Here is a 70645-nt window from a genome sequence, read left to right as displayed (position 1 = left end):
CAAAACTGCTTACTATTTTTGCATCTATGTTTCCAATGCACTAATGGAGATGTATCTGGAATCTGACTCCAGTGACCATGCCATTCAATTGTTTGGTGAAATGACTCAACGGGATGTGGCATCATGGAATACTGTAATGTCAGGTGCAATGAAGAAGTTGCAATACGAAAGAGCTTTCGAGCTCTTTCAGAACATGCAACGAATTGATGGATTTAGAGCTGATAAGTTCACACTTTCGATTCTCCTGGATGCCTCTAGAGGGAGCTTTGCTTGGATGAAAGGTCGTGAGATTCATGCATATGCTCTTAAGTGTGGGTTTGAATCTAATGTGAGTGTGAACAATGCACTGATTGGGTTCTATTCTAAATGTGGGAGCATCAAAGATGTGGTGGCTATATTTGAGAAAATGTCAATTAAGGATGCTATAAGTTGGACGGGAATGCTTAATGCATATATGGAGTTTGGATTGGTGGAAACTGCTGTTCAGATCTTTGATCAGATATGGGATCCAAATTCTATTTCATATAATGCTCTCTTGGCAGGGTATTGTCTGAATAGTGAAGGTTCACGTGCATTGGAGTTGTTTCAAGAAATGTTGGAGAAAGGCGTGGAAATATCAGATTTCACTTTGACCAGTGTTGTTAATGCTTGTGCAATACTCTCAGAAGTAGCAGCTAGCAAGCAGATACATGGGTTCATGTTGAAGGCCGGTTTTGGGTCGAATCATTGGATCAAAGCAGCATTGCTGGATATGTGCACGAAATGTGGAAGAATGGATGATGCACAGAAGATGTTTAGTCAGTGGTCAAATCGCCAGTATTATTCAATTGTATGGACATCGATGATTTGTGGATATGCCCGCAACGGGAAGCTCGATGAGACTTTATCTCTCTTCTCTATGATGCAAGTAGAAGGTGACATTCTAGTGGATGAAGTTGCATCAACCGCAGTACTTGCTGTTTGTGGTATGTTAGGATTTCATGAGATGGGAAAGCAACTTCACTCATATGTTCTAAAATCGGGTTTTCTTTCTGATTTAGGGGTGAGCAATGCTATTATTAGCATGTATGCAAAGTGTGCAAATATGGAGGATGCAAGTAAGTCTTTCTATCTCATGCCCAAACATGATACTATTTCATGGAACTGTTTGATTGGTGGTCATCTTCTTCATAGACAAGGCAATGAAGCATTGGCTGTCTGGTCAAAGATGGAGGAGATGGGTATAAAGCCAGACTCCATCACCTTAGTTTCGATTATTTCAGCGTACAGACATACCAGCTCCAACTTGGTTGATGCTTGTCATAGTTTGCTGTTCTCCATGAGAAGTATTTATGGCATTGAGCCTACTTCAGCACATTATGCTTCTATGGTTAGTGTTTTTGGTTATTGGCATTACTTCAACGAAGCAGAAGAATTAATCAGTAATATGCCTTTTGAGCCTGATAGTACTGTATGGAGAGCCTTACTTGACAGTTGTAGGTTGAGGTCAAATACAACTCTAGGAAAGTGGGCTGCAAAGCATCTTCTTGCCATGGATCTTCAAGATCCATCAGTGGGTATACTGGTCGCAAATCTGTATTCTGCATCAGGAAGATGGCATTGTTCTGAAAGGATAAGGAAGGAGATGAGAGAGAAGGGGTTGCGGAAGCTCCCTGGTCAAAGCTGGATCATTTATCAAAACAGGGTCCATTCATTCTTTATGAGAGACAAATCTCACTTCCACACCAAAGATATCTACAGTGGATTGGACATACTGATCTTGGAATGCATGAAGGCTGGGTATGTGCCTGATACTAGCTTTGTTCTTCATGAAGTGGAAGAGAATCAAAAGAAGGATTTCCTTTTCTATCACAGTGCCAAGTTGGCTGTGACGTATGGGCTTCTAATGACTGGGCATGGAAAACCAATACGTGTTATGAAGAATATCCATCTCTGTGGGGACTGCCATACATTTTTGAAGTATGTTTCAATTGTTACAAAGAGAGAGGTATCACTTAGGGATGCTTCAGGTTTTCACAATTTTAGGGACGGTGAATGCTCATGCAGAGATTATTGGTAAATTATTAATTGGTGAGCATGGTGGAACCAATTGCCTAGATTGTGCAAAACACTGGTTTAAAGCATCGTCTTTGATGTTTATAAATACTGTTGTTCTTTCTAAGATTTATTTTTTGGGGTCCTGTCATGACACTCCATTTTTAAAGACGAAAGTGGCATGTACTTTAGCAAACCAATGGTTGGCTGCTCTACTGAGAAGAAACTCCAAAATCATTGGCCGACCATTTGTGCCTCAGTTTGCTAATTTAACTGTTCCTGTGAATAAAGCCTGCTCCAAAAGTCTCACCAAACAATAACACCAGTTTGAAGAAAGAGGATATCTAATGGCTCATGGATGTAAAGCTTGCATGAATGAGGCACATTAAACCATTTACAAGTGTAACTGTATGGCTCTTTGTCTGAACCCAGTTTTGCATTGTGTTCCATCACTCCGGAAATGCTGAACTTGCATAAGATGATACCATTTGCACTGTGCTAGTGTATTTCAAGGGAGAGAAATAGAAGGGTTTTTTGTGGGAAAAATCAACCATATTTTGTGCTTAAAAAGGCCTCATTGATGGACTTGGTGTACTTTTTACAAGGAAATTCTATCAACATACTTTGACTTCAGACTTCAGAGACAATTGGAGATCAAGCTAGTGGATCTGGTAATTATTCTGTGTATACATACATCCACATATGGATCACTGGAACAAATGTTGGTCTTAAAGGCCTTTCTTTCAGGGGTGTGGCCAGAAACTCCTCTCTATACAGTAGTAATAGTAATGTTTTGCTTAAAACTGTTTTATATGGGAATGTCTGATATTTAGAACGTTTGCTTATGAAACCACTGAATTTTTTAATTGCCTTCTAAGGCTATATTTAGAGGCATTTTTTTTCTCAATGAAAAATAGGTCTCCAAGTTCCTCCCCTCCCTCTTCCTTTTCTTTCGTTTTTTCTGTTCTGGAAGATAGTCTCCAAACATGACTCCCCTTTCCTATTTGTCTCCGTCCCAATTTTCCTCTCTCTCGCAAGACTCAGTTTCAGTTGATCTGAGAATTATTTAGTCTATGTGAGGAGGTTGAATGATTCTTTCTGGTGAAGGAGTCTATTCTTCCCATACCTGACAAGAATTCTTGGAAATGTAGCTGAGCTTGAGTATTTGACTCCATCAGAATGGATATTTTAGAGAAAGAATGCATCCCCCATTGTCACCCACTCTCTCTTTGCTATTAATGTAATACTCATGCCCAGAATATGGGGGTAATTTGGACATTTCACACTTTGACGTAGATTTTTAACGGGCGGCCAACTGAGGATCTTGATTTTTAATGCACAATCGCTTTAATTTGAGGGAAGATGATTAATTTTAGGGTTGTTATTCAGGTAACAAGGGTAGGTTATGTTTGGAAAAATAACAAAACGGTGAAAAGACCAATATGTAACGAGTGATGAGACATTGAAACATCTATCAGGTGGGGCAATCTAGACATTTTAATTTTTTTTTTAATAGAATCTTATGACAAACATTGTAAAATGGCATTTCTGTCATTTCGAACACTAGTAAACTGCAAGGATACTCCTCCCAACCTATCTTTCCCCTCTCCGACGAAAAACTCTCACCGGTGGGGTTCTAGCTCTTCTTGAAGTGGCTGTCATAGTTGAAAGCATCTATGCAACAAAGTATTTCTTTGTGCAGTTGATATATTCAAAAAGAAAGGAGGTGGGTTTAGGGTTTTAAAAATCCAGAGTCGTCTTCGTTTCTGGCTCAAGCTCTCCTTGAAGTGGCCATCGATGGCTGAAGAATGCCAATGCAGCAAATTATTTCTTTGTGCAGTTAATATTTTAAAAAAGAAAGGCGGGGGTTAGGGTTTTAGAAATCCGGAATCATGTCGGTGACATTGGAAAGAGCCATCTCCGTTTCTTGAGATAATTTCTTCATGTACTCTCTCTTTCTCCTTCTCATTCTGGAATGGATGGTATTGTTTTTGTCGGATTCGAGTATAATTTCACTGAAAGACTAGTAAAAGAAGCTGAATAAGGCATTGGAGGAAGAGATGGTTGCTAAGTAAGCTAAGAAAGTAGTGGAATGGCTCACCTGATGTTTCAAGTGAAAGTAATAGTTTCTACTTAACTTTGTTTGTGCTGCTCTTTACCAAATTACAACTATGTAGAAGTGTCTCAACAGAAGAAGAATTTGTGGTGCCTTAATCATGTTCTTCTATATTTATCAATTGTGCTTTATGTTTTCTGTCGTGGAATATTATTGGAAATACAATCTAGTGAGTGAAGAATTTCCAGTTGAATTGTGCTTTATGGTTTGAATTTTTATTGCCCTTCCCAACATTCCAATCTCTATTTACAGTTTCTTGATATATATGTTTCATGAATGAACTGCATACTTTAAGGATCTGAGTTAACAACTCATGGCAAAGCTCTTCGTTCCCTCCACATTGTGCTAGAATATGCAATTGAGGCAGCGGTGCAGCACTACTGCAACCACACCTGTGAGTGAGTTCGGTGTAGCTCTGTTCTTGATTTCGAGTGCTTTATAGTTGATTCCTAGCCTTTCTGTTTTGATATGCGATTCCCTGCCCCTTTTATCATTTCATTGTAACTCAATGAAAAAAATGCCCCAGTGTAGAGACCAATGTGAGAATGAGGAGTTGAAAAGGTTTTGTTATCCTTTCCCAAATGAGAAATCACTGGTAAGGTAACAGTAGCAACACCAGTGATTTGGAAACGTTGTTTTGTTCATCACTTCTCTCTGTGCATGTTATCTAGATATGATTATGGACTCTGTGATTCGGTTTCATATTCACTAGTTATTTCTTTTTTGGTGGTAACTTAATAGTTATTTCAAGAACATGTATTCGTAATATCTTTTTGAGCTATGCTGGCTTGGTATTTGGGGGAGTTTAACTTGAGCTTATACACTTTAGGTATCTCTTTCACCTTTGGTGCTTACTCGTCTTATGGTATCGAATTGAAATTGGATCCAACAGCGCCCCCCCCACCCCCCCCAAAAAAAAAAAAAAAAAAAAAAAAAAAAACTTTTAATTCTATGCAGTATACAGGGCTGATGATGGACTAGATAATGATACAAATATCATGCAAATGAGAGGACCATTTTGGATGTCGAATTTTGCACACTCGACATTATAACTCAGTAGTCTATCGTATGATGATTTGAATGCATAAAATCCGCAATTTACAGGAATGTAATGTTGGATAATGTGATGCATATCACATGGAATGGTGAGTTTTAGACTTTTAGTGGATTTGTTCTGTTTTTCGTCTACCTTAAAGCAATGTTGATTATCAAATTTGTCTGTAGGGTCACATGATTGAATTACCACCCCCACCTAACGTGTTTATCTCTCTATCTATTGTTTCCCCATGCCCCGCTCCGATAATGATCTTGAGTCGGATGTTCAATCCATTTTGCACCTCCTCCCAGGGGCCATGGCTTTGCCAGTGTCAGTTACATGTTGAGACCTAGTTATTCACTGTATAATTCTTCCAAGGAAAGAGATTCAGGTGATGGAGCTGAAAGAGAATCACGTCTGAAGCAGAGTCTTCTGTTAATTTTGTCAACTGCTTCATTGCCTTTGTTTACAGTTCCACCTGATTTAAGCCCTGCTACTTTGCTTGATTCACCTGGGTACTTCTCTCCTGAATTTATGTTCAACCCATTTGGTATCTCTGTTTCTATGTTCTATTTTTTCATCTGACTGGTCTGCTTCTAGAAGTAAGATGTTTATTTCCCTTGTTGTTTCGAGTTTGCGGGCCATGAAGGGGGCAGCGGAGGTTGAGATTAAAAATAAATTACAGGTTTGGTTTTTGGCTTTAGAAGTCAAATAAATGCTTATTTCTCTTGCTGTTTTGAGTTTGCAAGCCATGAGGAGGAGGAGTGAGAAACAGCAAATAGCTGGGTTTCAATAACGTTTTTGCTGCATAATCACGGATTCCTTTTTTGGAACTGTCATGGCTATAGCACTGGTTTAGTGAATCAAATTTGGCACGCTATTTTGTGGATGATATTGTTTAAGATTGGGATGTAAATAAATCAAACTATGGATCTCATGCGAGAGTTAGAAAGAATACTCATTGATTTGATGCTCCACGGTTCATATAGCTTTGAATTTTCCGTGAAACCCATTTTTGGTTCAATTGTAGGTTTCTACAAGAACATTTAGTAAGCTCCATTCATGCATGTTGGGAGCTTTATTATTTTCTCGAATTATAGTGGATGTTGAGATTCGAACCAGATAGTAGAAGGTATTAGCATCTTTGTCGAATGAAATTCTACTTGTTCAATGATTTGACCTGGAAGCTCCAACCTGCTGGTGTGAATTAATAATGTGTTGAGTCCTAATTTGTAGTCATCCTGCCCTACAAGTCTGGTTAACTTGTTGGAATAATCCCAATTTGGTAAAGTTATCTTTGTAAGCTTATCCTAGAATGATTTTGTAAGCGACTATCTCTGAAATTACTCTGTATTTTATATTGTATACTTTTGGTATACTCTGTATTTTATACTGTAACTCTGATTTTGTAACCCACGAGTCTATCTCTGAAATTGGATTCAAACTCTTGTACTAGTTCTTATCTAGTGACCCTTGAATCCACATGTCTCAATGTAATTTTCTCATGTCCATGGAAGTGTGCTGAAAACTTCTAAATACCCCTATAACTTGATTTACACATTTGATTGAAAAAAGTTATCAAATTTCAGTTTGAATCCAACACATTTGTTCTAAAAAAGTTCTTGGATTATTTGAAGCAATCTGATGTTGGGATAGCTCGCACTGTGTTATCCTTTCCATTTATGGCAGGCTATTGTGGCTTCAGAAGATCATTGGTTCTTTCGGCCTTGTGAAGTTGATCCTGTTGGGATAGCTCATGCTGTGTTGTATTTGTCTGGTCGGGGAGGTGGAAGTACTATTACTCAGCAGGTGACTTTCTCCTCCTTCCGCCATTAAAAAAAATCCTCGTTTTTTTCTACTATTAAAGATTTCAGTTCTCCTATATTTAGCTACCCCCCAAAAAAATAGTTCTCTCATATGTTGAAGGCATGCTAATGATGTAGACATGGTTATTGGAATTAAGTTTAAGAAGGAAATTGATATTGTTTGTTAGAGTTGGTTGTTAAAATCTGCTTCTCATATCAAACCCATGTTATGTTTGAAGCTATTCCAGAATGAAATTGAATCATGTTATTGACATTTTTTCTCAACCCAATTTAGGTGGGGAAAAAGAGAGTCAAAGCAGTAGACCAGTAAGTTTTTTCAAATATAGAACTGTTTCTATCCATGGGTTTGGCTTCTTTATGTCAATTAAGAAGTCACAGAAGTATTTAATTTCAATAGTTGGTCATTTATATGAATTAGTAGGGAGTTTTCTTGTAAGTTGGGTCTTCATATTTGGTAGAAGAATGAATAGTAGAGCTTAAATTGTTGTGTTAAGTGAAAAATTACATATAAGCCTGTAAGCTCCAGGGTGGGCATGATCAATGAGCACAATATTCGTCAGAACAATGATATGCTTTTTAATTCAAGGACATGGTTTATTGATTGCGTTGTAAGAATTTGTTTCATAATTCTTGATAAGTAAAAAGTTATAAAAATTAATCAAGAAGTAAAACCATAACCAATTTCTTTTGGTTCTCGTTTTTTTTTCCTCAACTAATCTTGGCACCATTTGGTTTAATACCATTACCAATTTCTTTTGGTTCTCATTTTTTTCCCTCAACTAATTTTGGTACCATTTGGTTTTAAGATCATACCCGTGTCATTTTGACGCTAAATGTTTTTCTCTTGGTTTCATCTGGCAGCTTGTTAAGAATGCATTTTTTTACCACGGAATGTACATTCTCAAGAAAAATTATTGAGATGGTGCTTGCAGTGATATTGGAAAGGACAATGTCAAAATGGAAAGTACTGAACACCTACTTGAATCAGGTAATTCCTCTTCTCCTGCTTTGGTTCCGTCCTTTGCTGAATTAAAAGCTTTACAGAGGGGGAGAGAGAGAGATAGCATACATGTATCACTTGAATTTGAATTGTCAAATGCTTTAATTGTCAATTATCTAGCTTCTATATCTTGTTTGAGTTATATTTAATCTCACTGGATTATTTCCCTTGAATAACCTTTTACTTCTATTTCCCTCAATTTATTATTCCTGCATACATCTTGTAAAACCCTAGTTACCCTTAGGAGCTCTATTCCATTAGTTGATTAAGCTAACCCAGTGTAAGACTTAAATTCCTTTTACTATCCAATCTGGTAAATCAAGGTACCATCATTTCTATAAGTCTCATTTTCTAATTCGCTTGAAACTCCTTATGGATACTATCACACAATTTGACTATTCTTTTGGTCCAAATGGATATTGTTTTACCATTTCCATTTTCCAGTTTTTTTTTTTTTTTTGATGAAAAATAAAAAACTTTCATTACTGCATAAAGGGATGTACAACTGGTTAAGTGCTTGACTATTCTCCCTATACAAGTGAAAAGTTAAATTAGGCATGTTTTCTGTTGCTTCAACAAAAGTGAGGAAAAGCGATAAAATATTCCAAGATAGAGGGGATGGGAATTGAAACGTTAGAACATTAAATAGTTTACTATTGCACAACCATATGTCCCTAATCTGAACTGTTTTTGCTGTGAATTCTCCCAGCCTTTCCATAACCCAAAAAGCTCCGCTTCCATATCATCCTGTGTAGCCACCCAACCTGCATCTGTTAGGACACTTTCACCATCTATCAAAATATAATAAGCCCACCTTGCTAAATTAAGATCTGGTTCATAAATTCCTGCGACCAACAAACCAGTCATATTGAAATTAAACTTATTCATGGAAATGGGAGTTATAACTAAACGGGGAGATTGGGGGTTATTCAAATGCCGTTTGGGAGGGGTGATGTCCATATCCGCTAACCACCGAGATACATTGTTGAGGACCGCAATAGGGTCAGCCGGAGCATTACACATAATAACTTTGTTTCTTATAAACCATATAAAATAAAAGGTGAGAATAAAAACAGAAAAAAACCAGGTTAATGAAGCCTTGTCCAAGAGTGGGGAACCATGCAAAGAGATAACGAGATCGATGAGAGATGGAGCAGATAAATGCTCGGTTCTCAATCCAAGAGGACCAGAAGCCCACACATGCTTAGTCCAATTTCAAGACAAAAAGAGGTGCCAGATGGACTCTACACTAGAGCCACAGAGAGCACATTGAGGCTCGATAGCCATCCATTTGGAAAGGGTGCCTCGTATAGGGATCCCTGCATGTAAAACACGCCAAAAAAAGATTTTAAACCATGGGTGAATGCTTAATTTCCAAAAAAATTTCCACCATTTGGATAAAGAACAGTTGGGGGGAGTGGAGGTGGTGATGAATTGAGCAGCTTTCTTGTTTGAGAAGCTCCCATTCATAGATAGAGTGCACCACCACGAGTCTTCAGTTTGTGAAATATTAATTCTAAGAATTGCATGCACAGATGAGGATTGAAAACAAGCAATCAACTTAGAATTATCCCAGGCATCATTATGAATGAAATCACTTACATATCCAAAGTTAGGGGAGGGGAGAATTACCTGGGGTGTGGACTTACCTGCCCCCCAAAGGAATCCACGGATCATGCCAACAGGAGGTAGCCTTTCCGTTTCCAATCTGACGGAAAGAAATGGTCTTCAGGTCCGGCAAAATCTTAGCAATACTGTTCCAGGTCCAGGATCCTCTTTTGCGGCCAGTTTTAGGGTAAAAAATGGAAGGGTTGGGGAAATACTTAGCCTTGAGGACTCTGGCCCAGACAGACGAAGGTTCAGTTAACAGTCTCCACCCCAGTTTGAGAATTAGGGCTTTGTTGTGGACCCTAGATTTACGCAGGCCCAGTCCTCCTAGGGCAGTGAGCCTACATATTGTATCCCAATCAATTAAGTGGCTGCGAGTCCTGTCCCCATGGTCATTATTCCAAAACCGGAGGTAGATTCTATCCAACTCTTGGCAGGTCCTTTGAGGTAGAAGGAAGTGGGACATGGGATATGCCAGAGTAGAGGCCAAAACAGATTGAATCAAAACCCTCCTCCCAGCATAGGAGAGAAGATTCGCCTTCCAAGTAGAGAGCTTAGAGCGCACTCTATCCACCAAGGGTATAAGGTCTTTATGCTTAGATCTAGAATGGCATAGCCTAGTTCCTATGTAGATAGATTTTGTGGTCATTTCCTTCATTCCAAGTAAGTGGCAAAGCTGTTTCTTTTTTTCCAAATCTACACCCTTACTAAAGAAGATATCACTTTTATTGAAGTTAATTTCTTGCCCTGTAATATCCGAAAAGAGGTCAAGGACCGATTTAATAGTTAAGAAATCATCCTCAGAAGCTCGACAAAAGATGAAAGTGTCATCAACAAAAAACAAGAGGGATATTTCAGGGGCAGTGCGAGCAACTTTAATGCCTTTGAATAGGCCAATGTCCCTATAGGCCCCAAGTAATCTAGAAAGAACTTCCATAGTAAGAAGAAAAAGGTAGGGGCTTATTAGGGGGCAACCTTGACGCAACCCCCTGGCCCCTGCAAGGAGAAAGGTGACCAAATGAACTGCCCTGCAGCTTAAAAGAGAAAGATGTTGTGGTTATTAGGGCCAGAACCAGATAGATCCAATGGTCATCAAAACCCAAAAATTTAAGAAGGTTGGAGATTAACTGCCATTCAACTCTATCATAGGCTTTGGATATGTCCAATTTGATAGCTGCAAAGCCAATTTTACCTTTATGTCGTTTTAAATACTGAAAAATTTCCTGAGCTATAGCAATGTTATCCCCAATTTCCATTTTCCAGTTGCTCTTCAGCTTTTCAAAATCTTACGGTTAGTGGTATTCATTTCATTTCTTGGAAGTCTGACAGGTGATGTTGTCCTGCAGGTATACTGGGGACATGGTATCTATGGAATTGAATCAGCATCTATTTTTTATTTCGGGAAGCACCCATCCCTTCTTAGTTTGGGGGAGTCTGCAATGCTTGCTGGAATTATACCTGCACCTGAGCTTCGATTGCCACTCAGGGACCTAAGCAGGTCTGCAACTTGTGACATTTCTTTTGTACTACTGTTTTCAACAAATTGAGCCTTTTGTTCTCTTCCTCTTTTTCTCTCTCTCTTTGTGGGTCTCTCTTGGTGGGGGTGCTGAGCATTTATGATTTGCCCTTGTCATTTCTTACTCTAAAGACAGCTTTCATCCCAGTATGCAATTTGCATGTACCAGTACCCTAAAAGTTCTTACTTCTTTTGTTTATTCCTGTTCTAAACTTTGTTAAAGAGGAAAGGCCTCCCAAGCTAGAGCATTGAGGAAGATGGTGCAAGTGGGAATGTGGGATATCTTGATACTGTTCTTATGACTGTGAATCAACCACTTCATTTATGTGTTGGACCAGAATGTACAAAGGAATTCCTGCGCTCCTTGTCCGTCGTTCCTGATGGGGTATTTATTCTTCATCATAGCATGCTTTTTGTTATCACACAAATTAGGCTATTGCTTTCAGTCAGGTTTTAATGTATCCAATCCTTTCCCCCCCCCCCCCCCCAAATGATATGCACTGTCCTTGAAATATGTTTATGCTCGGAGATTTCAATAGTCTGCACAATAATGTCCTTACGAAATATCTGTTCGACTTTCTCAATTTCAGGTTTTGTAGATGTCATTGAAAGCTGGTGGTGTTGGGACATATAATGTTTTCATAATGGTAAATTTCAACATGTATTTCCTCTGTAGTCTCAGATACAAAGATGATTTCTAAATTTGGGAAAAGAAGAAAAAAAAAATTCATTCCTCTAATTGATTTCCTTTGTTTTAGAAATGAGTAGAATCCATGATGGAATCCTGCAGCAGTGGAGCAAGCCATAATGCAAATCCATCGGATTTGGCAAAAAACGAAGGGTACGTGTGAAAAGAGTCATTGTTAAGGTAAGCTTCCCATATGAACTTGGACGTCCAGTAGTCTCCATAAAGAAAGAAGTGAATTCAAGTTTGAAAAGGAAAACAAATACGTAGATGTGTAATAGGATTTCTGGGCAATGCCAAATTTGATAAGTTCATGTTTTTAACGATTATTGACCTCGTTGGTCTGTCTTTACAGGTACATGTGGAGACTTGATCCATTAAAATGGACAATATTGAGAGAGGAATTTTACAGCTCATTGTTTAGTATGGGATCATAGAGCTTGTCATGGGAGTAGAAGTAGACAAGAATTATTTAAAGTTGAGAGATGGATTTTGTCATTTTTTAGGAAACTCTTGTACAAAGATGTTCTGAACATATTTATAAAGGTGATCATTTTTCGAAAATTGTAAACATTTGGTTGTATAGTTTATTTTGGATTGAAATGAAAAAACTCTTGGTATATGTTTGAAGTTTTGTAAGTAGATGTAGTCTTACAGGGCAAATAAGAGAAAAAAAAAAAAAAACGAAAAATGAGAAAAAGAATCTCTATATGTTTTAGCAGTCGTAGTCAAGTACCCCTAAAAGATAACACAGAATTTTGGAGGGCAGTAGTAAAACGCTCCTAAAAGATGAGAATAAGTTTTAGAGATGGTAGTAAAATGACTTTATTTTAACGTAAATTACCTCTAATATTAACCTCTATATGTGAAAATTATATATTTTTGCCATGTGCAACATGTGCCGACATGAATACATGGAGTACCAATCCAAATGAGCAACCCGGGAGGAACCAAAATTGAATGTTACTTTGTCAAGCGACCTACGTATCCCAAACGATTCACGAATCAACTCAAACATAGTTTAGACGATCAAATTGTACGAGAATGCATTAGTGATCGGAGGATTCAAGATGATTTGATTGTTCAAAAGAACAACAGTGATAGGAAGATGTTATGATGAACTTAGACAAAATGAAAACTACATAAGTCGGGAGATACAATTATATGCATTGAAGAGACCGAACTAGTACATAACTTTGTCAGGCTGCCTACGTTCTCTTACTACCGATTAGATCAATAGTAGTTTCCAAGAATTTTTTTGCAGAGGATTAGATGATTGTGTGTATGTGCATAGTGGTGGACTGAATTTTGACATAACTTCGCCAAGTTGCCTACGTACCTTTACTGGAGACATCTCATCTTGTCACCCTGGAGGCTACTCTAAAGATGATAAACATCCTTTGAGGCATAGGGGTCATTTAGGGCATACTAGTGAGTTTCTATTTTAAATATAGATAATTTGATCAATTACGGAATAAATAATGGAGATAAGTGGTGTGGGAATTTTTATCCTCTGCTGTTCGCTGCCCGAACAATACAGTGCTGTCCCCTCACATGGGATTCCACGTTTGCTCGAAGAGCATTTACTCTCCAGGGTTGGGAGATGGAATAAATGCAGTGAAAAAACAAAGGGAGCAATCACATTGGAGCCCTAAAATTACCCAACTTTTCATTCATTGTTTTTCTTTCTCCCCCTCTCTATGTTTCTCTGATCAGCAATAGGAAAGCATATCGATGGTGACCTTTGTTAAGCATATTGGGTGGATTGTTTTTATAAAAATATAATGGGGGTTAAAATTAACATTTTAAATTTAAATTAACACCGTTAGACTTATAGGGGACGGTTGTAATTTTTAAAAAGCATAGGAGTGGTCTTAGTTTCAGACATAACACAAGGAAGGTGTAAGTAATTTTCCCTTTTTTAAATTATAGTTAGGGTACAATCTTTCAAAGCAAGTAGTGTATTCTCTGTCTTCTCACATGGTTTTCTATTAATTCTTTGAGAGAAAAAAAATGGAGAGAATTTTCCACCACACTATCCTAGGGTTCACAAACCCCATAGGGATTTAGTATGTTGCCCAAAATACCTTCCTGATAACTTCTCGTGTGCATCAGAAGCCTCAAGATGAAGAACCCTCTTCATATATCAAATATACATAATTATAGAAAATATAGGAAAATTTAATAAAAAAGTAAATCACATAGTTGTAAATTTTGAGATTATAATAATACAAACTTATTAATAATGAATCAAATGTAACTAAATGATTAAATTTAGGAATCTCATTTTAAGCAATTATTGGAAAAAAGAAACAAGAGGTTAGAGAGGGTACTGATTGATTGATATACATAAGAAGGAATTAGATAGCATTTATTAGAAGAAAAAAACAAAGAAATAGAAAAAGAAAAAGAAGTCCATCAAGGCTCTGACTTGAGAGTGAGGGAGAGAGACTAATCAGAGTTACCGAGGGATGGATGGAGAGAGAGAGAGCTTCAACTTATGGTATATCTAGCTTGCATGTTTCTCTTCTTCAATCAAATGTCCTCCATCTAGTAATTTGAATTACAAAGGAGTTATGGTTGGAAAAAGAAAAGGAAACAAGGATCATGCTTCCTCAACATACAGATGATCCTTCTATCTACATATTATCACTTTCATGGTATACCAGAGAAATTAATCATCATTCATCAAATTCTTGCATTGGTATAATTCCAAAATATGACTAAGATCATGTTGCTAGTAACTTTGTTGTCCACTTCTGATCAACATGCACTCCAGATGCAAATGATATATATGGCTCCAAATGAATAAATATACAAAACACACTGCACATTATTCAACTTTACAGATTCTCACATGTTACAGTTTCAGAAAAGAGACGATAAAATTATGTTGCTAATGCTGCCAGTTATTCTAGTCATCCACTGCAAATCAATCAGAAATTAAATCATAATTTGAGGCTGTTAGCAGGGCATGCTCATTTTGTTTTCTCATGGCCATTGTTCTTTTCGTTCAAGTCTCCGACATCTTACACTTCTATGAGTGGAATCCAGACATCCCTTGCTTCAAAAATAATGTGAAGCCCTGTTATCTTCCTTACATGAAGGTGGAGTATCTACTCGCCCAGAAACGACACTGTAACTTACACTCACTAGACCTCAACCTTATCCCCTTTCATCTTTCTATACATACTTTCATATGTGAATCACCTTTCATAGCATTGGAATGCCTTATCTATAAACTCCCATAAATCTGTCTTGGTAAAATATTTTGCTGTTGAAGTGGTCATGGGATTTGAATTTTCATGGTTCACCAACCACATCGACTGTGCGTTGTAGGAGCTCTAGAAGATTTCCAGCTTTTCTCCGGGCCCTGTCAGTGCCATTCTCTGCCAGTTCCTTAAGTACCTCTTCTGCCGCATACTCCCTTGCAGTCTTGAGATGCTGTACATCACCAGTACACAGAGACCACAAAACAGCGGCAGCATTCTCTCGATTGTGTGGTGATCCAGTCCTCATCACCTCTACTAAAACTGGGATGGGTTCTGCCTGACCGATTGCTACTTTCCCTTCCTGATGACTAGCAAGGATGGCTAGTATAGCAAGTGCCTCATCCACCATCCCACCAGCAGCATCAGTCAGCAGTCTCATCAGTGGTGCTACGATGCCTGCCTTCACTGCCTTCACCTTATTGCCCGGATATATCGAAAGGTTAAAAATTGCGGTGGCAGCATCCTTCTTGCCTCTTGGGCTTCCTTGGCAGAGAAGATCAATAAGAGCTGGAATAGCCCCTGCAGCACCAATTGCAACCTTGTTCTCATCTATCACAGAAAGACTGAAAAGGGTGGCAGCTGCATTTTCCCTTGCTTCCATGCTTCCATTTTTGAGCACATCGACTATATCAGATATTGCTCCTGCTTTTACAATGCTTCCCTTGTTAGCTTCATTTATGGAAAGGTTGAGAAGTGCTGTAACTGCATGCTCCTGCGTCCTAGGATCTTCGGAGGATAGTAAATCGACAAGAAGGGGAATGGCTCCTGCCTCTGCAATACATACTCTGTTATCTGCATTCCGTTTTGCCAGCAACCGAAACTCACCAGCAGCTGCTCTCTGTTCTTCTGTATTACCAATTGTCAGTTTTTGTAGCAAGGCATCAATAGCTGTTCTATCACAGTCTGAAACACAGTTGCCTGATTTCTTATTTCTACAGCTCCCTTGCATCTTAGGTAGCTCAACACCATTGTTTTCACACCACTGTGCAATGAGACCCTTCAAGACATAGTTGGGTGTCAGGGCTGTGTGCACCAGTGTCAGCTGCATCTTCGGACAAGTCTTGTGCCCAGCATCCAGCCATTTTTGAATACAGGACCGCTCATATGTCTGCAAAGCAAACAATGTTGTGAAAGGAGCAAGAAAATAACAAATAATATAGTACTTCTAAGACAATGGGAGATTTAAACCTGTCCAGTGGAGACAATAACGGGGTCCTTCATCAATTCAAGAGATATTGGGCATCGGAAATCATCTGGGATCACAGGAGATCTGTGTTGCACCAAGCTCTTTTCACTCTCGGAGGCGTCTGCTTCTGGATACCCCATATGTACACAGTTCTTTACTTTCTTGAGCAACAATGACATTTCTTCAAGTCCATCCCCCAGGTTTCCACCGCTGGAGATAACCATTTCATGCAGAGCAAGTGATTCCTTCTTGAGGTCATTTATAGTCCTGAGCTGCAGCTTTTCTGAAAGCCTTCTTAGAATGGCTGGATCAAGTTCCTTTTCTTTTAGTGCCATGCACAAATCGAAGCGCAGTTGTAAATCGGGAGTATCAATTCTTTCTTTTGCCCTTGTGAATTGAGCATGCACCAGTGCAGTCTAGCACATAACAAAACAAAATTTATTGAACCTCAGAATTTTGAATTCTCAACAATCCACAATTTAATTTAAAATTGTTGCTTTACGGTAGTTTAAACATGAAAGCTTAATGTGAATTTAACAGCAAAGGTCTACACAGAAGAAGTCCTAGGAAACCTCAGTGAAACCAAATTACCGCTGTCAAACATTGGATCAAAATGCCTTTAGAACCAATGGAACAAAACTATACCTGTTCTAGAACTTCCTCTGATAAATCAAGTTTTTCATAGAAAACTTTGCTCAATGCATTCCCAATATTTTCCGTCACAATTTGGAATTCACCTGCAATCTTATCCCTCTGCAAAGCCTGCAACACGTAAACCATTTCTTACAGAATCAGCTCGAATTGACTTTCTTGAGGGAATTGGACAAACATTTTGTGTGCATGCAGGTATGAGTGTGTGTGTGTGAGAGAGAGAGAGAGGTGAAGGAAAGTTGATTGAGGAGATGAGGTGAAGGAAAGTTGATTGAGATCACTTAGCTGTTTGCAGTAGAGATCAATTGCTGCAAAAACAAGGAGCAGCAGCATGGTGCAGATTTAATGCACCAGAATTGAAGGGAAAGCCGAGAAGGGCAGGAGTTGAACAGGAATTTCATCTGGAATGAGTTTATCATGGATTATTGTGCAAACTAGTGTCAAAGTTACAACATAAGCATGAAATTATTGTAGAAAATAAGCATATCTACAATGAGGATATTTTTAATTTGCAAAAAAAATTAGTTTCTGTTTTTGTTATCATTCGAGATGGCAACATGTAGATGAAGTCATTTGTGGAGCCACAAGGGCCCTTACAGTATTTTTCCTAGAGAATATTTTAAATGAGATTTCTTCCATGGAAAACCATTTCTGTGCAAGCCCAAAATATATTCTCAATAACATCCAGATGACATCTTAGCTCAGAATAGGTAAAAATGTAAAATCTCAATTCTCTCTTCATTCTATGGAGGTATATCTAAACCCTGTCTGTGCATTCCTCTGGACCTCTAACAAAAGCACATATACTAACTACAGCCTGGGTTCTGAAATCAAACTTTGAAACTACTGAAGCAAAATCTGGTTATATTTTCCATTACTTCCTTTCTTTAACCATATATTCATAAACAATTTTATCCAAAATCAATGGAGTTCCAAAAACATACTAAGATCACTATAATATGGAATGAAGCCTGACCTCAAGTGTATCCTAGAATGGCCTAAAATGCTGCAACTCAAGTCCCAACCCCTAAGCGATGACTATAAAGCTGCAGATTCTCGTGTAATGTCAATTACTCGGAAAATTGAGCTCGGGGTAACCTACTATTCAAATTTTCCAATTTGGATAGCTGAGCTGTCTAAGATTTCTAAAGAATGAGAAGCAGAAATCAAGCACATAACGTAATCTTTAAACATTAAGCATAACCCACCTACCAAATCCATGTTTTTCCCCCTTTCCTTTTACAACTTCCTGTATGTACAAATAAGTGTCTTAAACAATTAAAAAGCATAAAGGCCAAAAGAACAGAATAAAACTCTGAAGTCTGAATTTGATTGACTTGGCAGAACTAACAGAGTAATAGGCAAAGAAGACGACGAAGAAGAACCTGATAGATTTTGCTCCTTTCGTTGACTGATCGAAGAAGCTCCTTACTAGAATCCAAAGCAATTTTGAGCGACCCAAGAGCTCGAACTTGGTCGTCACCGAGGGACGCCTCAGTATCCTTCAGTTCTTCAAAAAGAGGGTTTAGCAGCTTCACCCGTCTCACGAGATTACCGTACATCTTCTTCGACGTATTCCGGCACTCAGGAAACCCAGATATCTCCCTGATAATCTCAACCAATTGATCCACCACAACCTTTGACTCATCCATCGGCTCCATTTAGGGTACCAAATTAAGCAATAAAAGAAAGGGGGTTGGGTAGAGAAAGCCTAGAAGCTTAAAGAAAACCCTAATTTTTTACGAATTGCAAGTGACATAGAAGACCCAGATGTGGAAACTAGTTCAATGAAAGAAATTACTATCTGCAAACACCTAAAAAGACAGACGAAGAAGCTCTGAAAGGAAAACCCAGTAGAAACGTCAAATGGAAGGGAGAAATTTTGAACAACCAAAGAAATATCAAATTTTTTTATGGCAAAACCAAAAACGAAAAAAATAATAATGATTCGAAGTACGACCAAACAGAAGAAGAAGAAGAATGGAAAAGAGCGAGACTTGAGTTGAGAGAAAGATCTTCAGAATAATCCTTATTTCAATGGAGGTGAACTGTTGAAGCAAGGAATCAGATTAGTTGACTCTGCCAGTCTGCCTTAATTGACTTTAGCTGTTCATAATAGTCTAAGAATTTGGTTTGGTAATCTCCCACGTTTGAATTTGTAATCTCTTCTCCTCATTAGAAAATTTCAAACCGGACTGAGATTCACAAACTCATTTCACCCACTAAAGTAGTTTCAAGCGGAAAACCAAAAAACGCGGAAACTAATCTCAGCTCATAAAGTTAAAATAGATCCCTTCTCTTCTCCATACGGTGATACAATCCAAGAGTGGGAGAGAGCATCTCTGTCTCTCACAGGTTTTTCTCAGCTTCGCTAGTTTAAACTCTTCAATGGAATGCAGAGAACCCAAACATTGACTTGATTCAGTTTAATATGAAAATTGAAACATGCCTAACCCCAAAAGGTGTGTAATTAATTTATCTAACAAACAATTGACTAAAACCCTATTCTCATTTATTTAGTGGGTAGAATGGTGGAAAAGGATATGTTGTGGGCCCCATGTGTAACATAAAAAAAGGGGAGAATGTTCTTTGTGTCATAGCGCAGGCTACGTCCAGGCACATGAGCAGCCTATGCAGGGGGCAAGGTGGTCATTGTGCCTACCCCCATGTGCTTAAGCGTAGCCTGCGTTGTGATAGAGAACAGCACCCCCAAAAGAAAATAGATGAGACTTAAGAGGAGAACGCGTGCAAGGACAGCAACATAGATGTGACTTTTCTACCAAAATAAAAAGCATAGATGTGATTTTTGATTTCGTAAGAGCATGACATTACTTTCATGCATTCCTATGTCTAGGCACATGAGCCATGCGTAGCGCTCTTTTCTCTATAATAAAATATTCACAATCCATCCCTTCCCCGGAGGTCCTATTATTTTTTGTTGAAGGATAGAGTAAAATAAATCCATTGCGACATCACCTGACAAAGTCAATGGCTCTGCTTTACTTTTTCAGCATGCAAACCAACAAGGGGACCTTTTGGCATTTGTGGAAAACACACACGTCCATTATGTCACCCCCTTTTCTCATCCCATTTTTTTTTATCGAACAAACAAGATCTTAATGTGTCAACTAATTTGTAATGTTATTTTTTTGCCTTTTTAATATAATATTTTTTTTTCAATAATTCATAAATATGCTAGTTTCTTTTTTTTTTTATTTTTTTTTATTTTTGATATATCAAAGATGTGCAACTATACAGTCAAAGACAACTTTTGATAATGATATAAAGAGAAAATTTTCATATACCGTCACATAAAAGGGGTGAGGGTTATGATGCGTCAAACAGGGAAAGATTTGTCATTTCAATCCTTTTTTATGAATGGGGACCGTGCACGAAACCTTTTGCCATGATATAATGATAAATCAATTTCAAATTATTTTTTTTATTCACAACTTACAAGCCTATAGAGGTGTCATTTAGATAGTTCTTCTAAATTCTATTCTTACAATCCACAGAGAAAAACAAAGCTACGTGTAACAGTAGCCATTAAATTGAATGTTGTAACGGCTTCTGGTGCCAGAGGAGAAGAAAGATAATACTCTAAAATTAAAAGATGTTAGACCAAGGGAGAGTTCGTCCCTATGAATTCTCTATTCATGCACAAGATGGTCTTAAAAGTCCCACAAAGAAAGTGTTTTGAGTTCACGGCCACAAAAATCTGTTTGTATCAAAAGACAGATCTGAGCTGTTCATTTTTATGGTTTTTTTTTTTATCTATATCTGTTCTTGCTTAGAATTGAGAAAATGCTCATTATGTCTAGAGAACACATGTAAAGGCATACATGGGGATATGAGATGCATGCTAATACAATGGAGTATTAGATTTAATTAGACTTTAGAATTCGACAACAGCCGGATTAGACAAATCATCTATCCATGCAGCAAATTAGATATATTGTGACAGTTTGAAAAAATTAGACACCCTTATGACAAGCTCTGAGCCAGAGTTTTAAGAATCGTGATCAGATCGGCTGGATCAGCAATAGAAAGAATCATGGTTTAGATTAGCATTAGAGAGAGAACAAGCAATCTCTCACCGTGCATTCGCTCTCACCAAGGCTCTGCAACTCAGTACCAAAGATAGAAACATCATGAAACTACAAAAGCTCAGTTCACTACTCTGGTTACAACAAGATGCACTTGAAAAATTAAATGAGGGTAGAATAAGTAATTTCATTTCAAATTTTAGTTCAGTGCCCAGGTAATTTCCAAGCCTCTTAATAGGTAAATTGGAAAATAAAATGCGTGCAGATTAATTGTGCAGCAATATCATTTGTGAAGGGAAATGAGCTAGGGTAATAAGCATTCCTTTACTACTTTATCTCTGAGCAGTTACTTGAGCCAGCAGGTTCTCTCAAGCAATTTGATATCGCCATGACTGCAGCTTCAATAGATGCATCTTCGCCCTGTTTCAGACATTAATGATGTAAAGTCTCTCATTGTAGAATCAAATAACTACAAGAAGGCATTGGAAAGAATCCAGGAAAGGCAGGAATTTCACCTTCTCCTTCCAATAGAACATGTTCCCATACTTCCCCGCCAGACGGCTCCAAAAGCTACGTGGTACTTCTAAATCAACCGATTCCCCCACATTGAAGTTCAATATATTTCCTGCCAAAACATGCTTGTAATATATCCTCAATTGTAGAAGACTCGGTTCAATAATGGAAATATTTTTGAGCATTTACCAAATGTGGGATCTGCAACAAAGACAACAGTTCTATCATCAACTTGCCAAAAATCTCTCACTGCCAACCCTGCAATAGAGTGGGGAGTTCAGATGACAGCTTTAAATACCAAATGGGGTTAAAGGGGGGGGGGGGGGGGAGGAGAGGGGAAGCCAAGCAAGTAGACAAATCATATAAAGATCAATGACACTTCAAGCTTTGAATCCTACCTGGTGTTTCAGGATAATTCTGTGCCAGAACCCTCAGCTTGAATCCTGTATCTTTCTCGAGATTAGCAATTTCTTGAGCCAGTCTTTTCTCCTGAGAACAAGTCAACAAGCAATGGCATATTTCTCTATCTGATCCTAGTATTTTAAACTATATCATGGGCCTCATGGCACACTTCAATGTCTCCATGATGCTTAGATGTCATCAAATAAATACTTCTCTGGCTAGGTACAAATTTTTCAAAAATCAAATCCTTCAGGATTCATTCTGGCCCATAATCAAACCATTTTTTAGGTTCAGCATGTGAATCTTAGTTTGCATCTAGCCCTATAATTCAGTTTAATTCAGTTCAGACCTGTGCCAAGATTAGGAGCTTGGTCTATGCAGTTTTCTCACCATTGAGATTGTGAATGTCATGTTTAAGAACTAAAATATAAGCAAAGAGATGAAATATGGATACATGCAAGATATGTTTCTACAGGTGTTCCTACCACAGAAGAACCCAGGAATCGATAAAGCTAAAATCCAATCACTGGGAGCAGATATACAGACATTGAAAGGATACACGTAAAATCACTCTGAAGAAATAAGCATTTTGTTAGTTATATTGGGCTAGAATACCGTGGGGGTATTCTGGACTTTTTTCCTTTATTATTTGTTAGTTTCTTATGTGGTTTAATCCCACATTGCTTATGCAATTATTTTTACTATTTCATTATAGTTATAAATATAATGTGCTTGGGATGAACTAATAATCCAAGCATTAACCTAATTCAAATCTGTTTCTACATGGTATCAGAGCAGATTTCGAACTAGGGACACCAATTTTTCTCGATTTTTGTTCTTCTCTCTCTCGATCTTCTTCTCTTCTAGTTCTCTCCTTCTTCTCCCTTGTTCTTCATTCCCATATAGGGCAGCACTAATGAGGTAATCATGCGATCCAGTTGCTGCCCCCATTACCTCATTTATGACTTGTAATTCTGTTCGATAGACTCCAATCAACACTGCTGCGATATTGGTTCTTCAGCTCCTTCTTGGAGATTGCTTCTACATCAGATACAAGGGCTCCTCTCCTCTCTTTGAAGACCAGAAGCTGCTGCAGAATTGTTGTTTTATTGGTTCAGAAATTATTCCTCAAGATTGCAAGATTGAAGACCTCCTTGAGATCGATTCCTCCATTATCAGGGTTTTTTTCAAAACCCTGACATCTATCGATCTTAGGGTTATTGCTGCCCACTGTTGCTGATTTGTTGCAGGTGTTTTCTTCACTTATAGGGGCTCCTTCGACAGCTATATCAGCTTCTACAGATCTGTTTTTTGGTGTGTGAAGACCTTGAGATCGATCTCATCATTACAGGGTTTTTTTAACCCTAACTCTATCGATATTGGGCTGCTGCACCTGTTTTTTTGGATCTGATTTTTCTGCAGATGTGTTTCTCTTATTAAGGACTTCTCTACCTCAGTCTTTCAGCCACTTTGATATTATTTATTGCAGCCTAGGCTCATCCATCGATTCCATCACTTTAGGGTTTTGTTCACAACCCTAAAAACCATAATTGATCAAGGTTCTTTTTGGCTGCTGGTTCTATTTGTTTGGAACTTTACTTGAAGTTGTTTGGCCTTCTCTGCTGCCGGTATGGGTGACTCAACCAACTCTACTGCTACTTCTCAAAAAGGACTATCTTGCCTTCAGATCTTTTCACTTTTCTGTGTCAGCAAGTATTCCAGTCACTGCAATAGGATCAGTGGTATGGATAATCATGCCACCCATAATAAGGGTAACCACTGGACTAGCACTTTTATTGAGCCCTTATCTCATCACTCACACCACCAAAGTCCTTTGCACTTTTTCACCTATGAATAACAGTCCTCAAATTTTCTTTAATGCCATCGTTTCTTTTTGAAATAAACAAGGTCAATATACGACTCTCTTTGCCTTGGGTAGAAGGCTATTGGGCTGAAAGGATGATATTTGTGAAGGATATTGGGATGAAAGGATGGTATGTGAAACATAAACACATTTTGTAGCACCACTCTGCTGCCACGTGTAAACATCCTTCTTGACTGAGTTCCAAACCTGTTCTATCTGACTTGGATTCAATTCTATAATCTTAAGACATGGAGAATTAGCAATAGGCTCATATTTAATTTGATAATTATCCAAAAATTGGAGCAGAATCTGCCCTCTTAGTGATGTACTAATAATCTTATGAACACAGCATTGGGTTGAGGACTCAAGGTTGTAAGTATATGATCAAATGAAAAAGAGCAACATGGAGGCATATTATACATCCAAATCAACAGAGCAGAATTAATCTTACCTGACCATCTGAGAGGAACCCAGCCACGTCTATAACAACACTGAACTCTTTGGGAAGCAATTCTGGCTTGTTAACCCCAACTTTTGCTTCTGCAAATCCAACTCCTACAATTTTTTGTTTGCTCTCCTTTGAGTTACACGTCTGACCAAGAAAAGATGACAATTCCAGCACATTGTCCAACTCAAAAGAAGCTCTAAAAAATAAATAGAGTGTTTCAATTGTTTGAGGAAACTGAAGAAAAACACAGAAATCGATCATATTTATCAATTCTAAATTCAGAGTACTAGTAAAAAAGTCAGGCTAATATGAATCACAAATTATTGTAGCTGTCTACCAACTGAAGATCTCTTTGGCACCAGGACAATCATATGGCGATAGAAAAACTTTCAAGCTTTTCATCTGAAGGAAGATCTCATGGCCTTTGCTAGACCTATCTAATAAAAAAATCACTTATGCATATCTTTGTAAAAATAATCATAATAAAGATGTAGGTTAGGAGCCTCAGGCACCATTTTTGTTCTTTTTTCTTTCTTTATTTTTCCCTGGAAAGGAAAGACGGTAAGTGGTTGAATATTATAAGAGAAGGCAGGTTCTTAACCCAGACCTCAGAAAAATTGGGAGTGGTTACATAGGAATGTTCTAATATAAAACATTTAAAAAGTAGAAGCATAGTATAAAGTAGTAGCATTGGGTAGTAGTTGAAAAATGAAGTCAAATATTTCCTCTGTCATAATTTTGAACAAAAAATTAAATAATTTAGTGGCAAATTTTGTTACCACCTTTGATAAGTATTAGAGTTAGTTACAAAATTACTATTTTTATTAATTCAAAACTCTCCATTTTTTTTATAGGTGATATCAATTTTATTAAAAAACTAAAAATTTGCATTCTTTAATAAATACCATGATCAGCATCATTTTTACAAGGTTACCAATTGAATTGGCAATAATTTACACCCAAAAAAAAAAAATTTTGAATTGATAATAACAATTTCATTTCATCTTTTCATCACTTTACATCCAACCAAAGGGAGCAGTAATTTTTCAATTTATTTTCAGAAGAAGAGCATTCTATGAGGGAATGGAAGAAATTTAAACCCCCCTCCCTTCCCCCTTTGTTCTTTTTCTGTAGGAAAATTAGCAAAATAAATTCTTGTTAGATGGTTCATAACAAGGGCAACCACAAATGATGTTAGAGAGGAGGGCGAACAAGCAGGCCTTCACATGCACAGAGAATCAGAGATTAAGCCAATTTCTTCTATTATTGAGCAAAAGGCAATGCCCATCTGCCAGATTGTTAAGCGAGCAAAGTCTACGGTGTTTCATACTAGAGAGTACAAACCGGGTTGAAAACCCATTTTGTCCTCTAACGATAAAGCATTAACCAGCTTTCCCTCCAAAATACAAGAATGTGCAACAGGAGAAACAGACAGGAAGGGGAAAAGTTTGCAGAACAGAAAAGATGAAGAGGTGAATTCGAAAAAAAGAAGACAAACACATATGTATCTGAACAATTTCAATATTTCAAGAATCAGATTTAAGGAACGAATAACCATAATCCATAGACATCCAAAGAAGCTCAATGGAGAAAACGAATGTTCAAGTTAATGATGAATTCAAAAAACGCTTAGCCCGCAATAGTTGGTAGATACAGCACGCATTGGCCAATTGACGAAACGAAAGGTTTTTTTCCTTCCCATTTTGTGGAGAAATTTCTGTTAAAAAGAGAATTTTTAAGGTTTTGAGTAGTGTACGTATAGTACGTATAGTACGCCTCCTCAGAGTTTACCTGTGAGCGATAATCCGAGCATCAAAGCACCTGAGAGAGCGAAATTCAAAGATTTCGAAGGAAGATCTGCAACCCATCTGTTGAAACTGAAACTGGAAGTAGGTGCGTTTCGGATTGAAGCGTAAGACGGAGATGATGATGATACCGCGACGGGTCTTACCATCATTTGGTGCGTTCTTCTACTACTGATACAGCTACCCAACTTCAGGGACGAAGCGAAGACGAGAGCCATCGACTGGATGGAGCAGTTCACTACTGCAACCAGAGATCCAAATCAAATCTGGAATTCTGGATGCTGGATAGAGCAGGGTTTTAATAATCAGTATCGGTATCTGTATCGGTCGATACCGATCCGATATCGATTCCGGATCGGTCTGTTATGGTCCGGATTGGACAGATTTACTCTCATTTCCTTTGAAAAGACAATTACAATTTTACCCCTGCATGTACCGATCCACCAATACGAAATCAGTTAGGAATTGATGTCGATCTCCATCGATACTGATACGAATCGACCAATCTGACCAATCGATACAGATTCCTCAAACCATGGGTAGAGTATATCTTTTCATTATATTCCAGCACTCACTTGATGTACTCAAGCGTGTCAATCGGTTGGTTCAGTTCTGTATCATTCGAGTTGAACCAGTTTTGTCATATAAACGATCAAATCGAAACTAAACTGTCAAGTGAAGTCCGGTTTTGGTTTGATTCGGTTATCTTGTCAGTAAGGGTGTCAAAATCAAATCGAAACTGAATCAAGCTGTTCTGTTTACACTGAAACTGTGAAACCATTTAATAAATGGTTTAAATTGATTTCAAAATTGAGACTGTTTAGTTAAACAATTTAAACTGAATCAAATCATTTAAACAGACGGTAAATTGATTAAAATATACATAGTACGTTAAATCATTCTTCTTTTTTTGGGGGAATTTCCTAGATCTACTAGATTAAAAAAAGATTTACAAAATCAGTAACAGTAAATTATGTTTTACATTCATAAGTTACTTGATTTAAAAAAATTTACCAAAACCCCACATGAGTAAAAAAAGTTAAATGAATAACCCAAAATGCCCCAACATCCTTCTCTCTCCTTCTTCTTCTTCTCCCGACGGAACCAACCACTCCCTTGATCCAAATGGAGCACATCCCCATCAATCTCCATATGTCAGGTTCATTCGATGCAAATATGAAATTGAGCGAAAGTGCCCCACCAAGCAACATTGAGGCATAACCTTGAACTTTAAAAACAGTGTACAAAGCAGTCCCAGGTACTGTAGGATTCTTTGTTGCGGTGGAAGCCCTAGGCGCAAAAGTTGCAGCAGTCTTTTGAACAACCTGATATATAACACAAACTTACGAAGATACAACTTGAAAGAAAATGAATTTCTCACAAGACCCAAGTTCAAATCAAGAAATTCTTAAATCCATAAAGAAAATAGACAGATTGCCATATGGGCAAAGTAAAAATTTCAATTTGAACTGAATTAAATTACTCCTAAAGCATTCACAATTCACATAGCTAGTGAAACTTAAAGCTGTCCCTGGATATTGAGAATAATAACTTTCAATGTACGAAGAACTACTTCCAGTGTTAAATAGAATGTGGGTAATTGAGATTGGATGACAAAATGTTGCTTTCGGTATGATGCTTTGGAACTATATTTCGTACTCCTCTGAACACACACAGATATACCCGGGATGGTGGGTGATAATAAAAGATAACGATTAACCATAAATCATATGAACTGGGTAATGGGTATTTCCCGAAAACGATTTACGGTTCAGGTTCTAACGAAACAACAACCGATTTCAGGAAATAAAGCTTACCTTTTTTATGTCTTTATCGATTGCCGGAGTAGTAGGGATGTAAACGGATACGAATTCGGAAACGGATTTCGGCTATTCATTTACACCCCTACGGAGTAGCAGATGAAGTAGTAATCGAGATGGACTCAATACTACTTTTGCTTGGATCTTGGTCTCCTCCGCGTTCTTCAACCATCTCAAGGCCATCTGACATTGCCCCGATTTTGAGTTTTCTTTTGTGACAATTTATAGCGCCGGACTCTTTTATCGAAAAGATGGTGGGAATTTTGGTTGAGACTAACTCGTACATTTTCAATCTAGTTTTTCCTTCCTTAAAATCCTTCAGAAATGATTTGCCAATGGAAGCCGGTGCCGGCGAGGCGGCCACACGTCCATAGACAGAGTCACAGAGAGAGAAGCTGGGAGGAGATGATAAAAGTGAGGTCGGATATAAGGAGATTTTTTGTTGAATTATTTGAAATTATAAATAATACATTACTCTAGCTAAATCTCACTACTGTTGCATCTTTCCAACCTGCCTTGTTTTGTGATTGTGTTGAACCAATCCTCGTCAAAGCCTCTCCATTCCTATCTATAAATGCTATTTCAGGTTTGAATCAACCCATTAGGTCCAGGCGATCCCATTGATTGATTTACAGACCATTCCGATTAGAAATTAGAGGGCTGCTATTGAAAGGAGAAGGATGGGGCGGGATTGTAGGGGAGGGGGATCAAGGGAGTGGTTGGTTCCATCGGGAGAAGAAGAAGAAGCAGGAGAGAGAAGGATGTTGGGGCAGTTTGGGTTATTCATTTAACTTTTTTTACTCATGTGGGGGTTTGGTAAATCTTTTTAAATCAAGTAACTTATGAATGTAAAACATAATTTATTGCTACTGATTTTGTAAATTCTTTTTTAATCTAGTAGATCTAGGAAATTCTCCTTTTTTTTTTGGTAATGAGTACGTTAAATCATTCATGGTTAAAATAAACAATTATGATAAGAATAAACAAATCCCACAAAAAAAAAATTAAGAGACATTCAAACCTAGGGGTGTCAATTCTAGGCCCGCCCCGATAGAATCGACCAAGCCCGCCTGGCTAAAGCTTGGCCAGGCTTGGCCCATTTACGAAACGTGTCGGACTTAAGTCCGACACATTTAGTAAGCAAGCGGTCCCGGTGTGGGGCTACTTCCATGTCTAACAATTGGGACATAGAAGTTGACACCATCATGGTATGTGCACAACTATTGCTGCTGCTGCAACTACTATACTTATGCTATAACAGAAATGTATGTACGACAATTACTCGCCTGCAGGCACATAAATATGAGTAATTTGTATGTCCAGCCTTTACATTAGCCACTCCATTTTAATAAGCCCATTATATTCAAAATTGACTTGATCCAGATGAAATGGGTCGAAATGGACAGTTGGAATGATGCTTCTCATTTTTGGATTTTTTCTTTAGCCCTTTGGGGCTACACCGTTTAGAGCCGGAGTAAGGCCCGTTTAGAGTTAAACATGCCCACAGCTCGGTTATGGCCCGATTATAGCAGCCCAATTATAGATCAAAACCCGACCTAGCCCGATCAAGTCCGACCAGGCCCGGCCCGAAAACTTAAAGGGGCGGTCACGGGGCAGGCTTTTAGCACCGTGAGACCCGACTAGGCCCGATCGAACCCGACCAGTTGACACCTCTATTCAAATTGTTTGAATAAAAAATTAAGACATATAAATAACTACCTTACAATTATTAAAAGAAAACATATAACAATAACCAATTAAATTCAATGTTAAGTTTACATCTATTCTGACAAAAAAAAAATTTGAAAACAAAAAAACCATTTAAAACCAAAACCATTGAAACGGAAATTGTTTAACACCCTTATTTATCGGGTTGTTAATGATTTGATTTTCGTTGCCAAGAAAAGAAAAGAAAAGAAAAAAATATAATGAGACAAAAATCATGATCATGCAATGATTGTTTTATGTGTCAATCACTCTCTTTGAATTCAAAATTTTTTGAATTTTTTGTTTTCTTGACATGCAAAAGTAGTCTAAAGAAGTATTTTCCAGATTAGAATTCTCACTTTTAGAACTGTTGGATTATGTCAAATCTGCTGCCAAAGAGGATTAGACTGGGATTCTTCTTGATTAATGGCTATTCAATGGATCAGGACCCTCTACTGCCCAGCGGCCCGTACTGCGCCGTGCGCCCCAGACAAAGCAAGGTGGCGAAAAGACCGCCCTACCTTTGCTCGAGCACCTTGCTTGAACAGAGACCGCCTTATTGTGTCTGGGGCGCACGAAAGTAGGGGCAACTCGCGGGATCCTTATACGATAGGCATAGGGGAAAGAAACAGTAAATCAAATTTGTTAGAGAAGGGTAGAGGAATAGATAGACTTTAGTTGCAATATTTCTAGGCCTCCATGAATAAATCAAATTTGTTTTCCTACTATTACTTGAATGGTCGCGTCTTGGGGAAGAGGGAATGGAGCCACCAAAGGTGGTTTATTTGGATCCAAGGATGAAGGCATGGATTAACTATCTTACCATGATAAAGAGCCCTTTAACCAGTAGGTCTCTTCTAAAAATTATTGCCTTCCACCCCTAGAAGACTATTGATTGCAATTAGCTTCAAAGAATGAACGGCGAGGAAAGTATCTAGCCTTCGTAATTCAACCCTACAACGATTTTTGGGCTTGCAATTTTACAACGAATCTTACTATTCTGGCCACATTTACAACATTTTAAGACAAACAACTCTTAAAAAGTCTTATAAAAAAAAAAAAAAAAAAAAAACCCTCTAAGTCTAGGATATAAGGAAATTTACACTCTCGCTCAATCCCATTTTCTGGGCGGAGCAACCATCAATTGTAGTTACGGATTTTGGAATTGATATCATATCGTTGTATCTGATACGATTAAAGTTAGGTTTTTTTTTTACAAAAAAAATAAAAAGCTTAAATCATCCCAATATGCCCAATCCATACCAGCATAAGTGTATATCTTTCTCCTCTTACAATGAGGACAGATATGTCATTTTATAGGAAGGAGGAGAGAGATAGACACAAAGAAGCGCTAACATTCGCTACACATCATAGCAGTATTCTTCTTTCCAATTATTTTAATGGAATATTTATGTGAAATAATAAGATTTACCTTATGTTTACACCCCTATTTTAGTCATCTAACCAAAATATCATTTAGGTTCAAATTCGGTCAACACGGTGGAACCAAAATCTATCGGTCTACTCTAATTGACCGTAATGACCTACTCAAAGGTGGTTACACCATAATGCGAATCGCGAATAAAGACAAAGATTCTTATGCAATCACATATGGATTTTATGAGCATCATCCATAGTGGTTGCAAGGGGGGCATTGTTTACACCTTTTTTTTATTCTATTTTCGGTCTTTGATCGAAACACCATGCATATTTCAAAGTCGTGCATTGCACGTGCCATGAAATGGATTGTTTTTTGGAATTTGAACAACAAAGTGGGAAAATGGTGTAGGAGGTTATGGACAGTTACGTAACCACCTAATAACTACAAGGGATTGCCAGCAACAACTATATAAGTGAGCTGACGATGAAGAAGGGATCTACAAATCAATCAAACAAGTCTTATCTTTTATCTTTTATTTTCTTTTATCTTGGGAGTAATGTGATGTAGATTTCATCCATCAACATGCCATTTGGCTTGTTTCAAAAGACATCCATTATCATTAAGTTGCAAGGTTCAACAGTTCGTGGCTGAGAGAGTTGTGAATGCTCCAAATAATTCGTTTCTATGTTGTTAGCAATTTGATCGTAGAGTAGTGGTAGTGCAAATACCAAGTTGTAAGCCTCATCAGTTTCGGATTTGGCAGAGTTGTAATGACTTTAATAAATATGTTTACTGAAGTAAGTAATTTGATTTTTTTCTTCTTATTGGCATTGCAATATTTGCACTTTTAAAGAAAAGTCCTTGGATCACTAAGGCACGGGTAGAACCCACTCTTTGATTCAATTCATTTTGTGGCATCTTCAATTCACGTCGTCGATGCTGAATTTAATGGAAACACCTTCATTGAAGAAAAAAAACATAAGTTATACCAAACATATAAGAAATGAGGTTATAACTTTTTTTTCACCGACCACTTTGTTACAAACAATATTATCCCTTTATAAAACTACTTTGCCATTTATTTCTTTGGGCTGATGTTCTCTGTGTCACAGCGTAGCCCGCGCCTGCCATTCTGGGGGGTAGGGTGGTCATTCTGGGAGCAACCTACGTCCTCGGCACAAAGAACATTTGGCCTATTTCTTTTTGGACTGTACAAGACAAGAAAGAATATCCAGGCTTAATTGGTGTAAAGAGTCCATCCATATGTTGAGGATTGTTTCTTCCACGAATGACAATTTTTCCATGGATCAAAATGTCATTTTTATATTATAGAAGATATGTAAATTTCAGATAAATTTCATGTTTTAAAAATGTTTTTTTTTGTGCAATAAAAAATTGTATTACATTTGAATAAAATAGTTTCTTATTTTAGATTGATATATAATTTTTAAGAAAAAGACTGTTGTCTGGTCGTTTGATTCTTGCATCCAAACACGGGAGCACACAAAATTACCGCTCTACCCCCCATAAAAAATCTCATTCATGTTAATGCTCTTGTGCGCGCTCTCATTGGCCCCCACACTAGTGCAAGGCCATGCGACTAAGCAACATGCCCATAATTTTTTTGGATGGTAAATATAGGTTATACTGCTGCTATCATGTGCCCTCTCTCTCTCTCCGTTGGCACGTGGACACCTTGTTTACGAACCATGTGGTGCACTTCCCATGCTTCCATTGGCTTGGCATGGGAGATTCCGTCCCACACCAGCAACATGGTGATCTCTATTCACTTTTCTTTAACTATGACACAATTCTAGTAAAATATATTTGGGAGAGGATTCTCTAAGCAAGTGGCATAGAGGCATGCACCAATGATGTGCAACAAAACAATTTCATACATGAGAGCGCAGCGGAGTCATTTCATTTCATTTCACGGAGGGAGGGAGAGAGAGAGAAAGAGAGAGAGAAAGAGAGAGAGAGTTAGTAAGTGTATCCTCCCCTAACAGCTCATAGAAATTTTTCTCAATACATTTTTTCTATGAACAAACGAGCTTTATCGATTCTAACCTTTTAAGCAATATTTAATCTAGTACTTCTTCCTAAAGTGAATAGGGAACTCTTGGGTATTAAAAATAGAGACAAACGAGGCATAGACATGAAAATGGACCCAAACTTAAAAGTACATAGGCTTGCATCCTGAAAAATGTGATTATCTAACATATCATTCATGGTGAGACAACAATTTATTCCCCTGTAGCAACTCCTAGTGATAAAAAATCTAAGATTAACAAAAAAAACAAAAAAAGGCAATATATGCCAGCAACTTGGGATGAACTTGACTCGAGTTTCACTGAAATTGATTTGAAGTGATAAAAAAAGAAAAAATGACCAAGTTTTCCTCCGCATCAATGATCCCATTCACCGTGGGGTGAAAGAAGGCGGGAGGGCATTTTGGGAATATAATAAAATTCTATAAGGATCTGTGGACCCTAGAATGATGGATGAACCGTCCTTTATGGATGGAGGGAAACTTTTACACATGATAATGCTCGGGCGAGTATTCTCTCCAGTTGGATCGACCGGCAAGGGAGGGTGAGCGCACCCACCTGATCAAAACCAAACTCCTCCTTTGCCTGCTCTAGTAGCCTTAAAAACACCGGATGTGTTAGGTAACTCAGTGCAACAACGAACCGCTTGGGCTTACCATCATCATATGCTATCACAGCAAAGTGACCTTCCTTGACATCTTCCGGTACCGACGACGATGACGATGAAGATGAGTCAATTACCTCTTCGAGTTCATCCAAATCCGAAGCCGGTTTCTTAGACAGTACTGAAAGGCTCTTTTGCAGCTTCTTCATTACAATCTTGAGCTTTACAATGCTATTCTTCTTCCTACCAAGAGTTCTATTAATTTTAGCCATGACTTTCTTAATTAGACTTCTCTGTGTGGGTGTCTGGGTAATATTAGTACCGTCCATGGCTGGTCTGGTTCATAAATATCTATGTCTTGGTCGGGTGGAATTGGACCAAGGTACATATGATGAAGTCGAGTGCGTGGGACTGAAGCTTCCTGGGCCTATGGTACGTCCTTTTTGCCTCCTTTGTTAGGTGACCCTTTTGAGTCTGCTCCTCACTTGTTCAAACTTTTGAAATGGTATATTAAAGGTCAGAAAAGTTTTCTGTGGGAGATACAGGGCCACGCCCAGATACAATGAAAGGCGGAAATTTCATCCCCCCGAGATGCTTTCATTAGCTGCTATGTAGGCGCGGCTCCTACACTCTCTCACAGAGAATGCTCCCCCATTAAATGGTGTCAATTTCAAATCAAATTTAATTTCAAAAAATGATTTAGTGAAATTAAATTGAATTGTTTAAATCGAGTCTATTATCATCTTGTTGATTAATTTAAATTTGGACGCATGTTCTCTGTTCGAGAGTGCATCTGGGGGTGTAGGCTGTGCCCAAACACATGGGATGGTACAAGGGCGAGGTTTGGGTCATTTCGCTCACCCCCCATTCGTCTGGGCATAACTTTATATCTTCAAATTTAGAGATTATGTTTTGTCTCCAAGAATATCTCTCTCCTCCAACCTATTTTATGACCTTCGTGCCTCCCTTTAAGTATATCAAAGGGGAATTTGAGTGGTTGTTTCCTATCTATCTACAGAAAAGGAATCACTCTCCCTTAAATTTTTTTTAAAATAAAATAGGGCAAAATGCTAATCATCCGTGTGGTCTCATACCAGTCTGGGAACCAATAAGAGTGCTGACTATGGCATTGGTTTGGATGAGATTTTCAAATTCACTAGGGCTAAATGGTCTTTTAACACGTTCATGTGTCTGAACACGCAGAAACCACGCAACCAGTTAATGTTTTTTTTTACCCCAAAAAAGTATTTGATTCAGTTTTGATTTTGAACAAAAAACGTCGGTTCTAAACCGTTTAAAAACCGACAAACCATTAAATCGAAAAAAAATGAATGCAATTGAATAAAATGGTAGCAAGCAAATTAACCGATTAAACTAAATTAAATTAAAGAGAATAAATGAACCTATTAAGAATCGATTATTAGTAATCGGTTTCGATTAGAGATGTAAACGGATCAAATTCGGTCGTATAGTGACATTATCATATTCGTATCTGTTTATATTCGGACGGATTCGGATAGTTTCCGGATAGTATTTTTGAATACGGATTCTCCTAAATGTATATGAATGCGGATTGAATACAAATTTTCGACTATCCGTTGATATCTTTACCGTTTTTATGATGAGGGTTAGGGTCGAGACTTGAGAGTTCAACAACTATCATTTCTTCTACTCTTCTTAGTCTTTGATTTTCTCACATAGATATGTGATTCCATGTATCACATTGCATAAAACAATATATATAAACCAATAGAAAATATAGAAGAAAAAAAAACACATTATCTTAACCTATAAATTATAAAAATAAGGCAAAAAAAAAATTTAATAAGGTAACTTAAAAGGATAGACGGACACAGAGATATATTTCAGATATTTTATTATCATCGGATTGCTAAATGATTCGGATAATAATCGATCGAATAGGGGGATTATCATATTCGTATCCAATTAATTTCGGACGGATTCGAATTCTCCTAAACGGATACGAACGTGGATTGAATACGAATTTTTGAATATCCGTTTACATCTCTAGTTTTCATGTGGAACTTGAAACTGATTAATAATCGATTTAGTTTCAGAATCTATCAATTACAATACGAATCAAACACATTAAATCAAAACAAACCGATTAACATTCTTATTCACAGTACAGGTATTAGTAGAGAAAGAGAGTAAGATTTAATGTTCAGTACAAACAAACAGTTTCTACCTTGCTACCATCTTTACTTCATGTGTTGCACTGGTGTGGTAAGATTTGATTGTCCTTGCCTGATACTGACAAGATCGATCCCATATTATTGTTTGATCCATTAATTTGTTATTTTAGGTAGTGACCCTGATGAACTCATGGGAATGTGGCTGTGTGCATCAATTTAATTTTAGACATGCATGGCCGACTATCTAAGTTCTTTTAAGTTTGTAATTAGATCTGTGGATTAGCTGGACGTAGGTAGGCCATTAATTGTGAGTTGGAAACTATATATGGGCAGTAAGTAAGTAAGCAAGCAAGCATGCAAAATAGCTTGATCAAGGCCTCAAGCAGAGAAGTCTTCAAGGAGGAGTTTATCATACCAAATTATGCCCGGTTCACTATTGGAGGGCTTAACCTAAAAACTTTAGGCATTAGGTGGAGAGAACTCCTCAGGTATATGAAGGCACCTATTCTGGCAAGAAACCGCCGGGTCGTCCCTCCGAGGATGACCTGCACAGAAGAACAAACAAACAAGGGAGGGCAAGCCTCGTTCAGCAAGGACTCTCCAATGCTTTAGTCAGATTTCTTCGCAGCAGATAATTCTGAGATTAGAATTAAAATTGTCCATGTTTGAGAATTTATAGACCTAGGGTTGAGGGTGGTCATGGAGAGTCTCACTTTGGTATGTCTTTTAGTTTAGGTTGGAGATCCGATAACAGTGTCCTATTAGGTAAGTCCTTCCTTTTTTTGGAAAGAGTCCTATTTTTGAATGTGTTGCTTTGTTGGGACACTTATTTGTTGGGCAAGTTGTCACAGTCCGCCTAATTATGGCCCAAGGCTAAGACTTGCAAGGCCCATTGACATGGACCTTGGGCCAAGGAAGAACCAAGGTCTAGAACTCTCCATACTTGGAAGAGGCTAGACTCATTCTAGAAGCATTGAAGAACCTCTAGACGCTAGGAAAGATCTAGCAAGCTTCTAGAGCACTCTTGTAAATATTTAGGATTATTCTAAACTTTATTCTAGAGGGTTCTCCACCGTTGGATGGAGGACACATGTAAATATCACAACCATTCCTTGTAGGCTTGGTTGCCTATAAATAGAGGTGGCCTCATTTGGCTAAGGAACCAAGCAAGCAAGCTATCAAGTCTTGTACTCAAAGCTTTCAAGCAATTCAAGTGTATTCTTTCAAAGTCTCTCTAGTGTTCTCTAAGTTCTCTTCCCAAGTCCCTTACTAGAGTTGGTAAAAGGCTGACTTAGTGCTAGAGTGAGTGCTAAGTGTCGGCGCGGTTGCTTAGTAAGGTCTAAGACCGTGACAAGTGTGGTATCAGAGCTTCGGTTGCGAGGGAAGATACTTGTGGATTCGACATCATGGCTAACGAATCGGAAGTGCTAGACATGATGGTGAGCGAGCAAGCCCGTGGGAGGGAGGCCATTCCCACCAAGGAGAGGCGAAGAGGCAAGGACAAATCTATGGACGTTCGTGGAGCTATGAAGCCACGTCTAACTCGGGTGGAGCTAGCAACGACCGAGGTGAAGGAGCACCTCGATGTTGTGGAGCAAAGTGGGGAGGAGCTCGAAGGCCACATGATAGAGCTCAAGGAGGAGCTAGTGAGCCAAATGGGGGAGCTCAAGGAGTCCCTACAAACCACTCTCAACACCGCAGTGCATGCACAACAGGAGGAGTTCGCTAACTTCAAGGCTCAAGTGTGGGAAGCATTGGCAAAGATGGATGCTCGCATCAATGAGGTACAAGGGGATTGGGCAATGTGTAGGAGGGCAGCGGTCGGGGGAGCCACTACCTCGCATGAGGAACCTAGGGTGGAGGTACCAAAGCCCAAGCCATTCGATGGGAAGAGAGATGCATGGGAAGTCGACAACTTTATGTGGCACATGGAGAGGTACTTCGAGGCGATGGCACTCGAGGACGAGGTGACGAAGGTGCGGACCGCAACACTCTACCTCACTGACACAGCAACTCTATGGTGGCAAAGGAGGCATGCAGATATAGAAAGAGGTACGTGCACCATAGATACTTGGGATGAGTTCAAGAAGGAATTAAAGAAGCAATTCTATCCAGAAAATTCTGCTTACTTGGCTAGGAAGAGCCTCAAAAGGCTTAAACACACAGGGTTTATTAGGGGCTATAGCGACTATGTTAAGGAGTTCTCAACACTCATGCTTGAGGTCCCTAGTATGACCGATGAAGAACTTCTCTTCAACTTCATGGATGATCTCCAAGGTTGGGCCACGCAAGAACTATAATGCCGAGGCGTGCAAGATCTTGCTTCGGCCATAGCAGCAGTGGAGTCATTGGTGGAGTTCAGGAGAGAAGATAATGCTAAGGCCAAGAAGTGCAATGGAGGAAATGGTGGGCGAGAGAAAGGTCCCAAGAAATACCCTCCCAAGGAAGGAAGTAGTAAGGCTACTACAAGCAAGGAAGGTAAGGCCAAGTTTGACAAGAAGGATAAGTTCACTCCAAGGGACAAGTGCTTCTTGTGTGACGGGCCACACTGGGCTAGGGATTGCCCCAAGAGGAAAGCTCTCAATGCCCTACTGGAGAAGGGTGAAGAGGAAGCACACATAGGGTCCCTACAGCAACTGGATGCTATCAAGGCCAAGGCGATGGAGGTCAAGGCCACTACCTCTCAAAAGGGCCTATTGTATGTGGAGGTGCACATCAACAAGAAGCCCTCGCGAGCTATGGTCGACACAGGCACCACACACAACTTTGTCTCAGTGGAGGAGGCAAAGAAGCTTGGACTAAAGGTGTCCAAGGAGGGAGGATGGCTCAAGACGGTTAACTCCCAAGCTCGTCCCATTGAAGGTGTCGCTCGAGGGGTCGAGATGAGCATCGGGACGTGGAAAGGCACCGTAGACTTATCGGTGGTGCCTATGGATGATTTTCAAGTGGTGTTGGGTATGGAGTTCTTAAGGAGGGTCAAGGTTATACCCATGCCATTCATCAGCACCATGTGCATCATGGAGGAAGGTGCACCATGCATGGTCCCAACGATGCAAGGGACCAAGGAAGGCTCCAAGCTACTCTCAGCCATGCAATTGGAGAAAGGGGTCAAGAAGGGGGAAGACACCTACCTTGCGGCATTGCTCGAGGAGAAGGAGAATAGCCCTACGAAGGTGCTACCCAAGCCAGTGGAGAAGGTCCTTAAGGAGTTCAAGGATGTCATGCCACCAGAGCTGCCCAAAGAGACTTCTAGCTAGGAGGGAGGTGGATCATGCGATCGAGTTGGAGCCCGGTGCTAAACCACTAGCCATGGCACCTTATCAAATGTCGCCGCCAGAGTTGGAGGAGCTAAGGAAGCAGCTGAAGGACTTACTTGATGCTGGGTTCGTCCGCCCGTCCAAAGCTCCATATGGCGCCCCAGTTCTCTTTCAACGAAAGTATGATGGGTCACTTCGACTATGCATTGACTATCGGGCGCTAAATAAGGTAACCATCAAGAACAAATACCCCATTCCTTTGATAGCTGATCTATTTGATAGACTTGGTGGGGCAAGGTACTTTACCAAGCTAGACTTGCGGTCGGGCTACTACCAAGTCCGCATCGCTGAGGGAGATGAAGCCAAGACCACATGTGTGACACGGTATGGCTCATATGAGTTCTTGGTTATGCCCTTTGGCCTCACCAATGCACTAGCCACATTTTGCACATTGATGAACAAGGTCTTCCATCCCTACCTCGACAAGTTCGTGGTGGTGTACTTAGATGACATTGTGGTCTATAGTAACACCCTAGAGGAGCATGTACAACATCTGAGGATTGTCTTCAAGGTGCTGAAGGACAATCAGTTGTATGTTAAGAAGGAGAAATGTTCTTTTGCCCAAGAGGAGGTGATGTTCCTAGGGCATAAGATTGGGGGTGGAACACTAAGGATGGACAAGAGTAAGGTGCGGGCTATACAAGAGTGGGAGGCACCTACAAAGGTTACTGAGCTGAGGTCTTTTCTTGGTCTGGTGAACTACTATAGGCGGTTCATTCAAGGGTATTCGAAGAGGGCAACTCCACTCACTGATCTTCTAAAGAAGAACAAGGCATGGGAATGGTCAGACTCATGCCAAGATGCCTTTGATGATCTGAAGAAGGCCGTCATGGAGGAACTAGTGCTTGCCCTGCCAGACTATGGCAAGCCATTCGAGGTGCATACGGATGCATCCAACTTTGTAATTGGAGGGGTATTGATGCAAGAAAGACATCCCATTGCATATGAGAGCCGCAAGCTCAACGACACGGAGCGGCGCTATACCGTCCATAAGAAGGAGATGACCGCGGTGGTGCATTGCCTAAGAACATAGCGACACTACTTGTTGGGGTCGAGGTTCATGGTGAAGACGGACAATGTTGCCACTAGCTACTTTCAGACCCAGAAGAAGCTAAGTCCTAAGCAAGCTAGATGGCAAGACTTCTTGGCGGAATTTGACTTCGTCTTCGAGTACAAGCCGGGCAAGGCCAACGAGGTGGTTGATGCGCTAAGTAGAAAGGCGGAGTTAGCTTCCCTTAACCAACCGGAAGGAGAGCTCATGGGCTTGATCAAGGAAGGTCTACAACATGACCCGGTGGCTAAGAGCTTACTTGCCCTTGCCAAAGAAGGCAAGACACGGAGGTTTTAGGAGCAAGATGGCTTGCTCTATGCCAAGAAGAGAAGACTATATGTTCCTAAATGGAACAACTTGAGGAGAAATTTGATTCGGGAATGCCATGACACCAAATGGGCTGGTCACCCAGGGCCATGGCGCACGCAAGTATTGTTGGAAGCGACGTACTATTGGCCTCAGATGCGTGATGACATAGAGGCCTATGTGAAGACTTATCTTGTGTGCCAACAAGATAAGGTGGAGCAGCAATCACCTAGGGGATTGTTGGAGACACTCCCAATACCCGAGAGAGCATGGGAGAGTGTCTCCATGGACTTCATCAGTGCCCTACCTAAGTCAGAGGGGTGTGGGTCAATCATGGTGGTTGTGGATAGATTTTCTAAGTATGGCACGTTTGTGGCGGCACCAAGAGACTGCACGACGGAAGAGGCAGCAAGACTATTCTTGAAGCACATCGTCAAGTATTGGGGTGTGCCACGATCGATCATCAGCAATCAAGACCCTCGCTTCATGGGGAGGTTTTGGACGGACCTGTTCAAGTTGATGGGGTCGACACTACACTTCTCTACAAGCTTCCATCCACAAATCGATGGACAGACGGAGCGCATCAACAATTTGTTGGAGCTTTACTTAAGGCATTTCGTGAGTGCTAACCAACGAGATTGGGCTAAGTTACTTGATGTGGCCCAATTCTCCTACAATCTCCAAAGGAGCGAGGCAACCAATCAAAGTCCATTTGAGATTGCCACAGGACAGCAACCCTTGATGCCACATACGGTGATGACAGGCTACACGGGGAAGAGCCCATCGGCGTTCAAGTTTGCCAAGGAGTGGCAAGAGAAGGTGGATGTGGCTAAGTCATACTTAGACAAAGCCACTAAGAAGATGAAGAATTGGGCAGACAAGGACAGGCGGCCAACAAGGTTTGAAGTTGGGGACATGGTGCTTGTGAAGCTTCTACCTCAACAATTCAAGTCCCTACGGAAGGTACACAAGGGGCTGGTTCGTCGGTACGAGGGCCCATTTGAAATCACAAGGAAGGTAGGCAAGGTGTCTTATGAGGTGAGCCTACCTCCTAAGCTCAAGATCCATCTAGTCTTTCATGCAAGCATGTTAAAGCCTTATCATGGAGACATGGAAGACCCAAGTCGTGGAACGTCAACAAGGGCACCAATGAGTGTCACAACTTCCTATGAGGCTGAGTACATGATCGCAGATCGAGTTGTGCGGAAGCGAGGAGTACCTCCTAGTAGGGAGTACTTAGTCAAGTGGAAGGGGCTACCGGAGAGCGAGGCGAGTTGGGAACATGCGGACTCTCTATGGCAATTCCAGGAACAAATACGAAGGTTCCACGAGGAGGACTTGATGAGGACGTCACCAACTTAGGTGGGGGAGAATGTCATAGCCCGCCTAATTATGGCCCAAGGCTAAGACTTGCAAGGCCTATTGACATGGACCTTGGGCCAAGGAAGAACCAAGGTCTTGAACTCTCCATACTTGGAAGAGGCTAGACTCATTCTAGAAGCATTGAAGAACCTCTAGAAGCTAGGAAAGATCTAGCAAGCTTCTAGAACACTCTTGTAAATATCTAGGATTATTCTAGACTCTATTCTAGAGGGTTCTCCACCGTTGAATGGAGGACACATGTAAATATCATAGCCATTCATTGTAGGCTTGGTTACCTATAAATAGAGGTGGCCTCATTTGGCCAAGGGACCAAGCAAGCAAGCTATCAAGTCTTGTACTCAAAGCTTTCAAGCAATTCAAGTGTATTCTTTCAAAGTCTCTCTAGTGTTCTCTAAGTTCTCTTCCCAAGTCCCTTGCTAGAGTTGGTGAAAGGCTAACTTAGTGCTAGAGTGAGTGTTAAGTGTCAGCGCGGTTGCTTAGTAAGGTCTAAGGCCGTGACAAAGTAATTAGATTTGTTGAGCTGGCAATCCGAAGATCTAGGCTTGGGATCGTTGGTAGTTAAGTCGATGATCAGGTCGGCCTAATGTTACCTTGAACCAAGGGATTCTAAAGTCAATTTGTGGGGTCGGCTTGATTTATTGGTCAAACTTATCTTTGGCGTCTTGAGAGAGATTTAGTTGACTGACCTCAGCGCTCAGCTTTGGTGAAACATGGGGATGAGTGTGATGGTTGACTAGAAGGGTCGGTTCACGGATAACTGTTGCTTGCTGATCAGACATGCCTCCTCACCCATACCCCTTCTATGGATTTGGATGATTTATAACCATTCCGGACTGACCCTACAAGTCGGTCCGTCTATGTCTGTTCGTTGAACTTGATGGTATTGTTCTGAAGGTTCGGCTCGACCACAGGGTGGTTTGGTCACATATCGATCCTCTGTTTTCACGTGTCACCACCTAATTGGTGATGGATAATTTGACTCATTAGCACCAAAGACTTGAATAAACTTATGTGGGATTATAGCTCTATAACCCTCAACAGTACTAACAATGTATTGCTAAATAGGCAGAGAAAGAGTGAGAGACCAAAAACACCACATGCTCCCACAGCAAATCAAGAGTTATATGTTTGTATAGAGAGAGAGAGAGGGTTGATCTGTATCATCTTGACTTGGTTTTGCTTTCTTTCCATTTTTAGAGAGAGAACAAAATCCAAATGCATTGCCCTCACCTGAACCTTCTGAAACCATGGTTTGAGGAATTGATATCGGATCGATCGATTTGTATCGGTATCGGTGGAGACCAATACCGATTCCTGACTGATCCTGTATCAATGGATCAGTACAAACAAGGGTAAAAATGTAATAAAATCTTTTTTTTTTTTTTTTTTTTTTGTTTGTTTTGTTGTTGAAGAAAACATGGGTAAACCTGACCAATACGGACTGATCCGGATCGGTATCGGATCAATATCGACAGAGACCGGTACTAATACCAATATCGATTACTAAAATCATTCATGAAACTAGATTGGTAAAGAGTTGCACTCTGAAGACAAGTTAGTCAGTAGAGGCAGCCCAGATATACATCTATAAGTCTCCCTTCCTTCACTTCCTCTTAGTGGGGGGTGTATGATGTCTTGTATTCTGTTGCTTGGATTAATGGGTTGATTTTGAAGGGTCATTAAAAGGCGGTAGGGGCCAAAGGGGGGTTAAGAAAATTTTTTTAGGACTATGTGTATTTTAGTAAAATAACTACATAAGGTTTCACTATAAATTTGTAGCAAGGGGTTTTTCTGTAATGGAATCTGAGAGAGGTGTGAGGAAGAGTGACTGTAACCCTAATTTTCACTGATAGTGAAATAGATCTCCTCTCACCGTAGATGTAGGCAATCTTGCCGAACCATATAAATCCTTGTGTTCAATTATGTGATTGTTATTTGTGTTTTCATTCTTTTCTATATTATTATAGGCTTCGTTTTCTGCACCTCCATGAGAGTATGACTGAGATCTGTAATGGGTGTTTGTTGACATTCAGTTTCAACACACCCAAAGGGGCCATGAGAAAGGAAAAAGATCCTCTCCAACCACCCATCCAATGGTAGAGAAGACTTGGACATGCATCCCTAGGGGAATTTTTTTCACCTGCGGTCCTCCTACCTGGTACGGTTCCCTAGTGCCTCTAATAACAGGGGGTGGACCCCACCTGGGTAGTATGTTCGGTCAGGGGGTAGAATGGTCTTTTTATCCCCCTTGTTAGGGGCACTAGGGAACTATACCGGGCATGGAACCGCAAGTGATAAAGATCCATCCCGAGGGTATTTTTATTTGCTCCATTTCCTGCCCGCTCCATTTCTCCAAGTTCCTCTAATAGAGGGGGGTGGACCCACCCGGGAAATATATTCGGGTAGGGGTAGGGTGGTCATTTTTGCCTCCTCTATTAGAGGAACTTGGGGAAATGTACTTGCCCAGGAAATGGAGGAGATAAAGGTCCCATCCCTAAGTGTTGGGATGCTTGTCCAAATCCTCCTAACCGTTGGATTGGTGGTTGGAGAAGAGTTGGATGCCAAGTAATTGGAAAGGATCGAGATGAGTGTTCATTCACATTCAGTTTCAACTTTTAACACACCCATAAGGGACTGCAGCACCCTAGTTCAGTTGGTAGGGCTTTGTCCCATGTGATGATGATGATGTGGTAAATTGCATTAATTAAACTCTTTAACTTGGGAAAATTATCGCCCCCAGTACTGGGGACACTGCTATGCGCATCGTGCAGCATAGTAGCGCCCATGTGTGCACAGTGAGCCCACCGTGCACACATGGGCGCTGTTGCGCCGCACGATGCGCACAGCAGCGCCCCCAGTACTGGGGGGTAAAGATCCCTTTAACTTGTGGGTGATATTGTTAATTTATTTTGGTAGTTAGTACAATGCCACATCCTTGGGGGGAGAATGTAGTTTCATCAAAACTAGTTGAGAGTGTGAAACTTAAAAAGTAAAGCCAAATCACTTCCACGTACTCAATTTTCAAAATATCACAACCCACCAATGGAAAAAGATTGCTTACGACAAAATTTCACAAAGATAAAGGATTTTCATCCTCTCAAGTACGGTGCACCGCCTAGTGCATCTCACTTATGCATTGGATTTTTAAAAATGCACAAGTGAGGTGCATCAACCGATGCACTTTAAACGTGCACCGCACTTGAAATGATAAAAATTCCAAAGATAACGATAGTTCATTTTGGTCCTTTTTGTTTCAGTGTAAAATTTATTTAAAATTTTTTTTGGTATTTTTTACACAAGGGCAAGAGATCGCTATTTAGACGTGTGGACCAATGAGAGTGCACACAGGTATTAACATGGATGATTTTTTTTTTTTCATGGGGTGGAACAGTAACTTTACGCACTCTTGAGTCTAGGCATATATGAGCTACATGACCAATTAGCATTCTTTTCCCCAACTAGTGGAGACCCTATTAGCTTGCAAATCATATGATAAGTAATATCCCTTGGCCATCATGTGTGGGGATTGGGACCATAATAACCAGATAGCTTCTAAGGGATGCTCACAAGATATATGGGCTAATATGTCCTTTAGCGTTTAATCAATCTTCTCTAAAGTCTAAAGAAATTCATGGGGGCCGGATAGTTTTTAGTGGTGTTGACCTTCAATTAATAAGATCTTTTTTGTACGGAGGGGAATCACATATTTTTTCTTTTTCTTTTTCTTTTTTAAATCTACACATTTAAAACTCGTACAGGGTCTTTAGTATATGAAGGCACCAAAGACGTAAACAAACTTATGTGAGATTATAACTTATAACCTCCAACTCTAACAATTTATCTCACTTATTGGAGAGGCAGAGAAAGCGTAAGAGACCTGAAAAACCAAGTGCTCCCACAACACATAGTTTTGAAGTTGAGATCTCCTGTTCCTCATCTAATCTAAGATCCTCATCATCCCACCAAAAAAAGAAGAAAAAAAACTTGCGAGTGATGTCAATAGTTTGTATTGGTACCTAGTAGTACAACAATATAATACAATGTCACACCCTTCAATTTGACTCTGTGGCGGGAGCTGGAGGGTCTAGCCCAAACAAGGGTGGTTTTGGTCATTACATAGGTGGGACCCAAGTGGGGCCCCTATGAAATGACCAACCCCCCTGTTTTTGGGTGTTTTTGCTGGGCTGGATCATCCAGCACCTGCCACAGTTGGAGGAGAGCCAGATCCCACATCCTTGGGGGACAATATTTATTACATCAAAAGTAGGTGAGAGTGTGAGACTTAAAAAAGTAAGGGCAAGCTGCTTCCACGTAATCAATGTTAAAAATATCATAACCCACCAATTAATTTGTTCAACCCGCCCGATTAAAAGATTGCTTAGGAAAAAATTTTGCAAAGATAAAGGTAGTTCATTTCGGTCTCATTTGTTTAGTTATAAAATTTTTCATGCAAATGATATTTTCTTTTTTCTTTTTTACACAAACGAATTGTGAAAAAATTACAAATCATAAAATAAGTAATATTCCGTGGCCATCATATGTGGGGACTGGGACCATAATAAACAGATAGCTTCTAAGGGATGTTCACAAGATATATGGGCTAGCTACTATGTCCTTTTAGTGTTTTATCGATCTTCTCTAAGTATAAAGGAATTCATGGTGATAGTTTTCAGTGGTGTGACCTTGAACTGACAAAGATCCTTTTTTGTGCGAAAGGGAATTATACTTTTTTTTATCATACATAGGTAATAGAAGATCTAAATAAAACATGGGAAAAAAACATTCCCATAATGTCAAAATTATGGATGAAATAGGGCCCGGTTGGACCGAGTTTTTTAAAACCCTAACCCAACCATGAGTCCTCTTAGCTTAACCCAAGCCCAACCAAGCCCTAGATCGAGCTAAGATATCTCAGCCTAGGCCCAACCTTGTCAGGCCTCAACCCAGTCCAGCCCTGATTGGGCCAGGCTGACCCTGCTTGACCCTGATTTTTGCTAGGGCCTGGTTGGCCCTGACTTGCCCTGCTTTTTTGCCATTTACGTCGTCTATGCATTAAAAAAATAAGACGCATGTGATTGGGTATTGGTTTGTTTCATACTCAATTGACTATTAGACTTTTCTTTGGGTTAAAAAACTTAACCCAATCTTAAAATTGCAAAAAATTTCGTTCAATAGATAATTTGCCTTTTTTTTTTTTGTAACCAATAGATAATTAAATACTAAACAAAAATTGCAAAATATAAACAATAAATTGTAAAGCAGAACCTAACACAAGGTCGGGCCAAGCTGGGCTTAGCCCAAGGACTCAACTCTAGCCCAGCCCAACCCTGACCCAGGGCCTAAAAATTTCAACCTAACCCGCCCTCAGGGTTGAAAAACCCAGCCCAAGTCTTGTTCGGGCTCATGGCGGGCTCGGGCCGACAGTTGGCCCAAACTTAAACACCTAGTCAGAATGCGACTTCTCACTCATGGTTTTTCTTTTTTCAAGACAGCCATTGATGTGGCGTGTAGATTTCTTCGGCTACACCGACATCGAACCCTCTCCCCTAAAACATTTGTAGTCTAATACGTATTCCCTTGATGACTATCTCACAATTAGCTTTAAGGGCTAAATGATCTGCTAGTGCAATATAGTGCCTACTAATATAGATAGGAGACAGTTTTCCCTCGCCCACGGTAAAGAGAGAACCCTTGACTGAGGAGTTTGGATGGTGTGCAAAGGGTCTCGAAGAACAGTAGGGGTATTATTGATTTCATACCATAAGGGACAGAGTATTTATGACCCTAGATGGGTGTACTTTTCTTTCAAAAATGGTGCATGAAAACTATTTTATATATAGATTTTTTTTGCTAACGAGGATGTTTGGACCTTTGGCCCGACTAGTCCCCCAAGTACGCACATACGTGCCCCACACACATGTACCGGGTTAGCATCGGTTCCTATGAGAACCATAGAAGCCAACGGGGCATGGGAAGTCTAACTCAGAATGCATGGCAATTTAGGCACCTCAAAATTTTCAGATTTTAAACTCTTCTGTACTTCAGGATAATCATTGAACACCAATCTTTGCTTGATTTCCCTATCTTTCACCAGATCCAATGTGAACTATAGACCTTTTAGTTTGATTACAAAGCACTTTTGCTTGGTAATCATACCTTTATATACCTTTCTAGCTCATTGTATAATTTCTATGGGGAAAAAGCTACATGGTTGTGTGGCTGTTGCGTCTAGACATAGAAGCACGCTAAAGTACTATGCTGCCCCCATGGAAAAGTGAAAATCATACACAAGGGAAATACTTATGCAGACTCCCATTGATCAGTGTGCGCATGCAAGCTCTAGAGGCCCCGACAGTGATCTCTTTTCCAATTTCTATTTATGCCAGAAGCCCTTGAAACTAGGTCTAAAAACCCGGAATTGGGATCTGAATCGTCCAGCTGATTTCGGAATCGGCCTGGATAAAAAACTGGGCAATTTTCAATTAAATCGGCCTATAAATTGCTGCTTCAGAAAGAGGAGTCCACTCGAGTGAGAGCATCATCCTCGGGAATCCACCAATGGGAGTTGATATCAGAGGCAGTCTAGAATCGCATTTGGGCGATTCAAACCTTACCCAAAATTAAAAGTTTTGTATGGAGGTCCTGTAACGATGTTATAGCCACTGGAGTAGGTTTAATCTCCAGGCAGATGCAGGTTGATCCAGTATGTCTAAGGTGTGGAGCTACTATGGAATCTAGTGATCATGTCTTATTTGATAGCCCCTTTACAAGGAGTGTGTGGTTCGGGTGTTCACTGCACTATTTTCCACCGACAAATACAACACCAAAGCTTACAGATTGGCTTCAAAGCTGGGATGATCTATTCCGTGTGGACAACAAGAAGGCGCATGATTCATTATCCAGGCCTTCCTTCATTTGTTGGTACCTTTGGCGGGCTCGAAACGACTTGGCTTTTAATGAGAGGCAATGGTCTCCATTAGAAGTTATTGCAACGGCTGAGAAAACTTTTCTGGAGTTTTCCAACGCTACAGTTGTTCCTTCAGCCCCTCTTGCAAGTCCAGTTGGTGCAAGCCCTACATGTCAACACTGGGAGCCTCCACCGGTTGGGTCTATTAAGATTAAATGTGATGCGGCTCTTTCGAGGGAGTTCAAAGGGAGGACTGGGTTTGATCATTAGAGACCATAGGGGATCTCACTTGAAGGCTATTTCAATTCCTCTACGGCTTGGATCAGTCACTCAAGTTGAAATTCTGGCAATTAGAAATGCTTTAACAGAGGCTATGGATGCAGGCTACACAAATGTCTTAGTTGAATCTGATTGCAAAGAAGCAGTGGAGCTCATTCAAAATCGCAGTAGACCACCACCATCAGATGTAGCGGATGTTGTTGCTGATGAGCAGTGACTCTCTTCTTTTACTTCTATGGCTTTCTCATATATTCCACGGGCTATGACTACTATAGCAGATGCCCATTCCGCGGGGGCTATGAATACCATAGCAGATGCCCTGACTAGGAAGGCTTTGTCTCTTGTGTGTGAAACAACTTGGCCATATACCATTCCGTAGCTTCATGATCTCTGTGTTAATGATGCCATTGGCTGTGCACTTTCAAAATCAATAAATTCCCTCTTTACCCAAAAAAAAAAAAGAGATAGAAGAGCGAAACTATCAACCTATTGATATGAAAAGAACTAGATCGGCCGGAATCAGAATCACCTGATCTAGCCGATCTGTTCCCGATTCTTGAAATAATGCCTTGGCGGCATTCCAACCTTGAGATCTAGAATTTTGAATTCATTGTTGAACATCTCATTTTAAGCCCCCTTTTGGTATAATGTGAAGAGAAGAAGCGTGAAATTAAATAATGTTTTCATTGGTGATGAAGTAAAAAATAAAAGAAAATGTATAGAAGAAAATTTTCAATGGGATGTTTGGCTAGAAAGGAACGTTGATGAAAAATTGTAAGAGCAAAAAATATATCAACCACAATATAGAGTAGATTTTAGGAAATTTTACATTGTCTTTCTACAAAAGGAAGTCAATTTAGACAAAATATTACCCAGCAAACAAAAAAAACATGTGGCACACCCGTAAAATTTTGCATTTCCATCGCACACCCCAAAATTGATTTCAATGAAAATTATATGAATTTGGTTCCACTTGCGGATGGGGAACCCCAGCTCAATGGGTTTTTAGTAATTATGAATTTCATCACTCCATAATATTACGAAGACGGTTCCCGGGGTAGCCGTCTAGCAATTTCCTGCCAAATAAGAATTAAAGAACATTCAGTTTCCAAACTGACGAAAACATTTCTCATTGTAGGAAAAGTAACTCAGTGAAAAAGGTTTCACAAAAATGCCATAATGTTTTTACAAATTTCTTAGCATCAAGACGGTGATGATCTCATCCCCGCCCCCTACCCCCTTGACCATCTACCACATTGATTCCAAAGAACAAATGTTTGGTCTGTATATTAGGGATGGTGACAGAAATACTAAATTTTATAATTCTATGTCAAAGATTAATTTGAGAACTTGGCGAATTGACTTTCTTTATAATGATTCTGGTGAACTGGTGGAGGATCCTAAGCTTATGGCTCTGCTATTTGCGGACCATCTTAAATCGATTTTTACCACCTCTGACCCGCTTGATTCTACCTTTATTGAATGTCTTTTCCCTAAAGTTCTTAATGATCAGCATTGTTCTTCTCTTGTTGATGTACCTTCTATTCAGGAAATTCGAAGGGTTGTGTCCTTGTTTGGACCCTTCAAGGCACCTGGACCAGATGGTTTTCAAGCTGTATTTTTTCAAAAATATTGGGATCTTGTGCAAAATGATCTAGAAGCCTTTGTGTCAAAGTTCTTTTTGGATGGTGCCATCCCAGCTGGTACCAATCATACTTTGGTTTGCTTAATTCCGAAATCTGATAATGCCATAATGTTTTTACAAATTTCTTAGCATCAAGAAGGTGATGATCTCATTCCCCCCCCCCCCTCCCCCCTTGACCATCTACCATATTGATTCCAAAGAACAAATGTTTGGTCTGATCAACATATTTACTTTGTCAGAGGTTTTTACATCTAAACAGACCTTGCATTTGCACACTTCATGCAAACATCAATTTTATCAGTATTATCATGAAAGAATGATCAGAATATACCTCAAATAGATGATTGACATTATCAGCTGTCTTTGCAGATGTCTCAATAAAGAACATTCCATTCTTCTCCGCATAATCCCTAGCATCCTTCACAAATAGAACAAATAGAATTTGAATACATCATCTTTAAATCATATGAAAGCATGCAATGCGCCAAACAAAGCTTAAATTAATAATACTCATATAAGAAACCCAATGTATCATATTGAGATGTTTGATAATGAAGATTAATTTAGGACAAAAATGGAATGGCAAAGGGAGAAAACAAGGTGATGACCAAGAGGAGCATAATACATACTTGAACCGGCACTTTTCTACTCTCATGAAGATCAGCTTTGTTTCCCACTAAAGCCATTACAATATCGGGGCTTCCATGATTTTGTAGTTCCTGAAATACTTCTAGATCCGTCAATTATTTGAACATAGTCAGTCAAAATGATAAACTTCCTAAAACATTGTCTATGACATTCGATACACAATTAGGAACCACACAAATTTTGCTTCACAGTGACGATAAAACATTTCAAGGGAGCTGATGTCAGACACTATAAATCCTAAGTTCTACCAGTGTTGAACAGAAATTTCAGAATTTATGATGATAAAACAGTGAGAATAGGTTGCTGGACTCTCAAAATTATAGATACTCTGGATTTTAAAGTGCTAGAGCACCAGTTGACTTGGAAAAGATATATATAAACAATCAGGTCTGGTGACAGAAATAGATGGTTCTGCTCAATATAAATATGAAAATTCTGGAGATGGGAAAAGAAACACCAGAACCATCCAATATGTCAAGAAAAAAAGTCGCTAATAGTTGAAGTAAGGTCTGGACAGGAATTGATTAGTAGGTTAGTCATATGGACTCAGGCGCAGATAAAAGGGTGTATCCAGTGCACAAGGCTCCCGCCACTGCGGGGTCTGGGTAGGGTCATATTGTACGCAGTCTTACCCATGCTTCCACAAAGAGGCTGTTTCCAGACTCGAAGCCATGACCACTTAGCCACAATGGAGCAACCTCACCGTTGTGCCAACTGCCAAGGCCCGCCCCTCAGGTGCAGATATCTGATTGAAACTAATTTTAATAGTTTAATAAAATGTATCAACGGAAGTTCTGCTGTCATGTTATCATTATGGAAATGGTACCAAAGTAATTTCAACACCATTGCATGTATTTAGAGATAGTATCAGGCAGTTAAGTACACACAAGGGCACTGTCTGGTCAGTAGGCCTTGGACACCATTAGTGGCTTTCACTTCCTTAAGGATTTGCTTAATAGGACTTGGACAGTGCTTAGCCCCACAAGTGGACCCTACATTAAGCCCTTAATGATAACGCACCATATTCATTCTTCAAAACTTCTGTGCCAAATTGGTCAACTACATTGGCTTCCTTGTCCCCCCTTTTGAAGACCATTGGAGCAGCATTGAAATTCAGATGCCATCAATTGGGACCTGGTAATAAGCCTACTCTCTCATGGTTGTCCAACTAGAATGCATAGTTGTTAAGGCAACTAGGCAACCCAAGGCGTTGGAGGGGTATCTAAGCACCTAGGCGACAAAGTGCCCTTGGCGTGCAGCATATGTCATATAGCAATGATAATTTTATATAATTAATGCTTATATCATATGCAACATAGAAGCAATATCAATGCAATATGATGACCTAAGCCACCAACACCTTCAATTCTTCCTACCCACCCCCCCTTCCAAAAAAATAAGACTTGAGTCCATAAGATCATCCACCATCACCTTCATTCTGGCTAAAAAAGGAATACTGAAGGAGCAATCATCAATTAAAATTTGATTTCCTCTACTCTAACACCAACTGCCTCATATTGGTGCCTAGCTCCTCCTAATACCACTAGCCAAAACCTCTACCCACCATTACTCTATATGAGTAAAGGAAACCCCTAATGTTCAGTAAATAAAAACTTATTCAATAATTTGCAACTAGTAATCCTTCCAAGCAAGGATGGCTCACTCTCTCTTGAAAGATGGAATATCTCCTTCAAGATAAACTTCAGATAGACTGGTTTCTTTCAAGGCAAACGTCCAGGAGAAAGGAAAAAGGAAGTATAGGCTAAACCATGTACCCCTTCTCCAAGGGCACAAATCACCCATCCCTCACAAAGGTGCACAATCTCACCACTGTGACAAAAGATTAACCAAAAACCAGAATTTAGAAACACCCTTGCAGACATCCAAACAAAGAGACAACGGACAAAATGATTGATAATTTGATTTGCCAAACACTTGAAGCAAATTTAAAGAAACGCTTCTTTCCAAGGAGTAGAAGGGGTATGGACGTATGGTTAAGATATTATCCTTTCTTTTCCTTTATTTTATTTTATTTTATTTTATTTTATTTATTTATTTTTTTGGGGGGGGGGGGTTGAATGCAAGTCTAAATTTATAGATAAAAAACAGAAAAGAGGCTTCTTATGCCGCTACATAGCCCTTTAGGAGCTTATGAAGATGCCATCAAAAATCATTTTCCAATTTTGTTTAATTTCTACAGTATTATTGCCCTGAATCACTGCAAACCACAGCCCAAAAAGATGAGTTCTTTTTAGCCCTTTGCCTTTAGGAACCATTAGAGCAGGTTCAGCTTGGTTATCAAAAAGCCTTTTATTTTCTAATCACCTTAAGCTCCATACAACAACTGCTGCCACTACTGGAATTAAATTTACAGTCTTTTCTCCTTTTGGTTAAACCCTTCCATTTAATATGCACTGGCAATCTCACTTGACATAATCCAATTCCTCAAAAGCCCTGTTCAGGTTTCAAAGATGAAAGGCCAATGAATTGATAAATGCATATCGAATACAAAGATGAAAGGGCAATGGATTGATAAATTAAAAACAGATTCAGCATCTTTGAGACACAAAAGATAAGACACTCAGCAAGCAAGCGCCCCTGGCACAAGATAATTCACAGTAAACATGCTTTCTTTAGCAACTGTCCACATGAAGAATCATAACTTTCTCAGAGCTCCATACAAACAGATCAACTGTGGGTGATGGCCAACCAAGGCTTTCGAAAGATTTAAAATGTGATTTGACTGAGAATATACCAAATCAATATGAAAAACAGGGGTGAAGTATATCTGGTTGGCCCAACAAACTGCCAAGTGGCATGTTGGATGGGGCCCAGCTTTTGTGAGCAGGTAAACCCAAGGTCTGCCACCCACCTATCAAGTTTCAGACCAATTGGAGTTGGCCAAGTGGCAAAATATAGCTTTGAAATCCAGGTATACGTGAGGTCTGCAGGAGGAAGCATGCCAATACATGGACAGCTGTAAATAAATGGGTGCATGGACATAAATGGGAGAGCATTCGATTGAATTTCAGTCCGGAATTTGACACATAGCATAGCCAATCTAGAGAGCCAACAAAGAATAGAAGAAAATATAGTAGGAACTTCTTAATTACTCAGTGAAGATACCTTAATCCAGTACCGAGCTTTGTTAAATGACTCTGAACTTGTTATATCATAAACAATAACTGCAACAGCAGCTCCTCGGTAATAAAGTGGTGCTAATGCAGCGTACCTGACCAATAAATAAATGAATTGATTACCAACATATCAGGTAAAATAACTAGGTGAGGTCTTGTAAATCAAGGTTCCTCACCCTTGTAAAGGAAATATTTTTCGGTTCAATGACTCTTGGCATGAGAATGATTCTCCATTAATTAATACAAATTAGTACAACTCGAGTGTTGGCAGAATGAAGGATTAAAGAGTTGTGCGATAGCAACTGCATATACAAATTAAAATCACCACACATAAGCAGAACAATAAATTTAGCCACAATACCTCTCCTGGCCAGCAGTATCCCATATTTCAAACTTAACTGTGGTAGAATCTTGCATGGCTATAGTCTGTGACAAGAATGAAGCTCCTACAGTTACCTAAACCCAGTGTCAATCAACAGATGTAAGCAACTCTGGCATAATAAAAGTAAATGCTGAAAGCTGTTTAAGAAACACAGATGATGAATAGCACACAGTTAATCATAGTTGACACAATGTCATTGACCGATTGAGGAGGGGAAAAAACAAGGTGACACCAACAAGGCAACCTTCCAGCAAAGGTTGCCTAGGTGATGCCTTGACAACTATACGGTTTAACAAATAAAGTTTAGTCATAAATCAAGATGGCACATGTGCTTGTACATATTCAACCAGCTAATATTTACCTTGGAAATTGGGTCAAACTGACCACGGACAAAGCGAAGAACAATACAACTTTTTCCAACACCAGAATCCCCCAACAACACCAGCTGCACATAATTATGATGTAATGTATCAATATCATTTAAAGAAGAAAAAAAATACACCTTCATCTTATTTTTACAGAACTGGGAAAAAGTGCTGATCAGTGATGGAAATAAGTCTTGCAAGATGTACCTACCTATGGCTTTATAACTCAGGAGTTGGTACAGGGAAGAAGTTTGATGATTGCATGTAATTCACTCTTCAACCAACAATGATACAGATGGCAGTTTGGCACTCTTATGATGTCATTTCTTCACTTTATTTATGTTCAAAATTTTTCAATATGTTTCAATATAAAAATACTATCACTTTACCTAATAAACAAGTCAACGAAATAAGAATGCTAGAAAAAAAAATTCCTGAGAAGTGAGTGGTTGGAGGATTAAAGAAGAAGGGTGAAGGTGGGATTCAATCCAGGACCTAGCCACAACAATCTAAGGTTACCATAAAGGCAAGTGGGCACCTCCAACCTAAGAATGCTCGAATCATTTTTGCTTATTTCTCAAATTTAAATCTAATTGTTAGTTATATGTCCAGAATACCGTAGGGGTATTCTGGACCTTTCTTCTTTCTTAGTTGTGTTTATTATTTCGTTTTAGTCCCACATTGATTTTGTAATCTTTTTTATTCATTCATTATGATTATAAATAGAAGTGCTTGGTGATCACATTGATTATCCAAGTCTTACCCTAATTCAGTCCTCTCTACATGGTATCAGAGCAGAATTCGAATTAGGGTCACCCATCATTAAATCTCGATCTCTCTTCTCTCTCCATCTCTCTCGGATTTCTCCTCTCCTTTCTCTCTCTTCTCCCTTGTTCTCTATTGTCACATAGGGCAGCACTGATGAGGTGATCATACGATCCAGTTGCTGCCCCCATTACCTCATGAATGATATTTAATTTTTGTCGATAAGAACCAGCCATTGCAGCCTGCGGAAATTGGAGCTTCAGTTTTTTTTTGGGATTGCTTCTACTACTCATACAAGGAATCAACTCCACTTTTGAAGACCACAACCTGCCGGCAGTATTCCCTAGTGGTTCAAGTTCTTATCTCAGTTTTTACAGCACTGTTTCAAGACCTCCTAGGATCGATCTTCATCAAATCAGGGTTTTTTCAAAAACCCTGACAATTGTCGATCTAGGGGATTGGGCTCTCTATTAGTTCTTATTTTTTGCATGCTTCTTCTCCACTTATAAGGAGTCATTCGAATGCTATTTGGGCCTCCACAGTTCTGGTTTTTTGTGAAGACTCCTTGAGATCGATTTCACCATCATCAGGGTTTTTTTCAAAACCCTGACAACTATCGATCTTAGGGATTGCTGCTGATTATTGGATCTGTTTTTTTTAGGGTTATTTCCTCCATTATAAGGGCTATATTGACTTCAGTTGGGGTTATAATTCTGCAGTTTGGTGCCTTCTTATTCCCTTCATCGATCTCAACAAATCAGGGTTTTTTTCAAAACCCTGACCAATATCGATATAGGGATCCTACCTTGCTGCTGTTTCTGATTTTTTAGGGGCTCATTCAGCCTAGTATTTGAAGACATTAGTGGACTTCTCTGCTGCCAATATGGGTGATTCAGCCAATTCCACAGCTACTTCGGATCATGATGGCAACAACAAGACAGAATATCACAGTTTTCCACCTAACCCTATTAAACTGGATGGCTCAAATTACCTTCTATGGTCCAGATCAGCCTCCTTTGTCATTGCTGGCCGTGGTCTCACCGACCATATGGATGGCACTAGTGTGAAACCCAGTGATAAAGGCCCTGCTCAGACTAAGTGGCTTGCTAATAATGGTGTTCTCATGTCATACCTAATAGGCTCTATGACTTCAGAGTTACAACATAATTTTCTTCTTCTAAATACTGCTGACCAGATTTGGGATGTTTGCAAGGAAACCTACGGGCAGCTTGGCAATGATGCCCAAGCTTATGAACTTCGACAGAAGGTACTTCACACTACTCAGGGAGATTTTTCTGTTTCCAAATACTATGCTACTCTCCGCAGTCTATGGCAACAGTTGGACCACTTCTCTGATTTTCACCCTACTACAGTTAATGACATTGCTTCCTATAGGAAGCATGTGGATAAGATTAGGGTCTATGATTTTCTAGCTGGTTTGAATGTGGAATATGATCTCATTCGTGTTCAAGTGTTGGGCCATAAGCCTTTTCCCACACTTGAACAATCTTATGCATTGGTTTCATCTGAGGAGAACCGTAGGGCTGCCATTTTGCACCCTCCTATTATTGACAGATCTGCTCTCAAGGCTGCTGCTACTTCCACTCTTGCACCTAGTTACACTGCTTCTCTTGGTGATTCTACTACAGGGACTGTTGTTTGTGAGCACTGTCACAAACCATATCACACCAAGGAGAAGTGCTGGAAACTTCATGGGAAACCAGCTGACTTGGAAGCAAAAAGGGCTGCCAAGACCAAGACAAAGATAAAGACCAAGGCTCATCAGACTGAGACTAAGGTCTTCCGCTACTACTGCCTCTACTACATCTGCTACTGCCAATTCTTCCGCTCATTCAGGTTCACACTTTGCCCGGTCAGGTATTCCTTTTGGAGGTCATTGTGCTTCTGTAGCCTCCCATCCTTGGATCATAGATTCTGGGGCTACAGATCATATGACCGGTTCCTCTAGTTTGTTTCATAGATATTCTCCTACTTCTGGGAAGGACAAGGTCAAGGTAGTTGATGGTTCCCTTTCATCTATTTCTGGAAAGGGAATCATCAACTGCACTTCCTCTCTTCCATTAACTTCTGTTTTGCATATTCCTAATTTTACTACTAACCTTCTTTCCATTAGTAGTATTACTCGTGATCTTAACAACAAAGTTACTTTCTTTCCTTCTCATTGTGTGTTTCAGGATCTGGCCTCTGGGAAGACGATTGGATTGGGTAAAGTGCACGGTGGGATGTACCTGCTTGATGATGGTCGCTTCTCTCCACCACCATTACCTTCTCCACTACACCAGAACTCCATGGTCTCTTCTGAACTATACCAGTGGCACTCTAGGTTAAGTCACCCCCCTTTAGGAATTTTAGCACATTTATTTCCTAGTTTGGTCACCCTACATACTAAGGATGACTTTTTTTGTGAGGCGTGTGTTCTGGCCAAACAGACACGTTCAAATTATCCTATTTCAAATAAAAGAAGTTCTTCTTGTTTTCAATTAGTGCATTCTGGTGTTTGGGGCCCTAATTGTAAACCCTCTATTTCTGGCCATCGGTGGTTTGTATCTTTCATTGATTGTCATTCTAGGAACACATGGGTCTATCTCTTGCACACAAAAAATCAAGTTTTTTCATGCTTTCAACACTTTCATAAAATGGTCCAAACTCAGTTCCAGGCTACTCTCAAAATATTGAGAAGTGATAATGGAACAGAGTATAAAGAATCACAATTTCAAAAATATTTGGCTGACCATGGAATCATTCATCAGACTAGTTGTGTTGATACCCCTGCCCAGAAGGAAAAACCACCACTTGTTAGAAATGGCCAGAGCATTAATGTTTGCGAGGAATGTCCCGTCTCAATATTAGGGGGATGCGGTTATCACGGCAGCCTATCTCATCAATAGGCTACCATCTCGGGTCCTTCACTCCCGTAGCCCCTCTGATATTTTGATTGGTAATTCCTCCTTTATTGTGCCTCCCAAGGTGTTTGGTTGTGTGTGTTATACTAGAGATACCAAATCTCCAAGCAAACTTGAACCTTGGGGGCTCCGTTGTATTTTCTTGGGTTATTCTCCAACCCAGAAAGGCTATAAATGCTACCATCCCCCTTCCCGCCGTACCGTGGTTAGTATGGATGTTATTTTCCATGAGTCCATTTCTTATTATTCTTCGCCACCTCTTCAGGGTGAGAGTGTTGGTGAAGATGTGGCTTTCGAAATTCCTTTACCTGAGGTGCCTCTAGCTGCTGCCTAGCCATCTTTACCACCCTCGGCTGCTATCCAGCCCCCTTTACCACCCACGGCTGCTGCCCAGCTCTTTTTGGATGCTTCCCATCCAACTTTGGATGCTGCCCATCCTACTTTGGAGACTACCCAACAACCTCTGGCTGTTCCTCCCTCACCTAATGGGAATCCTTTACAGGGGGAGACCATAGAAAATAGTGTTGTTAATATTCCTATTCAGGGGGAGCTGACTCCAGTCCAGAGAACTATTGGTGAATTTCATAAGAGAATTGACAACTCCAACATGATCACCTATACAAGGGGCAGATCCACCAGAGGGCAATTGCATCCCACTGTAGCACCAGTACCCATCCAATTGCCGGCTCCAGACACAGATCCTACATTTCCTGGTAATCCATCTCCTTCCGACCTACCTATTACACTTCGCAAAGGTACTAGGACTAGGACTTTATATCCCATATCTCATTTTGTTTCTTATAACTCTCTTTCTCCCTCTTTTCGTGCATTTGTATCTTCTCTTTCCTCTATCTCGATTCTTAGAAATTGACAGGAAGCATCTACAGATGGAAAGTGGAAGACAGCAATGTTGGAAGAAATGAGAGCACTACACAAAAATAATACCTGGGACCTTGTGGCTCTTCCTCCAGAGAAAAAACCAGTGGGATGTAGATGGGTCTTCGTGGTTAAACAAAAAGTTGATGGCTCGGTGGATAGGTATAAGGCACGTCTGGTTGCAAAGGGGTTCACTCAGACTTATGGAGTTGACTATCAGGAGACCTTTGCACCAGTGGCAAAGCTCAACATCGTCAGGGTGTTATTATCTTGTGCTGCAAATCTTGGGTGGGATCTTCAGCAATTAGATGTCAAAAATGCCTTCCTCCATGGAGAGCTTGAGGAGGAGGTATATATGGACATTCCACCAGGTTTTTCTGATGACAGGACTAAGGGCAGGGTTTGTAAATTGAAGCGTGCCCTTTATGGTTTGAAGCAGTCACCTAGGGCCTGGTTTGGCAGATTTCATAAGGCTATGATTTCAGAGGTTACAAGCGAGCAATGCGATCACACTTTGTTTATCGACGGCTTGGTAACAAGGTTACTCTTCTCATAGTCTATATGGATGATATTGTGGTCATGGGTAATGATGATGCTGCAATCAGGGATTTGAAAATTCTTCTTGGCCGTGAGTTTGAGGTCAAAGATCTTGGTCCCCTAAAATATTTTCTAGGGATAGAAGTTGCTCGATCTTCAAAGGGCATCTTTCTTTCTCAAAGAAAATATGTCCTTGATCTATTGACTAAGACAGGGCTACTTGGCTGTCATCCTTCAGATACTCCTATGGAAACTACTACAAAACTTAGGGAGAAAGAGGGTGAGCCTGTTGACAAGGGTGCTTATCAGCGGTTAGTGGGCAAACTAATCTACCTTTCTCACACACGCCCTGACATTGCAGTTGCTGTAAGTTTGGTGAGTCAGTTCATGCATGATCCCTATTCCTCTCATATGGATGCAGTCCGTCGTATTTTGAGGTATTTGAAGTCTGCTCCGAGAAAGGGAATCCTTTTATCTCCCAATGGTTACTTGAAGATTGAAGCCTATACTAATGCCGATTGGGCTGATTCTCCTGACAGAAAATCTATCTCTGGCTACTGTTCCTTTGTGGGTGGGAACCTTGTCACATAGCATAGAAAAAAGTGTGGCAAGGTCTAGTGCTGAAGCCGAGTTCTGCGCAATGGCACAAGGAATTTGTGAACTTCTGTGGCTTAGAGGATTATTGCAGGATATTGGTGTTGCTGTCCATCTTCTAATGATGCTTTATTGTCACAATAAAGCAGCCATTAGCATTGCTCATAACCCTGTCCAGCATGATCGTACTAAACATGTGGAGGTTGACCGACATTTCATCAAGGAGAAGCTTGAAGTTGGCCTCGTTTGTGTTCCCTTTGTGAAGTCTACTGATCAGCTAGCTGATGTGTTCACTAAGGGATTGAGTAGCAAGCTGTTTCATCCTATCTTAGTCAAGTTGGGCATGCATGATATATATGCTCCAACTTGAGGGGGAGTGTTAGTTATATGTCCAGAATACTGTAGGGGTATTCTGGACCTTTCTTCTTTTTTAGTTGTGTTTTATTATTTCATTTTAGTCCCACATTGATTTTGTAATCTTTTTGATTCATTCATTATGATTATAAATAGAAGTGCTTGGTGATCACATTGATTATCCAAGTCTTACCCTAATTCAGTCCTCTCTACACTAATAGTATGGACTCACTACGAATCCTCAATCATATTATCCTCTTGTATAGTTGTATGAACAATTGAGTCTAATTCTATTCTTCCATTCTCCATAATGATACCATAAAGGCAAGTGGGCACCTCCAACCTAAGAACGCTCGAATCATTTTTGCTTATAACTTCTCAAATTTAAATCTAATAGTATGGACTCACTACGAATTTTCAATCATATTATCCTCTAGTGTAGTTGTATGAACAATTGAGTCTCAGTTTATTCTTCCATTCTCCATAATGATGTTTACTTCTGACATGATAATTCTCCTTTCAGTCTATAAACATATGTTTATTCATTTATTGAAGCATGTTCAAGAATTTGCTATGCTTCACTAGTAGGAGAATGTTTCACAATCATACCTCCCCCAATGTTCTTGCACTGCAGTCCTGAGCTCAAACAGAGGAAGGTTGTCAAGTTGGCAGCTGATGTGAAACCTTTACCCAATCACATATAAACTCAAAGCCAAACTCATTCGTTGAGCTTATGCTAAGTCACTGTAAGCACCTTGCAGAATTGCCAGGGGAAAATAAGAGATGTGTTAGGATTTGCTAGGGCATGATCCTAGAGCCTCATGATGCTCCAAACTGCCTCTTCATTGAAAGTTGAGGCTATTATCAATGCTATTACATAACCCCCATTGGAGGGGTTTGCCGTGCGTCTCTTTGCTTGGTTCCCTTTTGGCATCAAAGAAGCCTCAATGAGATCCATTGACCTAAATAAGAATAAAGAACAGATTTGCCAGACCTCAAGATTCACTTCCTTTTACTTTCCCTTTTTTTTTTTTGGGGGGGGGGGGGTGGGTGGGGTGGGGTGACAAGCCACAGAAGTTCATCCCATAAACATAAAGATGTATAAGCATAACTTCAGTGATCAAAGAAGTTCATTCATTGAAGAGACAAGACTACATCAACAGCATGAACTCAGCCTTATCCAAACTTAACGTGGTCGGATTGAAGAGACAAGACTCTAAGACAAAAAGTATCAAAAACTTGTGATAATTCGGTATTCCTAGAAGAAATTGTTCCCAAAGAAAATTTGTCCAATCATAACAAATGTTAGCTCCCTACCCAGTTCCGTAGTAGTTTCATGAGCCTTATCTTCAAACACTCTTTGGGTACTCAAAAATTGAAATCAAGGATTGACGCTACATACTTGCTCCAAATCAGAATTCTTACCATCGTGAGTAAGTCCTCTGTTTCATTTCTTCTGTCAACGTGCTTCACACTTGGCTAATAGCCTAGAAACCTCGCAGCTCCAAAGGTGTGATGGAAGTCTGTAAACAATAATCCACAGTTTTCACCTGATTTTCGCTTGTTACGCAGCAGTTTCCAGCACCGTAACTGCATAGGTCATATCCATGACCTTGAATAAAAGGGTCCTGTCATAAAGAAAGCCCAGCCTCCACAACTGACTGGAAGTCTGGAACTATATAAAAATCAGCACCAAGGTACCGAACTTTAGTTCCATTCTTTTTCCATCTTCAACCAACCCATCACTCAATCTATTATACAATGATTCAGTATCTACAAAACTCACCACCAACCATGAAACTCTGGTGGTTGCTCCAGCTTTGTATTACATAATCTCCAATCTTCACCAAAGATATGCAATTTGGATCAGTGAAGATCTTTCAATCAGAATGCCTGAAACTTATTTCACATGAATGAAAGAATAATGATTAGATTCCCATTCTCCATTAATCCGAAATCAACAATTATGATTTTCACTTCTTCCTCCACATTGAAAACCTCTCTCTCTCTCTCTCTCTCTCTCTCTCAAGGATACCCAGAAAAATATGTTTCAATTTTAGTCAAATAGATTTGCATTCTGGACGTCGGATCAACTGAGTAATATTTTTAAGGAATATAAATTAATCTAGTTTCTACTCTGCCCATTATGTTTGGTAATTCACTTTCTTGTAGTCAGGATTACATCAGCAGTTCTCATGGGTTTATCAACTTCAGGACATAACAGTAACAACACAGTGTCATTGTTTTTTGTATAATACAAACCAAGGAACAACAGATATGGGAATGCCTTCTGTGTTCGCCCCTTCTTCCCCAATTCTTAGTCCCTTGTCTTCTCAACTAACAAAGAACAAACTAATTATATAACCCCTTATCTTTAACCAGATACAGAAAGAAAAAACCAAAGCCGCAGGGGTGGGATGAAACGAGAAAGACTTGCTAAAACACACAGTGTACCTTTGCCCGTAGGTTTTTTGAGTCACTTGCTCCTGCTCCAGCGTTTCCATGATTCAAATCTGCAAGCTGCCCAGGACCCTTATCTGCAAAGAAACAACATGCAGCCATGGTTGATTACAATTTTCCCGTACTGAAGGTAGTTATAGTAAACAAACACTTCCAGAGAGAATTCTCAAGGAAATTTATTAAGGGCTGCTGACTTCAGATAATTGCTCGTAAGAAGTTGAACATATCGACCACAATTTGATCATTCAGCCCATGGAATACCCAGAAATTTCTTGATCGAAAAAGCGAAATAGAACATCTCGAAAGCCGACATAACAGACTCCTCCATATGGTAAAATTTCCGGGTTTTCTTACCGAATTCCGATACTCTTAGAAAGTATAAATCAAATTAAAATAAAAATAGAACCTGGAAGAGAGGAAGAGCAACCCATGGCGCGGCGAGATCGCCCGATATATCAAGGGCTCAGACCAGATAAGTTAGTGTTTGATGAATCTCAAGCTAGTGAATGTGTTTGTTGTTCTATCGTCTTTGCGAGGTCTCTGGGTGAATATATCATTGAAAAATGTGTGGTATGATCAAGGATGACAGACCTGTACTCCTCTTTTGTAAAATGCAAACTTCAAGCAACCTTTGCTTCTCGCCACTTCTCTTCTCTTCCCCCATGGAGCATGGCCTACCAGCTAATACACGCACAAGCACCTCACCCGCACTCGCACGGGCGGGCGCACGCCGCAAGCCAAGCTTCAGTCAACCCCAAATTAGCATCTTCTCTTTTTCTGTAGTCATTTTGGGAAACAAGTTGGATTATTCATGGGGATTGAGGAGATATGGTAAGACCTACTCATAACCCAATAACACCATTAGGCCCACAATAACCACATAATTTGCCAGTAGGCACCTGACGCGTCAAAAGACAAAAGGTGTTGGAGATAAAAGCGCTTGATAAGATTAGGGCTGTAAACGGATCGGAAAGCACTTGATAAGAATTAGGGTTGTAAACGGATTGGATTCGGCTCGAATAGTGTTATATCCATATCTGCATCCGATTAGCTATCAGACGGATTCAGATAGTGTTAAACGGATACGGACACGGATACGGATCGGATATTTTATCCATTTACATGTAAATATAGCTTTTTGGATAGCTATAGCCTATCCGTATCCGCATTCGTTTAGCTTTTGGACGGATTCGGATAGTGCTAAACGAATACGGAAACGGATTTCGGCTATTCATTTAGAATTCCATTTTCCTGGCTACTTTGTGCTGGATAAAACATGGGAAATTTTCATCGCCACCCCCTCAAATGGACCAATATGTTGATGTCACCCCCCTAAGCACCAATATATCACTAATGGCCCAAAAATTAACGGAAACCATTGAGTCACAGTTAACTGATGACATGAACAAGTTAATTTTTCAAAAAAGACAAACTTGTCCTCTAAATTCCTTCTCATCTCTACCCATCTTCATCTTCTTCCTTCGAACAAATCGTCTCTGGCCATCTCCCTCCGCCTTGCAGCGCTGCCCATCTCTGCCATTGCCTTCTTCGTCCTTAGTGAAACGAAAAGAAGCCTGTGATACAACATCACCTTCTGCAACTGGACACCCCATCTTCTTCCTCTGCAACTGGCCACACAACCCTCTCTAACTTACGGTTCATCTCTACAACTTTGCACACATATTGGCGATCAAAGAACCCTGAAGATCAACCGCACTCTGCCACCTACCCTAAAATGTAAGTTCTCTCAAAACCAATACCTGCATTTTCAAAATCGAATTTTTTTTGCCCTAATTGAAATTTTTTGAAGACTGTAATTGCATGATCTATAATGGGAGAGGGATAGACTTTTGAAATTTTATGATCTCTGTTGCCCTTTGATGTACACTAGAGCACACTCACACACTACTCACTGACCTGCAGAGACACACACACCCAACCCGAGTGGTAATAGACACACACATATGAGGGTGGTAGCTTGCCCCTGATGCACCTTACAAATGCACACACCCCCCGCCATACATACACACCCCGAGCCCCTTCTGCCTTTGCTGCACATACCACACACCCCACCCCTTGTGTCCTTGCTACACATACCCCACACCCCACCCCTTGTACCCTTGTTGCACATAGCCCACACCCCCCCCCCCCCCCCACCATACACACACGCCCTGAGCAACTTCTGCCCTTGCTGCACTACCACACACCCCACCCCTTGTGCCCTTTACTGTACCTATCACACACACATACCCCACAGCCCATCCCATTGTCCCTTATTGTCCCTATCACACACACACCCCACACCCCCCCCACACCCCACATCTGCACATGCTGCACCTACCACACACACACAGACCCTTATGCCCCTACTGCACCTACCACGTACACACACACCCCCTTCTGACCCAGTAGTACCTAGCACACACACACACACACACACACAAAACCTGTTTATTTGTGGACTGTTTTAATCATATGATGTGCCTAATGCTTGCAGGATGGATTTATTCAATGTTTATTACTATTATGATGGGAATGTTTCATATAAAGTAGTTGACAGAGATAGGTATGGATATATTGACTTGGTGCATGACATCTATAGCACAGTCCTAGGTCATATACCAGATGGTAGACCTTTGACTTTCAAATGCAAAGCTACAGTACCGGGTGGGAATGAGGGTGTAGAAGTGTGGAATGATCAATCATTGATGCAACTGTTTGACATCTATGATAATGACAAGATCATTAGACTGTATGTCTTCAATATGCAAGAGAGTGAGACTGACCAAACAAGAAAATCTTATAAGATTAATGGATTTGAACTGGAGGTGATTGGTAGGACCACTAATACAAGAAGGCAAAGAAATGTAGTTGGTGAACCTACATTGCTGAGACACCAAATTGCTACTGCTCCTAGTAGTAGTAGAATACCAAAGAAGACTGTCAAAAGGGGGGTGCTACAGGCCTTGGTATATCAAGTAGGACACCTTCCAGTCTTGCAGGATCTAATGAGTTTGAACCTGAAGAGTTGAATGAATCAGATGCTGATGATAACTGGCAACTTAGTGAGGATGAGCTGGATAGAGAAAGTGGTAGAAGCTCAGATTCTTCAGATGATGGTGAAGATGAATCTGAAGAAGTAGAGGGTGAGGTGTTTACAGGCAAAGTTGGTCAGCATGGTGCAGGGGCAGACTCAGATTATATTCCTGAGGAAGATAAAGATGAAGATGAGTCAGATAGGGATGGTATTTCAGATTATGATTCTAAGGGAGTACCATTCACAATTCTCCCAAAAAAGTGGTGTGAATGATAGGGGAATATTGGATTTGGATGTAGAGATGACTTTTGATTGTGTGCAATAATATAGAACTCACTTAAAGAATTATGCAATTCTAGAGGGGTTTGAAATTTATAGGCAAAAAAATGAGAGGACTAGAGTAACTATAGTTTGTGCAAATGATGGTTGCCCTTGGAGGATACATGCTTCTCTTGCAAATGATGGCAAGACTTTCATTGTCAGAATGTATGCAGACAAACATACTTGTGGTGGAAGAAAGACAAAATTGGTAGTAGCTAACTCAAGATGGATAGCAGCTAAACTTGGTCCCCACATCAGGGCAGATCCTGATATGCCCATTAAAAGCATGGCAGCAATGATGAAGGTACAATATAGACTACAACCAAGCAAGCAATAGTTGTATAGGGCAAGAATGATTGTCAAAGAAGAGATTGAAGGCAATCATGCTAAATCATTTGCACAGTTGTCAGCTTATCTTGATTTGATTGATGAGTATAACCCTGGAGCAGTACTAAAGATTCAAATGGAGGATAGGCAGGATATGAATCAAAATCCTATGTTTAAGAGGGTGTTTGTGTGTTTTAAAACATGTATAAAAGGTTTTGTACAAGGGTGTAGGCCATTTATAGGATTAGATGGTTGCCACCTAAAGGGAAAGTATGAAGGTGTGTTTTTTGCAGCAATATCATTAGATGGAAATAATGGTTTATTTCCAGTTGCATTTGGAATAGTAGAGGCTGAGAGAAAAGACAGTTGGATGTGGTTCCTTGATTGCTTAAGCATTGCTCTACAAACAGAGACAAACTTTATACCCCACTTGACCTTTATGTCTGACAAACAGAAGGTTAGTAAGTATTATTTGGGTTAATAGTTGATAGATATATTTTTACTTTTATATGCATAACTTAACATATATAACCTCTTAATCATTTACAAGGTCTAATTGATTCAATTCAACAACAATTCCCTCGATGTAATCAGAGACATTGTTGTAGGCATTTATATACCAACTTTAGGGGTGTTTATCTTGGAGCAATGTTGAGGACTGCCTTCTGGACTGTTGCCAAAGCATCAACTGTTGCTGATTTTCAGAAAGCTATGGGGGAACTAAAAGCTATAAATGTAGAAGCTCATGAATGGTTGATGAGAAACCAACCTACTAACTGGTCAAGACATGCTTTTGATCATGGTGCCAAGAGTGACCATGTGACTAACAACATGACCGAATCATTCAACCAGTGGATTGCACCTTATAGAGACAAGCCAATTGTGAACTTGATTGACCAACTTAGGGTGCAGTTGATGACAAGGTTTCATCAGAGGTATGCTAATGGTTGCACTTTCATGGGTATAATCACACCAGCTATTAAGAAGATATTGCTTGCTATTGAAAGGTCAGCAAGGGGTTGCACTGCACATGCAGCAGGTCTGTATGAGTTTGAAGTCAATGATGGACATCAAGTGGTTGTGGTGAAATTGGATGATAGAACTTGTACTTGTAAAGTCTAGGAAGCAACTGGGTTGCCTTGTAAGCATGCAGCCCATGTTATTGCTGTTAAGCAACAGAACATTGATGACTACTGTGATCCATACTACTCTGTGCAGAGATATTAGTTAGCATATGGAGATATGATCCATGCACAGCCAGATAAAACAAGATTATCTGAGGAGAGTAGTATATATGGTGTGGCGTAACCCCCCCCCCTTTTGAGAAGGAAGCCTGGAAGACCCAACAAAAATAGAAGAAGAGCTATTGATGAAGGAGCCCCTTCAGACTTCAGAAGAAGATCATCATCAATAAAATGTAGCAAGTGCAATCAGTTACATCACAACAAGAGAACCTGCAAAGGTGGTGCAGTGAAAGGGAAAGGGAAAAGGAAAAGAGGGGGTAGTGAGGTAATTTTTTTTATTAATACTCTAACTAGCTTTATTTCATAATTATATATATTAGTGAATAAAATGTTGCTTTTTTTTTTTTATGGTGTAGAAAAAAGAAACTGGAACCAGCAGTCATGATGATATTAGTAACTCCCAAAGGCAAACCAGATCAACCAGTGCATCTACGGAGACAAGTGGATGTGTACAAGAGAGATTGAGATCAAAGATGGCTGCCTATAGGACAAGAAGGAATTCACAAATTGCTAGTAGTTTAGGTAGTGGTCAGTAGGTGTAGCTGTTGGTTTGATTTGATAGACATTTGGGTCTGTATTAATGCAAATTATGTGATGAGTGTTTTTTAGAAAAATTTGACATGGAACTTTGTTGGAACACATGGATGCTATGAATGGTTTTGAATGTTTTTTATGTTGTAATATTTGTGATGGAACAAATTAATGCTTAGTTTATGCCAATGGATGTGATCATCTTAGAATACTTGATTGTGTACAAGTCTTTATATATGTGTCCCTTTAGTATATTGGAATCACCAAATGGATTGGAAAAGACATATAAAGCAACTTTTTCATTACTAATACCAAATGCCTTACAAGACAACACCCTTCGCATAACCAAGTTTTTAAAGTTACATCATACTTTAAACAAAAGTTACATCAGACTTTAAAAGCTAGCATACAAAGTTCACCACACAGAGGATCAATACAATTAGACACACAAGAAATATTTTTGCAGCCATCTCATCCTTCAGTTGTACTCCATTCGGCTGAATTCCACTTCCATCATGCATGTGATTGTTTCTTGGTACAATTGTAGAGATGGCCAGATTTCCCATGTCTTCCTTTGGGTAGCACCAAGCAAAGAAATCACACCCTCCTTTCCCTTTTTTGGGATAGTTGTAGTATAGCCTGTTTGGATTTTGCTCAGACTCTGAAATCCTAACTGCAGCACGGTATCCACAGTCACATTTTAAGTTCTCAAATTTCAATGCCCTTGAATTTGTATTGTTAACACTAGCTGATGTCGACATCATTATCTACAAAAATACACAAAATATATTAAACTCTAAACATATATTAAAAGGATAGGGTAGGGTCTGTGGGTGGGTGTGTGTGTGGTACAGCAGGGCAGGGGAGTGTGTGTATGTGTGTGATACAACAAGGCAGGGGAGGTGTGTGTGTGTGTGTGTGTGTGTGTGTGTGAGTGATACAGTAAGGCAGGGGAGGGGAGGGGAGTGTGTGATACAGCAAGGCAGGGGAGGGGAGTGTGTGTGTGATACAGCAAGGGTAGGGTCTATGGGTGTGTGTGTACGTGTTACAGCAGGGCAGGGGAGTGGGTGAGGGTGTGGGTCTGTGTGTGTGTGCTGTGGTGTGGGTGTGTGTGCGTGGTACAGCAGGGCAGGGGCCTGTGGGTGTGGTGTGTGTGTGTGATACAGTAGGGCAGGGCCCTGTGGGTGTGGTGTGTGTGTGTGATACAGTAGGACAGGGGCCTGTGGGTGTGGGGTGTGTGTGTGTTACAGCAGGGCAGGGGAGTGTGGGTATGGGTGTGGGTGTGGGGGTGGGTGTGGGTGTGTGTGTGTGTGTTACAAAGTGTTACAATGTGTGTGTGTGGGGGTGGGTGTGGGTGTGGGGGTGTGTGTGTTATACAGCAGGGCAGGGGAGTGTGGGTATGGGTGTGAGTGTGGGTGTGGGTGTGTGTGTGTGTTACCGCAGGGCATGGGCCTATGGGTGTGGGGGTGTGTGTGTTATACAGCAGGGCAGGGGAGTGTGGGTATGGGTGTGAGTGTGGGTGTGGGGGTGC

At 40.0% G+C, this 70645-nt stretch overlaps 6 protein-coding genes across 8 annotated transcripts in view; 3 read left to right on the top strand and 3 right to left on the bottom strand.

Moving 5' to 3' along the window:
• LOC122653719 (pentatricopeptide repeat-containing protein At5g03800) overlaps positions 1-2110 on the top strand; it is a 2772-nt gene extending 662 nt beyond the window's left edge. For both annotated transcript variants that reach the window (XM_043847654.1, XM_043847655.1), the window contains one exon: positions 1-2110. This exon is cut by the window's left edge. In XM_043847654.1, the coding sequence (XP_043703589.1) occupies positions 1-2059 (2059 nt within the window). In that variant the 3' untranslated portion in view covers positions 2060-2110.
• Positions 2111-7916: 5806 nt separating this feature from the next.
• On the top strand, positions 7917-11541 carry LOC122653721 (biosynthetic peptidoglycan transglycosylase-like). The gene is made up of 3 exons (XM_043847657.1): positions 7917-8000; positions 10967-11118; positions 11360-11541. Exons 1-3 carry the CDS (start codon positions 7932-7934, stop codon positions 11436-11438), a joined length of 300 nt encoding a protein of 99 aa, XP_043703592.1. The 5' UTR covers positions 7917-7931; the 3' UTR covers positions 11439-11541.
• Positions 11542-14593: 3052 nt separating this feature from the next.
• Positions 14594-18901, bottom strand: LOC122654818 (U-box domain-containing protein 14-like). The gene is made up of 4 exons (XM_043849075.1): positions 18316-18901; positions 16925-17041; positions 16282-16695; positions 14594-16201 (listed from the first exon to the last, which is right to left on the bottom strand). The coding sequence occupies exons 1-4, from the start codon at positions 18589-18591 to the stop codon at positions 15125-15127; spliced, it is 1884 nt and encodes a 627-aa protein (XP_043705010.1). The 5' UTR covers positions 18592-18901; the 3' UTR covers positions 14594-15124.
• Positions 18902-21067: 2166 nt separating this feature from the next.
• Positions 21068-26282, bottom strand: LOC122654819 (thylakoid lumenal 15.0 kDa protein 2, chloroplastic). Its single transcript, XM_043849076.1, has 6 exons — positions 25995-26282; positions 24207-24310; positions 21888-21978; positions 21679-21747; positions 21492-21601; positions 21068-21396 (listed from the first exon to the last, which is right to left on the bottom strand). Exons 1-6 carry the CDS (start codon positions 26224-26226, stop codon positions 21304-21306), a joined length of 699 nt encoding a protein of 232 aa, XP_043705011.1. The 5' UTR covers positions 26227-26282; the 3' UTR covers positions 21068-21303.
• Positions 26283-48469: 22187 nt separating this feature from the next.
• On the top strand, positions 48470-49184 carry LOC122655093. Its single transcript, XM_043849330.1, has 2 exons — positions 48470-48945; positions 49043-49184. Exons 1-2 carry the CDS (start codon positions 48470-48472, stop codon positions 49182-49184), a joined length of 618 nt encoding a protein of 205 aa, XP_043705265.1.
• Positions 49185-49954: 770 nt separating this feature from the next.
• Positions 49955-64216, bottom strand: LOC122653919 (ras-related protein RABF1-like). Of its 2 annotated transcripts, XM_043847880.1 has the most exons (8): positions 64061-64216; positions 63649-63731; positions 55141-55224; positions 54759-54853; positions 54387-54492; positions 51242-51331; positions 50944-51030; positions 49955-50043 (listed from the first exon to the last, which is right to left on the bottom strand). In XM_043847880.1, the coding sequence occupies exons 1-8, from the start codon at positions 64083-64085 to the stop codon at positions 50005-50007; spliced, it is 609 nt and encodes a 202-aa protein (XP_043703815.1). In that variant the 5' UTR covers positions 64086-64216; the 3' UTR covers positions 49955-50004. The 2 variants fall into 2 exon arrangements, with proteins under 2 accessions (XP_043703815.1, XP_043703816.1); XM_043847881.1 differs by lacking the exon at positions 55141-55224.
• Positions 64217-70645: the final 6429 nt, after the last annotated feature.

The sequence above is a fragment of the Telopea speciosissima genome, chromosome 3 (genome assembly GCF_018873765.1).
Source record: "Telopea speciosissima isolate NSW1024214 ecotype Mountain lineage chromosome 3, Tspe_v1, whole genome shotgun sequence".
NCBI classification, from domain to species: Eukaryota; Viridiplantae; Streptophyta; class Magnoliopsida; order Proteales; family Proteaceae; genus Telopea; species Telopea speciosissima.
Note: the sequence above shows the minus strand (reverse complement) of the source record. Positions and strands in the feature narration are given on the sequence as shown.

What these genes read in the sequence shown, in the direction of transcription:
- LOC122654819 (XM_043849076.1), bottom strand. Translation starts at nt 26,226, where the DNA reads ATGGCTCTCGTCTTCGCTTCGTCCCTGAAGTTGGGTAGCTGTATCAGT. An exon ending in GGTTCCTCTCAGATGGTCAG is followed by an intron (nt 21,979 to 24,206) that starts GTAAGATTAATT and finishes ACTTGTTCTCAG; the next exon opens with GAGAAAAGACTGGCTCAAGA. An exon ending in GAATTATCCTGAAACACCAG is followed by an intron (nt 21,748 to 21,887) that starts GTAGGATTCAAA and finishes ACTCTATTGCAG; the next exon opens with GGTTGGCAGTGAGAGATTTT.
- LOC122653721 (XM_043847657.1), top strand. Translation starts at nt 7,932, where the DNA reads ATGGTGCTTGCAGTGATATTGGAAAGGACAATGTCAAAATGGAAAGTA. An exon ending in TGAACACCTACTTGAATCAG is followed by an intron (nt 8,001 to 10,966) that starts GTAATTCCTCTT and finishes GTTGTCCTGCAG; the next exon opens with GTATACTGGGGACATGGTAT. An exon ending in CCACTCAGGGACCTAAGCAG is followed by an intron (nt 11,119 to 11,359) that starts GTCTGCAACTTG and finishes ACTTTGTTAAAG; the next exon opens with AGGAAAGGCCTCCCAAGCTA.
- LOC122654818 (XM_043849075.1), bottom strand. Translation starts at nt 18,591, where the DNA reads ATGGAGCCGATGGATGAGTCAAAGGTTGTGGTGGATCAATTGGTTGAG. An exon ending in CAGAGGAAGTTCTAGAACAG is followed by an intron (nt 16,696 to 16,924) that starts GTATAGTTTTGT and finishes GTTATGTGCTAG; the next exon opens with ACTGCACTGGTGCATGCTCA. An exon ending in TTATTGTCTCCACTGGACAG is followed by an intron (nt 16,202 to 16,281) that starts GTTTAAATCTCC and finishes TTTGCTTTGCAG; the next exon opens with ACATATGAGCGGTCCTGTAT.
- LOC122653919 (XM_043847880.1), bottom strand. Translation starts at nt 64,085, where the DNA reads ATGGGTTGCTCTTCCTCTCTTCCAG. An exon ending in GATACTGCTGGCCAGGAGAG is followed by an intron (nt 54,493 to 54,758) that starts GTATTGTGGCTA and finishes TTTATTGGTCAG; the next exon opens with GTACGCTGCATTAGCACCAC. An exon ending in ATGTCAATCATCTATTTGAG is followed by an intron (nt 50,044 to 50,943) that starts GTATATTCTGAT and finishes CTTATTTGGCAG; the next exon opens with GAAATTGCTAGACGGCTACC.
- LOC122655093 (XM_043849330.1), top strand. Translation starts at nt 48,470, where the DNA reads ATGCAGGTTGATCCAGTATGTCTAAGGTGTGGAGCTACTATGGAATCT. An exon ending in GAGTTCAAAGGGAGGACTGG is followed by an intron (nt 48,946 to 49,042) that starts GTTTGATCATTA and finishes TCTGGCAATTAG; the next exon opens with AAATGCTTTAACAGAGGCTA.